This window comes from Monodelphis domestica, chromosome 2, assembly GCF_027887165.1.
Source record: "Monodelphis domestica isolate mMonDom1 chromosome 2, mMonDom1.pri, whole genome shotgun sequence".
NCBI lineage: Eukaryota > Metazoa > Chordata > Mammalia > Didelphimorphia > Didelphidae > Monodelphis > Monodelphis domestica.
In genome coordinates, this window is record NC_077228.1 from 288,772,265 (window position 1) to 288,837,820 (window position 65,556).

General features: G+C 39.7%; 1 long non-coding RNA gene across 1 annotated transcript; it reads left to right on the forward strand.

Moving 5' to 3' along the window:
• Positions 1 to 23,579: 23,579 nt before the first annotated feature.
• On the forward strand, positions 23,580 to 60,169 carry LOC103093942 (uncharacterized). The gene is made up of 3 exons (XR_008916555.1): positions 23,580 to 23,755; positions 49,711 to 49,847; positions 58,225 to 60,169. It is a non-coding gene; the product is annotated as an uncharacterized LOC103093942 (long non-coding RNA).
• The last annotated feature ends 5,387 nt before the right edge of the window (positions 60,170 to 65,556 follow it).

Consider the following 65,556-nt stretch of genomic DNA (forward strand, 5'->3'; position numbering starts at 1 on the left):
CCTCTTTCCTGTTTCTGAAAGAATCAAAGGCTCATCAGAAAAGTCTATCTGGCAGGCTTTTATGTGGCAATGGATAAAATGCACACCCGAGTCCACTTCTGCCGGTGATTTCCTCTGGGGAGGGAGAAACAATGCCTTTGTATGTAGATTTCTCATGTTTAATTTCCTTTCCTGTTATTAGATGTCAGGAGGAAAACTGTTCCGCACCGACAGGCCTCCAGGACAGTCTTCTGGGTATTACATCATAAAGTCTCTTGCAAGTGAAATGGTGAAGGCTGTGTCAGGTGGTCAGTGCCCAGGAGAAGATGCTGAGATTCTGAGGTCAGATTCCTAGTTCATGGGGGTGATGGTGACTGCTCTTCCTTTGGCTTTGTTCTTTCCTGCCTACTTCAAGTCTTATATTCTCCATTCTCCACCCTCTCGAATCCTGAACGATTTACTATGTGTTTTATTTTTGCTGTTTAGGCTTTTCCGGTCAGATCTAACTCTTTGTGACCTCATTTAGGGTTTTCTTGTCCAAAATACTGGTTTGCCATTTCCTTCTCCAGTTCATTTTACAGATGAGGAATCAGAGGCAAACAAGATTAAGGGACTGGTCCAGGCACACACCACTACTAAGTGTCCAAGGCAGGATTTGAACTTAGGAAAATGAGTCTTCCTGATTCCAGCCCTGGCACTCTATCTACAATGCCATCTTTATTTCCAATTTACCAAATGTACCATTCAACCAATACTTACTGTAGACTGCCTTCTATTGGTCCTGGTTAATCAATTAAGCACCTGCAATGTGCAAGGCATTGTGCTAAGTGCTGTGGATGCAAATGCAAGAAGAAAGGACAATCCATCCCTTCAAGAAGCTTACATTCTAACAAGGAAATATAACACTTGAAAACAACAAAAATGATGGACCAACAGGTGATCCTGGGTTCTTGAGTCTAAGTTTTATCAAGTCCTACTACAACATAGTCTTTTGAAGAACGAATGAATGAATGAATGAAGAAATGAGTGACAGGGCATTTTTTAAGGGCAAAGCACCATAGAAAAGGTTAGAAAAGCAAGCAGGAAGTCTTCCTCCTGAAAATGAGTAGGAGAGGGAAGGATCAGTTAACCATTCCAGAACCATAGTAAAGAAAGTTGAGAAAGTCAGGAATGCTGCCTTGAAAGAAATGATCACATGGCTACCCTGAGTCACCTCCTCCTTCAAATGGATTTACTACATCTCTGACTCCCCAGTGATACCATAAATCTTGCCAAGAGAAGAAGTTACAAATTATTCATCTTTGTATCCCCAAAATCTTGTCTTGAAAGCAGTAGGTGCTTAACAAATGCTTACTTTAACGACTTTACTTAGGATCTTAATGTTAGTGCTGCCGGGGACCTTAGAAGCCATTTGGTCAAAGCCAGATAAGCCAAATCATGTGATTTCCATGCTGTGGGTGTTGCCTATGTTGGCACCAATCACAGTTGATCCACATCTTAGTTTACAGGAGGCATTGTGGTCAGTTTCCTCCCTGGACTCCCACAACAACAACAAAATCTGTCACCTGCTTAGCTAAGCTTCTAGTACTGGGGCTCTCCATGATTAATATTTATTAAGCACCTACTATGTTCTAGACAGTGTGCAAAGTCCTAGGGGTTCACCTGTCCCTATTAGTGGATCCCCTGAAGTGGCCCTATGGATTAGAATTCTCACTCTTTGAAGTTATAATTATTTAAACTTCCCAGTTTAATTGGTTCCAGATCAATGGAAATCAGCAGTGGTAATTTGAAGAATGCTATGATTTCAGAGAGATTCATTATTCATACTAATGTGTACCCAGCTATTCAAAGAAACCTACAGTCCCTTTCCTCAAGGAGTTCATTGTCTAATGAGGAAGATACCATGCAAAAAACTATGTTCAAACAAGATAGATAGGATAAATTGGGGGGTAATTTCAGAGGGAAGATATTAAGATTAAGGGGGATTGGGAAAGGCTTCTGGAAGAAGGTAGGAATTTAGGTAAGATTTGAAGGAGGCCAGAATAGCCAAGAGTCAGAGATAGGGAGGTAGAGCATCCCAGACATGTTGGATGTGTAAAATTGAGATTTGAACTCTGGACTTCAATCCCCACAAGTCCTTGCTCCACTTCCCCAAAATGCTTTGTAATCTCACGGAATTCTGAGGTGGGCAAGATCGAGAAGGTACTTAAGCGGATTGCAAAGGCTTTTGAGGGCTCTTTTTGGACTTCCGTTTTGGGGCAGACATGGCTCTTTCCATAATGTAGGTGAGGTCTTGTCTAGGCCTCCCTGGCCTAGGCACATTTTCCTTATCCTGTATTTTCTTTTAATCCTTAACTTTTAATAAACCTCTAAAAATATAATACTCCTTGTAGAGAGAAACTAATTTCTACCTGCCTCAGTCTCCCCTAAATTTTAACTGTTACAGATGGCCATGGAAATGATTGGAATATTTAGCTTAGTTGGTGTCTGCATGACAAGAAAATAACCCAGAACCCAAGAGTCCCCACCAGAAGCCTTGCTTCCAGTCTAAGCTGGCAGCCATCACCTAAGGAAGAAATCATGGTGGAGAAGGGGCCCACATTCCTCACCAACAGCCACACAAACTGCTAACCTATTGCCACTGACTGGTAAGTATGCCCAAAAGCTCTGAGAGTGGCCCTACTTTCAGTCCAGCCTCTGTAGCCATCATCCTGGGAAGTACCCGTTGTGGAAGTACAGTGTGGCTACTGAAGGCTGAAGAAAAGAAACTCCTCACCACCAAAGTCCTTGGCATTATCAAATAATCAACACTGGAGTCTTGATAAAATGTTTTCAAAGGAAATGACATTAAAGAAGGGGCATTGACATCTGCTTGGCTGCTCCACCTGAAAGAAAATAAAACATTTTTACTGACTTCCAGATTTACAGCTGAAAATTGCCCTTCGTGCTGTCTCCCCCAGCTTAGAGGTGTCTTGGCCAGCTTAGTTCCCATCCCATCAAATACTCAATATATGAAAGACAATTACAAATAGTGAGCAAACATAATCAAAGCAAGTAGTAAAACTAATTGGGAAAGCCATACAGATAGAGGCCTCCTGGCCAGTTTAGCACCAGGATGGAAATGTGTTGTCTCACATTCAAATGTGAGCTCTTTGAGAGCAGGGACTCTCACTTTTTTATTTGTTTCTCTAAACCTATGTGCATTGCTTTGCAGTTTTTCTGTCATTCATTCATTCATTCATCAACTAGCCTATATCCAAAGACTGCGCCTTGGTAGGACTTGGTAGAACTTAGCCTCAAGAACCCAGGATCACCTGTTGTTCAGTTGTTTTCAGTTGTGATACCATTTGGGGTTTTCTTGGAAAATATACTAGAATGGTTTGCCATTTCCTTCTCAAGCTCATTTTACAGGGGAGGAAACTGAAGCAAATGAGGTGAAGTGACTTGCCAGGCCACTCATACAGGAAGTATCTGAGGGCAGATTTAAATTCAGGAAGATGTTTTCCTGATTATAGACCCAGTCCTCTCTCTATCAAACCACCTGGCTGAATCCCGCTCCACTCCAGGGGCCACCTCCATACCATAATAAGATACTTGAATAGCAATGGATTAGGGCTTTAATAGACAAGGAAGAGGAAGAGGAGGAGGAGGAGGAGGAGGATAGTTTTCAAGTCAGAATTTGCAGCTCTCTTTATATACAGCATTTACCTACACAGTGTAAATATTATTATTCTCATTTTGCACATAAGAAAATTAGGCTTCTGAAGGCAAAAAGCATCTAAGAACATAATTCTGAGATGGAGGTGCACAGGCTTCATTAGTCTGCTAAAGGGGTATATCTTACAACAACATTTAAGAAACCTTGGCCTAGACTAATTCTGTATGGGCTTAGAAGGCAGAATAGGAAATAATGAATGAGTACACTTAATTTAAGAAAGTTTTCCTACCATCGGAAGTAACCAAAAGTCAAATGAGCTGCTATGTGGGGCTTGGGGTTCCTTCTCACTAGAAACTAGGGCTCTGTGACCATTTCTCAGAAATTCTTGATGAGATATGAAATGTGCTATGTTGTCTCTGAGATTCCTTCCAACTCCTAGGGGAAGTTATGTGGCTCAGTGGATTGAGAGCCAGGGTTAAAATCTGTATGACCCTGGCCAAGTCACTTAATCCTAATTGCCTAGCCCTTACTGCTCTTCTGCCTTGGAATTGATATTTAATGTTGATTCTAAGACAAAGGTAAGCGTTAAAGAGGAGGAAAAAGATTCTATGAAGTTCAGAAAGGTTTAGTGATGTCCTTATGATCATCTGGTTAGTGACATGGTTATAAAAAAAATCAGCCCTGGTTCTCAAATTGGAGTCTGTTGCTCTTTTTAGGATATAATATATTGTCTTTCATGAAGCCTTTTGCATACATTATCTCATTTGACCCTTAATGTAAATCTGGGAGGCATTAGGTAGTGGCAGTATTATTTTTCCTTTGCATTTCCTCTCTATCCCTGGGGAGAGCTTGTTGATTCCCCAAAGGATAGCCCTGTAATATTACATACCTGAAGGGAGATGTGATCCCTGAATAATGGCTAGAAAAACTATAAAGGAGAAGGGAAAATGGGGAAAGAAGAGGCTCTGAACAGGGAACAGGAGACGCCCACCATTCCCCCACTATTCCCCCCTAACCCCCTCCTTGCCAGTAAGAAAAACCCAGGCACTCCATTATATCCACTGATACCCAGAACCTGCAACCCCTGAGGCTGCTAAGAGTAAAATGAATCCTTCTCTGGTTGAGTAGAGATTTCATCTCTCCCCCAGACAGCAGAAGTCCTCCAACCCTATTGCCTAAACTAATATGTATGACTTTCCCAATTTGTTTCACTATTTGCTTTGATAAATATTTGCTCACTATCTATAATTGTCTTTTATGTAATAAGTATTTGGTGGGAGGGGAGCTAAACAGGCCAAGACTAAGTCATTAGACTTCAGGTCTGAGGTATCCCCAAGCAACCCCAGGGAAACCATTTTTATCGTAAGCTTAAAAGAAGAATTGTGGCCCTAGTCTGCAAACATCTAGGATAGGAAGTTTCCAAGCTGAGTATTTCATTTGACAATGGTGGAGGGAGAGGTATGGCAGTCATAGCCCAGCCCTAGTCACGCTCCTTATCCTCACAAAGGTGGCACTCCACTCTCCCCAAGACAGAGTGGGGCATTATACCTTTCTGTTATATGTGGCCATTTGCTTCTTTGTTAGGTACAATATCCATATTCCAGTTATTTAACAAGAAAGGAAATTAAGGCTTAGAGAAATCAATTCACTTGTACAAGGAAACACCACTAATAAAAGAATTAGAACACAAATCCAGTTCTATTTATACTTTAAGAATTTTCTATCAGTTATTGTTGTCAAGGAAAATCAAGATGCATTTATTAAGTAAGCCTGACTTGCTATGTTTTGTCAGGCTCCCTTCTAAGTCTTCTCCCCCTCCCTCTGGTTATACATGTATTAAAACATTTCCATATTATTTATTTTTATAATATCCATTCTAAATCTAGAGGATATAAATAGAAGCAAAAAAAAAAAATTAACCCCCCACAAATAACAACCTTTCCTTCCATTTCCCTCTAGTTTTACAGAAGGATGTGATTTTAAAATATTTATGTCATATACCATTTGGAATTTATTGCATCATATGATATAGCAAACCTCTTTTTGCCAAACTCATTTTAGCTTTATCAACCGTTCTAGGGGAATTGGTCCTTCCATAACTTGTTTCTGTCCTTGAGTTTATTAAAAATTGTGTGACTGAGACCAATTGTTTCTGATTCTGGTTCATCTATTCTATTCTACTCATCAAAATTTCTATTTTTATCCATTAACATTGGTTTTAATGATTACTACTTTATACTATAGTTTGAAGTCTATAAATATTGTTCTCCTTTCACTCATTTAAATTGTTGACCTTTTTTCTTTCAAATGAATTTTGTTATTGTTTTATTTAGTGCTAAAAATTATCTCCTTAGTAATTTGATTGTTATTGTACTAAATCTGTAAATTTAATATATTGGTACAACCCAACCATGAGCAATGACCACCCTCCAATTATTTATTTCTCTAATGTCTTTATTTCTGTAAAGAAAATTTTATAATTGTATTTATCTTCATTATGCTTTAATTTCCCAAATATTTTGTGCATTTTGTTGAGCTAATGCTCCTTTTATAATTCTCTCTCTCTCTCTCTCTCTGCTATATAGAAATGATAATATGGATTTATTTTGATCTAGGCTACTTTATCAAGGCTATTATCTCCATTGATTTCTCTGCTGATTCCCCAGGATTTTCTAAATAGGCCATGATATGATCTGTAGATAGAAATAATTTTAGCTCCCTTTAGCTAACATTTATGGTGTAACTTCTTGTCGTCTCGACCATTGCCATCATATCTTGAACTATATCAAATAATACAGGGAAGGAGGCAATGCTGCTTTTAATAATTTTTCCAGTGTACTAAATTCCCTTTCTAACAATGATGACGATGAGCAAATAAGCCTCAGTTTGCTTCTTTTTGCTGTATTGGTGGTCAAAAATGACTCATTCATTTTGCTACCATAAGAATTAGCCATGTGTGAGGTCAGCCCAGATAGTATCATTTACATGTAATCGATCATTGAGAATTTATTTTTAAGTCCCCACTTTTGTTTGAAAATGTTGAATTTTGACATGGAGAAGACATATTCAGAAATTCCAAGGCTTGAAAAGCTTCTGAAGTCACTTAAGACCAGATGAAGCCATTGACAGCTTTTTCTGATTTTCAGTTTTCCAACAGTAGTTCAACAATTTTTAAATGTAAACAGACTTTCTCCAGCTGATTCCCACAGCGATTTCCTTCATGACTTCAAAACTTCAAAATTCAAAGATGTGAAGAAAGAAACTGGAATGTCATAAGGATTTGCACCATTCCACCAGAGCTCAGCACCCAAGGTTACAGCCAAGACATTACTCTCTTACCACTAGGACTCATCACCAAGGGAACCATTAACATTGTGTACTGTGTTGACAAGACAGCCTGTATAAATGAATGTGGAGGAGGGAGCTAGTTGAACGTGGTTTCTGTTATAGCATCATAAGCCTTCATAAGAGTATAGAAAGCATCAAATTCCAATGAGATATGATTAGAGGAATTGGGAAAGGTATAGCTGAATAATGATTCTTAGAGGAAAAGCACAGGTGTTTCATGAGTCAGATTGTACACATTTCCTCCATTTTTATTAGGGCAGTCCCCCTGTATAAACCTCCAGCTAAAACTTCTTGCTCTTTCAGATCAAACAATAAGTTTTTAAAAAGCTTAATTTAGATGAGTGGGGAACATTTGGCCCAATTGATATCTCTGTCGTTTTCAAAATTTTCAAAATATCTCTATTGCTTTTTATCCCTTTGGTGGCATTCTTCCAAACTTGGCATTCACACTCATGGGTTAGGAGGAATAACTCAAAGCGAAACTGCTTCTGTAAGTTCTTGGGTTGCTCTGTGGGACTATACTCCTACTACTATATTTTATGAGTCTCTATCACTGTGATTCCCATTAACAGTCAGCCACTGGATGTAATTTTCTCTTAGCAAAGATATGCACTAAGATAATATTGTAAATACACTAGCTGTAAGACATTCCCTCCCCTCAAACCTGGGAAGGATTTTCCAACAAGTACATATAATATCCTTGGAAAGAATAGGCAAAAATGTAGAGTGCAATGGTACTGAGATATGCAAGTAGGGGGTGTTTCTAATTGTTAGGAAGTTTCTCCTTACATTGAGCCTATATTTGCCTCTTTGCACCTTTTACATATTGTAAAAATCTATATTTCTATTGGTAGAGGTAGAAGAAAAACAGCAACCCATGTCACGAGACACAGGAAATACTGAAAGAGGAACATAAATGAAGCTCAAGGCTTCCATTGTCTCTATATGAAGGCTATAGGTTACAAAGATTCAACTGCCACTTGCTGTGATGTATTGTATCTCATGACTAAAATTCAGCAGCTGAAGAGTATACTATATTTAAAAGTATAACCCAGAGGAAAAAAAAGGGAGGGCTGACTAGGATGTGTCCAAAAGATCAGTAGTGAGAGGAAAATCATAAACCAAAGAAGAAAGGTATAAGGAAGTGCATTTAAGTGAAGATAAGAAAGAAGGGAAAACAGAAGTGAAATCATAATAAGAGTATTCTACAAACCACCTAGACAAATGTAAGAAATAGATGAAGAGTTCCTGACAAAGATCACAAACTTGCATGGAGAAAGATATAGTTGTAACAATAGACCAACTAACTGGACACCTTTTGGAGGTCTCTCATTTCTGTTTCTGCCAGATAGGAGACACAATAAATTCTTGACTTTTCTCCCTGATGTCACCTCTAAGAAGGCAGGAATCATCATTCAATAAATAAGTAGTCAAAGAATGCAAACAAGCCGCTCTCAAAAGAAAAAAAGGCGGACTTCCAGGTAATCATGGCTGCAATCTAGATGCCACACGCTTCCTCTCCCTGGCACCGAATGAAATAGACTACATCAAAGGAGCATAAAAATCACCTTTGGAGGAACAGAAGGACACCCCAGTACTCCCCAGTACCCCACAGAGGCAAAGGTACATGGGGTTTGAACTTTTCCACACTATAAGAAGGAGGAAAAGCTTGCACAGAAACGTGAACTGAGCCGCCCTTCCCCCCCCCACCTCCCCACCAAACCAGAGTGAGCTACCTGAGCACTCACTGGGACAGTGAGTGAGTGGGGAACATCTCTGTCTGGGGAGGGGGCACTCCAGGGTCCTCGGGATTTGGGGACTGCCAGGAAAAAAGTCTAAGGGTGGTTTCACAGGAGAACCCGGCGCAGAGCATGGGGGTCAGCTGAGCTGTACTTGGGGCAGTTGCACTGAACATCTGGGCGGAGCTAAACACCAGGGGCAGACCACGCGCTGATTATCTGGGCTGAGCTGAACACCTGGGCAGTTTGGCTGTGATCAGGGCCCCAGCGCTCTAAGAAACCTTGGAGGCTGGGAAGAACTAGTCTGAGGCAACCTAAATTCACAGAAAACCCGCCCATATCACCCAGACCCCAGACCAAAAAGGAAAGGGGAATAAAACCACCAAAGGGATGGCTCACATGGCCCAAAATCAAGCCTCCAGGAAGAAAGGGAAAAAGGTGACTATTGAAAACTTTTATGGTGGAAGTACCCAAGGAAAAGAAGAGAATGAGGAGGAAATCCAAAAAAATCAGAACATTCCTCCCAAAATGGAAACTATCAACAAGCTCTGGAAGATCTCAAACTGGAACTTATCCAAAAGATGGAAACCTGGAAAAAAAATGGGAGAAAGAGATCAGCAGTCTGACAGATAAGACTACTCAATTGGAAAAAAGAGCTCGAAGCATCCAATAGAAGGGCAGACAAAGCTGAAAAGCAAAACCAGTCCCTAAAGGCCAGAATTAAGCAACTCGAAGAAAGTGAGATCATAAAACAGCAAGAATCAATAAAGCAAAGCCAAAAAATTAATGAATTAGAAGAAAACATAAAATATCTCACTGAGAAGGTCACAGATCTGGAAAACAGATGGAGAAGAGACAACCTCTGAATTATTGGTCTCCCAGAAAAAACAGAGATAAACAATAAACTCTATATTATTCTACAGGAGATTATAAAAGAAAATTGCCCCCATGTTCTGGAGCAAGGGGGCAAAATAGAAATAGAAAGGGTTCATAGAACACCCTCTATACTAAATCCCCAAAAGACAACCCCTAGGAATGTAATTGCCAAATTCAAGAGCTTCCAAGAAAAGGAGAAAATCCTACAAGAAGCCAAGAAGAGGAGCTTCAGATATAAGGGGGCTCCCATAAGGATCACACACGACTTAGCGGCTAACACACTAAGAGATCGCAAAGCATGGAACACGATATTTAGAAAGGCAAGAGAGCTGGGTCTCCAACCAAGAATCAACTACCCAGCAAAACTGACTATATACTTCCAGGGGAAAGTATGGGCATTCAACAAAATAGAAGATTTCCAAGCATTTGCTAAGAAAAGACCAGAACTTAGTGGAAAATTTGATATCCAAGCACAGAAAGCAAGAGAAACATGAAAAGATAAATATGAAAGAAAGGGAAAAGGAGATAAATCTTATCTTTTTCTTTAAGTCAAACTCTCTTCTATAAGGACTACATTTACATCAAATTATATATATTAATATGTGGGGAAAATGTTTTGTGTAACTCTCAAAAATTGTAGCATCATAAGAGTAGTTAGAAGAAATATGCATAGGGAAAGATTGGGACATTAAGAAGATTTGGGGAAAGTGGGGGCAAAGAAAGGAAAAGGGAGGGGGGAACCATCAATAATACTAAGATTTACTTCAAGAAATGGGGGGGGGACTTAATAGAATAATCTTTCCCATATAAAGATACACATGGGAAGGGGAGGAGAAGAACTCTCATATGAGAAGGAGAGGAAGAGAGCGTGAAGTGGAATTACTTAAACCTTACACTCAGTGAAATCAAATCTGAGAGGGAAGAACATCTAGATCCAGTGGGATCCTGAATTCTATCTTATCCATTAGGGCAAGAAAGAAAGGAAAATTAAGGAGGGGGAGGGGGAAGGGAGTATGAAAACGGAGGGAAGGAGAGGGGGGAGGGGAAGGGAGCATAAAAAGGGAGGGGCTAGAAAGGGAAGCATCTCAAGGGAGGGGACTAGGGGACTGACCTAAAGTAAATCACTGGTTCAAAAGGAGATAGCTAAAGAAGAAAGGTCAGAACTAGGGGAAGATATCAAAATGCCAGCGAATCCACAAATGACAATCATAACTTTGAATGTGAATGGGATGAACTCACCCATAAAGCGTAGACAAATAGCAGATTGGATTAGAACCCAAAACCCTACCATTTCTTGTCTTCAAGAAACACATATGAGGAGGGTTGACACTCACAAGGTTAGAATTAAAGGTTGGAGTAAGACCTTTTGGGTCTCAACTGATAGAAAGAAGGCAGGAGTTGCAATCATGATATCTGACAAAGCCAAAGAAAAAATAGATCTGATCAAAAGGGATAGGGAAGGTAAATATATTCTTTTAAAAGGGAGTATAGACAATGAGGAAATATCACTAATAAACATGTATGCACCAAATGGTATAGCATCCAAAATTTTAATAGAGAAATTAGGAGAATTGAAGGAGGAAATAGACAGTAAAATCATATTAGTGGGAGACTTGAACCAACCACTATCAAATTTAGATAAATCAAACCAAAAAATAAACAAGAAAGAGGTAAAAGAGGTGAATGAAATCTTAGAAAAATTAGAGTTAATAGACATATGGAGAAAAATAAATAGGGACAAAAAGGAATACACCTTCTTCTCAGCACCACATGGCACATTCACAAAAATAGATCATACACTAGGTCACAGAAACATGGCACTCAAATGCAGAAAAGCAGAAATAATAAATGCAGCCTTTTCAGATCACAAGGCAATAAAAATATTGATTGGTAAGGGTACATGGAGAGCCAAATCAAAAATTAATTGGAAATTAAATAATATGATACTCCAAAATAGGATAGTTAGAGAAGAAATCATAGAAACAATTAATAATTTCGTTGAAGAAAATGACAAAGGCGAGACATCCTTTCAAACCTTATGGGATGCAGCCAAGGCAGTACTTAGAGGAAAATTCATATCCCTGAGTGCATATATTAACAAATTAGGGAGGACTGAGATTAAGGAATTGGAAATGCAAATCAAAAAACTTGAGAACAAACAAATTAAAAACCCCCAGAAGAAAACCAAACTAGAGATCCTAAAAATTAAGGGAGAAATTAATAAAATCAAAAGTGACAGAACTATTAAGCTAATAAACAAGACTAGAAGCGGGTACTTTGAAAAAACAGACAAAATAGACAAAGTACTGGTCAATCTAATTAAAAAAAGGAAAGAAGAAAGGCAAATTAACAGCATCAAGGATGAAAAGGGGATCTCACCTCCAATGAAGAGGAAATTAAGGCAATCATTAAAAACTACTTTGCCCAACTATATGGCAATAAATATACCAACCTAGGTGATATGGATGAATATTTACAAAAATATAAATTGCCTAAACTAACAGAAGAAGAAATAGATTTCTAAAATAATCCCATATCGGAAAAAGAAATCCAACAGGCCATCAAAGAACTTCCTAAGAAAAAATCCCCAGGGCCTGATGGATTCACCAGTGAATTCTATCAAACATTCAAAGAACAGCTAACTCCAATACTATACAAACTATTTGACATAATAAGCAAAGAGGGAGTTCTACCAAACTCCTTTTATGACACAAACATGGTACTAATTCCAAAGCCAGGCAGGACAAAAACAGAGAAAGAAAATTATAGACCAATCTCCCTAATGAATATAGATGCAAAAATCTTAAATAGGATACTAGCAAAAAGACTCCAGCAAGTGATCAGAAGGATCTTCCACCATGATCAAGTAGGATTGATACCAGGGATGCAGGGCTGGTTCAATATTAGGAACACTATCCACATAATTGACCACATCAACAAGCAAACCAACAAGAACCACATGATTATCTCAATAGATGCAGAAAAAGCCTTTGATAAAATACAACACCCATTCCTACTAAAAACACTAGAAAGTATAGGAATAGAAGGGTCGTTCCTAAAAATAATAAACAGTATATATCTAAAACTAATATCATCTGCAATGGGGATAAACTAAATCCATTCCCATTAAGATCAGGAGTGAAACAAGGATGCCCATTATCACCTCTATTATTTGACATTGTATTAGAAACACTAGCAGTAGCAATTAGAGAAAAAAAAGAAATTGAAGGCATTAAAATAGGCAAGGAGGAGACCAAATTATCGATCTTTGCAGATCACATGATGGTCTACTTAAAGAATCCTAGAGATTCAACCAAAAAGCTAATTGAAATAATCAACAACTTTAGCAAAGTTGCAGGATACAAAATAAACCCACATAAGTTATCAGCATTTCTATATAATTCCAACATAGCTCAGCAGCAAGAACTAGAAAGAGAAATCTCATTCAAAATTACCTTAGACAAAATAAAATACTTAGGAATCTATCTCCCGAGATAAACACAGGATCTATATGAACACAACTCTAAAACACTTTCCACACAACTAAAACTAGGCTTGAACAATTGGAAGAACATTAACTGCTCATGGGTAGGACAAGCCACTATAATAAAAATGACCATCCTACCCAAACTCATCTATCTATTTAGCACCATACCCATGGAACTTCCAAAAAGTTTTTACTGATTTAGAAAAAAACCAAAACAAAGTTCATTTGGAAGAACAAAAGATCAAGGATATCCAGGGAAATAATGAAAAAAAAAACACAAAGGAAGGGGGCGAGCTTGCAGTCCCAGATCTCAGACTATATTACAAAGCAGAGGTCATCAAAACAATTTGGTACTGGCTAAGAGACAGAAAGGAGGATCAGCGGAATAGACTGGGGGCAAGCAACCTCAGCAAGACAGTATATGACAAACCCAAAGATCCCAGCTTTTGGGACAAAAATCCACTATTTCATAAAAACTGCTTGGAAAATTGGAGGACAGTGTGGGAAAGATTAGGTTTAGATCAATACCTCACACCCGACTCCAATATAAACTCAGAATGGGTGAATGACTTGAACATAAAGAAGGAAACTATAAGAAAATTAGGCGAACACAGAATAGTATACATGTCAGACCTTTGGGAAGGGAAATACTTCAAAACCAAGCAAGACTTAGAAAGAGTTACAAAATGCAAAATAAATAATCTGGAATACATCAAATTAAAAAGGTTTTGTACAAACAAAACCAATGTATCCAAAATCAGAAGGGTAGCAACAAATTGGGAAACAATCTTCATAAAAACCTCTGACAAAGGTTTAATTACTCAAATTTACAAAGAACTAAATCAATTGTACAAAAAATCATTCTATTCTCCAATTGACAAATGGGTAAGGGACATGAACAGGCAGTTCTCAGCCAAAGAAATCAAAACTATTAATAAGCACATGAAAAAGTGCTCTACATCTCTTATAATCAGAGAGATGCAAATCAAAAGAACTCTGAGGTATCACCTCACACCTAGCAGATTGGCTAACATGACAGCTATGGAAAGTAATGAATGCTGGAGGGGATGTGGCAAAGTGGGGACACTAATTCATTGCTGGTGGAGTTGTGAATTGATCCAGCCATTCTGGAGGGCAATTTGGAAGTATGCCCAAAGGGTGATAAAAGACTGTCTGCCCTTTGATCCACCTATAGCACTGCTGGGTTTGTACCCCAAAGAGATAATAAGGAAAAAGACTTGTACAAGAATATTCATAGCTGCGCTCTTTGTGGTGGCCAAAAATTGGAAAACGAGGGGATGCCCATCAATTGGGGAATGGCTGAACAAATTGTGGTATATGTTGGTGATGGAATACTATTGTGCTCAAAGGAATAATAAAGTAGAGGAATTCCATGGAGACTGGAACAACCTCCAGGAAGTGATGCAGAGCAAAAGGAGCAGAACCAGGAAAACATTGTACACAGAGACTGATACATTGTGGTACAATTGAAGATGATGGACTTCTCCATTAGTGTCAATGCAATGTCCCTGAACAATCTGCAGGGTTATAAAAAACACTATCCATAAGCAGAGGATAAACTGTGGGAGTAAAAACACCAATGAAAAGCAACTGCTTGACTACAGGGGTTGAGGGGATATGACTGAGGAGAGACTCTAAATGAACACTCTAATGCAAATACCAACAACAGGGAAATGGGTTCGAGTCAAGAACACATGTGATAACCAGTGGCATCGTGCGTCAGCTATGGGAGAGGGAAAGGTGGTGGGAGGGGTGGAGGGGAGGAAAAAAAATGATCTTTGTTTCCAGTGAATAATGTTTGGAAATGACCAAATAGAATAATGTTTGAAATTAAAAAAAATATATATATATATTTATTGGGGCAGTTAGGTGACTCAGTGGGTACAGAGTCAGGCCTGGAGGTGGGAGGTCCTGGATTCAAATCAGACATGAGATACTTCCTAGCTGTATGACCCTGGTGAAATCACATAACTTCTATTGCTTAGCCCTTAGCACTCTTCTACCTTGGAACCAATGCTCAATGTTGATTCCAAGACAAAAGTTAGGGGTTTTAAATGAATAAAATAAGATAAATTTTTTTAAAAAGGCATACTATCAACAACCATCTGAAAAAAAGGTGCTCTAAATCACTAATAATAAAAAATAAGCAAATTAAATCAACTCTGAAGTTCTATCTCACACCCATGAGATTATCAAAGATGATAAAAATGGTAAATGACAATTGCTAAGGGGATCCTATGAGTATAAGCACATTAATACACTAGTTGTGGATCTTTGAAATGGTTCAACCATTCTGAAAATTAATTTGGTACAGTCCCTTCAAAAATCACTAGACATACTCTTTGATCCAATGATAATATGCTTGTATATGAGAAAACCAATGTTTCCAGCTAGCCCCCTCAGTCATCATCCTGGGAAGTGGCCCTGATTGAGATGCAGCTTGGCAACTGTTCTTTCTGGTACTAAAGGCATGATTACTAAAGTCCCAGGAAAGAAAGGTTTTGCCATCAAAGTCTTTGGCATTTATTTACCAATGGGGGAAAAAAACATTAAAGAAGAGGCATTGCTGTTTATTTTTGCCACTGTTCTCAAGAATTATGGGACCTTTCTATCTGACTTACAGCTGTAATCTTTAATGTTGTGTTCTCTATCAGAAAGTGCATTCCTTAAGAGTTGGAACAATCATAATTTTCTCTTGGTATCACCAGAACATGGAACTGTGCTCTACACATGGTAAGTTCTTAATATTCCATTTATTGTTTCCCTTTTTCTTTCAGAACTCTATATAAGATATGCAGAATGATGCAAATAATAATGACAATAAGATATTTATATTCATTTACATTTATTTAGAACTTTAAAGTTTATAAAAAGCACTTTGTTTGTGACAGTTCTCTGAGGTAATTAGTACAAGCGCTATTGTCCCCAATTATTTTTGAATAGAGAATAGAGAAAATGAAATTTAGAGTTGAAATGATATAATCACATAGTCCCAAAGTGGTAGAGCTGGAAATCAGGCTCAGGTCTTATCTGGCAGTCAAACATTCTTCCCATCCTACCATGCTGCCTTAGGGGTTTTGTCACTTTTAGGAAGGTATTTGATGATCTCTTTCAATATGACTAAGGGCAAGACCAAGGAAATGTGGATTAGATTATGAGACAATTAAGTGAGTTCAGAGCTAGTTATAACACTATATCCAAAGTGTTCATTAGATTGTGAGCTCCTTGAGGGTAGAGACTTTTACTCTTCTTTGTATCCCAAGCACTTAACACAGTGCCTGGCATAGTCAGTGCCTAATAAATGTTTCTTGTCCAACTTAATGACTTTAATGGATGGATGTCCATACAGAAGAAAACTCTAGTGGAGGGAAAATTGGTTCTGCTCTTGTTCCTGTTCTGATCAACATTTTTATCTTGTGAAGAAGCTGTAGGGCTTTTAGTGGCTTGCAAATGCAACAAATAGTGATATGTTAACAACAAAAACATCAACAAAACCTAAGTCAATCTTGGATTGTATTAACAAAATTGTCTAAAATGCGGGAGCCCTTATTCATTCTCTGCTTGGTTCTGATCAGACCACATCTGAGGACTGTATCCATTTCTAAATGTCACAGTTTATGCAGGACATTTTTACATGTTGGAATATGGTGGAAGGTGGAGGAAAGTGATCAAGGTGGCGAGGAGATTGGGGAAGCATCCTATTTGAGAATTAGTTGAAAGCAAATTTAGTTTTTTCTTTTTTTCACACAAAGAAGAAAAATAACTTAGAGTGGGTAATGATAGCTATTAAGAGTTGTTGAGGGCAGGCCAAATGGATTTTTGTCCAAAGCTAGCTCTCAGTCATCATCTTGGGAAACTGGTCCTATGAGGATGCAGCATGCTACAGTGCTATTAGTCACTGTGGAATGTATATGATGTCAGAAAGGACTAGCACCTCTAGTGTAAGGGCTTACCAAGCCCTTTCCAGGGCTGCTCATATTTCTTTAGTGTTCACTTGTTATTCAGTTCTTACCTGTGGCTCCAAGAAGCTGTAGTAGACACAGAAGCCACACCCTGGTAAAACCATCTCAGCAGTTTTTACCCCGACCTATTGGGGAGGGACATCTACCCCAAGCAGGGACAGGCTTTCTCTGGTAGAATGGGAGGATGAGAACAATTTGTTCCAATGATAAGGAAGGTGGTTGAAGCAGGCACTGTGGAACCCTTAGAACTTGGTAAGACATTGAAGACACCAACATCATTCACTACATTCCTGACGACCAGTAGTTGTCTTGATTTTTGTCTTGCCATTGGACTTTGATGACTCTGGAAAAGAGAATGAGGTTGATGACCTTGTGCAACTCACCTCACTTAAATGCAATTACACAGGCAAGTCAAGGCATCACCTATCATCTACTTTTTTACCCCAGTATCATGATGTCATTGGTACTCTTGGGAAATGAAAGACATATAACAAACTAGACACCCAGGAAAGAAATTCAGGGGGAAATTGAGAACATATGCAGTCATTCAGCATATTTCACACCACACTGTATACCAGGACATCAGACTGTCCCTCAATGTCTATAACCCAGCTGGTCTTATACTACCCTTCAGGGTACAGGAGAATAAAAATCTCATGCTATCCTGGGGCTACTGTCTCTCCATTCTATGCCTCTGGTAGTAAATTCCCAGCATGCTAATAATAGTGAAAGGTGACAGTAGAGAGAAAAAAAGGAAGAACAATAGAAGTCCCAGAAGTCTGGATCCATTTAGGATAGCTGCAAAATACTATGTATACCTTTGAACATTCTCCAAAGCAAGTGTGCATTACAGCCCAGTTAAGTAATTAATATTCATCATAATGATGCTGAGTCATCTCAAAAAGGTTAAATTATACTTGGCAAACTCTATTTAGGAAGGTGTGGATGCATGTAATAAACTTTAGAAAGTTTTCCATCCAAAACGATTTAAGATGAAAAAAACAAACAAACCAGTTGGTTCTTCTTTGGTTACCTGGGAAACTCGGGTAGAGTACTCACTACTCATTTTATGATGACACCAGACAAATGAGTCATTGCTATATCCAGAGATGTCTGGTATATTTAGCATCAGGGCCGAAAAGCTGTTTGGGAAGGGAAAGATGATGGGAGCTTTGTTTGTTGGGAGCATGTACAGCATGCTGTCATAGTTCCTAAGCCTGCCAGGGGAAGTACAGAGGCATCACAACCACTAGCAGAAATGTTCTCATTTTAAAGAATGGTCTCCATGGGAAGGGGAAAAATATTACACACACACACACACACACACTATCTTTTAAAAAGTGATGACCAAGGGAAAATGTCGATTTCTACCATCTGGCTTGTTCTTTAAATAACTCATTTTGCAAAAGAAAGAGTGTCTCCCTTTATTTATGACTTTATCTTTTCTCTCCAAGACTTTTCTTGGAGAGGAAACAGGGCAGTGGGGGTGGGTGGGAAGAAGAGAAGGAGATGGGGCAGGGGCAGGCCCAATATGTTCATCTATTTGACAACAGTTTTGCTATGCTGCTGCCTACACAATAATATTTAGCACAATTATGGGGATAATAAGGAGTCAGACAAATTATCTGCAAATAGATATGTCTATACGTAAATCCAAGTGTTTGGAATATGGGTCTGGAGCCAAAGAAAAGTTATGCCTTTTGCCAGACACAAATGGTGCTCACTAGTTTCTTTTCCAAGTCAAGATGGATGTTTCCAAGCCTGAGATTTTAGACCTTGATCGATGGGAAATCCCAGGTAATGGACGGTCTGTCTCAACTTGGGGTCTTTCAGGTCCAGTTATGAATGGTTTAAAAAGAATGCTTTAGAAGTTGCTACTGAAGTAGGTGGGAGCAAGGAATGAGGTCTGTTTTTTTAAAATTCATTCCAGTATGAAATGTCCAATATGTTTAGTACAATGGTGCAGGTAGGTGGTGAAGTGGATAGAGCACCTGTCCTGTTGCTAACTGTGTGATTCTGGGCAAGTCACTTAACCCTGTTTACCTCTGTTTCCTCATCTGAAAAATGAGCTGGAGGTGGAAATGGAAAACCACTCCAGTATTTCTGCTAAGGAAACCCCAAATGAGATCATAAAGAGTCGGACATGACTAAAAATGACTACAACAAAATGGAGCCTTTGAGAACCTCTGGCTTAGGGCTACTGGCCATCTCTAGAGGATCCATTGCTACCACTTCACAAGACAACACTGGACAAACCCTCTGGAATTTAACTATTATTAATTATTATTAATATTAACAATTAATATGGTTTTTAATGTTTGACCTTCTTATACAAAAAATACACTGTTGACTGAGAATGAATAGGATATTTTCATTTGGAGATATTCCTCTAATAGTAGGGAAGGTTTTTCACTGATCCATCTACGTTTTTTCACTTAATCTTCCTTATAATTAAGGAAGGGCACACATTCGAAAGATGACTAGCAGGGGCTGGAGATGTTGTCTTCAACCATGGAATAGAACATAATTATCTGGTCACTGGGTTGAACTCATGACTTTAGCCTCATCAGTACCAAGTTCTAACAGACTAAGCCAAGGAGATCTAAAGATGTTATGCAATTCTGGGTCTTCCAAAGCCATTAAAAAAAGCATCAATTTTTTGTGCCTTGATTTTTCCATCTATAAAATGTATATAGTGACATCTGACTTCTTCATGTAGCAAAGAGATAATAACATTTGAAAGCAATGTCTTACAACCTTACTGTTTCTTGGGGACTGTTTTGTCTCTGTATCCCTAGTGTCTGGCACGGAGTAGATGCTTAATAAATATTAGTAGCATTAACTTGATTAATGCAATTTTACATTTGTGATTTAAAAAAAAATTACCAATATCTTTAAATAGGATAGAGACCAGTCCTATGATTTCATTGGTGTGGGGGAGTTCCCAGTGAGGAAATTCCCTATTAATGCAAGTCCATGCCTTCTCTGCTTTTCTAGTTGTTTGAGAGCAATGCCTAGAGCACTGAGAAATTGTTACCTTTGATATAGACTGTGCTTAACTCTAAGATTTGGCAACTGGTTAGATAGGGGAGGAAGGGAGTAGATGACTGGGGTTTCAACCCAACATGACAAGAGAAGAATGGAGGTCCCCCACACATAAATGTTGAAGTCTAGCAGTGTGATGGATTTAAGGGGAGATACAAATAGTTTTGTTTTGGACACACCGACCTTGAGATGCCAAGGGAACATCCAGGTAGAGCAATTGCTGATAGGTACCTGGAGTTCAAGAAAATAATTCAGGCTTTTATTTAGTACTTACTATGTGCCAGGTTCTAAGATCAAGGGAATCAAAGAAAGGCAAAAACATAGTTCCTGATTTCAAGGAGCTTACATTTGAATGGGGGAGACATCATGTAAACATCTATGTGCCAATGAGATTTAGTCATCATAAATAAGAGGTATCATCTGTGGATTTGAGCATCATCTGTATGGAGAAGATAAGTAAATCTATCTAGGGAAGATAATTGAATCATATGATCTATATGAGCTCAATAATAGTACAAGTATCCCTTCCACATGATGGGGGTTAGGGGAGTGCTGCTCCTTTGATCTAGAAAATCCATATAAATTTTTTTGGCCCTCCCTTCATATCAGAGCAGAAATCTGATTTTTTTTTCTTTTTCTCTTATGAGACACTTACAGTACCTTATTGTAAAATTTGGGTTAAGTATTTGGTTATAGGCTAGATATAGATCAATTGTAACATTTCTAGCCTTAGTGTGTCATCCGCTGGCTTTCCCATTCTTTTGCACACTTTAGCTTTTTTCTTATTTTACCTTTAAAAAATAATTGTGTATATTTATGACATTGAAAGATCAAATATGTTGTATTATACAGTACAATCAATGTATTTTATGCACTTCTGAGTTTCTTAACTTTTTCCATGTTATCTACTGGACTTCATATACTGTCTTTGACTTCCTCAAGACTCCCCCCAAATTCTCATTTAATTTCTTATACCGATCCACCATATATCAGAACTGCAATGGGAGAAGTTGAGACATGGATGGAATACCTATATAGAAAGAAGAGAGAAGTGTCTAGGAGAGACCATGGGGAACCCCACAATTAGTGGGCAGGAGATGGATGATGAATAACAGATGAGGGGGCATCAAACAGGTACTTTTTAGCCACAAGAGATGAGAAATAAAAAATGTGACTGGTGAGAGAATAAAGAGTTGGGTTTGGCAAGTGGGTATGCATGATTATGTGTGTATAGCTGTGTGATTACGACTGAGTTTAGAGATATGAATGTGACTAGGAGCATGTGTCCATTTCTCCATTCAGCAAGATGAGTACTTTTTTTGGCATATTTTTCTACTTGATAATGAGTTTTAACAGGTTTGGTTATCCAGTTCCCATCAATAAAGTGGGTTCCACATTCAAAAACTTGTTTTTAGACAAATTGTTTGTTACTTTATACAGAACAAGTGAAAACCAAGCTATGGGGATGGACTCTGTTCCTGGGACAGAAGGAAACATCAGTTACTTCAGTAAGATCAGCCTTCCTTGAGGCAAAGATCATTCACCAACATGCTTTAAAAATATTCGAACAAATGCGTTTCAGTATATTTGGTTTCCTTTGTAATCCTATGTGTTTGAGTTTATGCATTTAAAAATATTTTGAAAAGGGGTTCATAGACTCCCCCAGACTGCCAAAGGAGTTTATTATCCCTCAAAGTTAAGAACTCCTGCTTTAAGAACAGCCTTCGGAGATTTCTTTTGTAATTATCAGGAATTTCTCAATTGAGGCTGACCATCTGGCTGGCCTTGAGGAGGCTACAGGAGTTTTTCAGCACAGGGAGGAGGCCCTGATTGGCTGACGACCCAGTGTGGAGAAGGGAGCAGGAGGAAGGTGGGGCTCAAGGCACAGATGGGCTGCTGACAGCAGAAATCCCTTTCTCAAGGTTTGATGTCCACTGAGTCACTGCCTGCCCCTGTGTACCTGGTCCACCTGCTTTTAAAGCAACCAGGGCTTTATTTCAGTTCCATTTTCAAGGAGCTAGAGTGGAGGGGAGGGCAGGTTGTTATTTTGTTTTAAAAAAGGGGGTCTGGTTTTTGTCCAGTCAGAGGGATGTCCAGGTGTTTTCACAGCAGCCCCCAATGCAGGCCTGGAGGGCTGGAGTGGATTTCAGGACTTGTTTGCCAAACTACACTTTCAAGAGGTGTCAGATATCGAAAACCAATTTGGAATGCCAAGGCAAGCACTGGGGGAAGGAGGAAGGAGGCCGGGTGGGCCCACAGGAGGGGTGAGGGGTGAGGGAAGGAAGGCGAGGGGGTGAAGAAAGAAAAAGAGAAGGAAGAAAAGTTCTTTCTCAAAGAAAAACATTCTGTTCCAAGTTGGCTGCTCTTTTTAAAAATAATTAGTTAAGCAATGCATAAAAACAGGTAAGTCTGTTCTACATTGCAAAGAATCTTGGCAAAGATTGGGGATTTTTGTGAACCAGGGCTTTGTAGGACAGGGGAAGGGAATTGTATCCTGGTGACCTAAGGCAACCCAGCTTGTAAGGGGAACCAGGCTATTTTAGACTGACATGACCTCTGTTAACTCTTCCGCACCGAGATTTCAAAGAAAAACTGGAGAGGGTGAAGCATTACCGAAACCATGGGAAGAGAAGGAAGGAAGGAAGGAAGGAAGGAAGGAAGGAAGGAAGGAAGGAAGGAAGGAAGGAAGGAAGGAAGGAAGGAAGGAAGGAAGGAAGGAAGGAAGGAAGGAAGAGAGGGAGGAAGGGAGGGAGGAAGGGAGGGAGGAAGGGAGGGGGAGAGGGAGGGGGAGAGGGAGGGAGGGAGGGGGGAATTAATTAGAAAGGAATGAGAGGAGAAGAAGGAAAAGAGGAAGGGAAGGAAGAAGAAAAGGATTAGGAAGGAGAGAAGGGAAGGATGGAGGAGGGGAAAGAAAGAAAAAAAAGAAGGGAGGAAAGAAAGAAAGTGAAAATATGATTTCTTTTTTTCCCTCACCTTTAAGGTTGGCCTAGGTGATGGATATGGTCCTTTCTAACTCTAAAATTCCTTTTTGCTATTTTAAGGTGCTTCCTCCATTCCTTCAGTCCTTGGGTATCCATAAATGTGTTTACTGCCGCCCCTTCCTATAGGGTTCAGAATTCTGCTTTCTAATGAGTCATGAAATCATAAAATTAAGACATTCTGGGAAGCCAGAGGAATTCTGCTTAAAATGTGTGTTTGGGGATTGGTAGACATTAAAAGAATGTTAATGTCTGGATTCCTTCCCCCACCCCCACCTCACCCCCTATCCCCCTTGTTTTCTTCTTCAAACTAAGGAATGAGTCATGGTCATTATTGAGGTTGTAAAAATGCTTCTGAAGGAAAAGAAAGAATGGATTCCGAGGGGGTGCAGACAATTTCATTTCTTAAGCATTTTTTGTTTCAAGGTGTTTTTTTTTTTAATTAAAAATAGCTTTTTCTTTTTCTTTTGCTTGCTCTCCAGACATAGAAGAGGTTTGGACATCACCTTCCATAGACAAAGCAGCTTGATTCTGTGGCCCTCCTCTCTGGCCATGACCCTTTGCTGTTTACGTGTTCTCCATACATGAGGAAACTATTCTAGGAAGTGACTTTCTACCCTTGGTATAGAGAAAATCATCTTTTATCTATTTGTGTGCATTTTGTAAGTGTGTGTCATTGTCCCTGTAAACTCCCTAAAGAAAGGGCTGTTTTCTGGTTTTTTTTGTTTTTGTTTTTATGGCTTGGTGTTACCAGAGCCTAACCCAGTGCTTAACATCTACTAACTAGTGAGTAAATGATTGTGGATTGCTTGCTTGACTGACAATCAACCCTGTACAGATACAGCCCAGAACTCAATAAGGTACTAGGAGAGCCACCCAAGGGAGCCATAATGAGAAAATCTGGTCCTCTGGCCAACCACAGCCTGGGGGCAAACAGTCCCAGCTGAGGCAAACCATTGAAATGAGCCCTCAAATCAATTTTGTAAGTCATGATGTAAAGATAACATAAGGATAAAGATAAGTTCAGTAGAGAGGATAGGGAAATTTGTTACTCTAGTGACCGACGGGATGAATTCTCAGAGTTGCTAAGGACCTCTAAAAGCCATCTAGTCCAACTGAAGGATTTGGCACCTTGTGCTCTTACTACTATATTAGAAAGGTTAGTTGGGGTCTCTCCTGCACCCTCTCCTGAGGGTAGGAATGGTAGTGTTGTTTAGTTGTCCATGTCCAACTCTTTGTGACCACATTTGGGGTTTTCCTGGCTAAGATAAGTTTGCCATTTCCTTTTCCACCTCATTTTGCAGATAAGAAAACTAAAGCAAACAGGGTGAAGTGACTTGCCCAGGGTCACACAACTAGGAAGTGTCTGAGGTCAGATTTGAACTTAGGCAGATGAATCTTCCTAACTCCAGGCTCCTCACTCAATCCATTGTGCCATCTAGCTGCCCTGGTGTTTTTGTTCAGGGAGAAAATAACATTGGAATTATTATTCAGAGGGGAGGAAGAGAGCTTTACTTCTTGCCAACTGAGGGCAGTTAAGAAACTGTTCTTATCAGTAAGGAGAGAGGGAAAGGGAAATCCTGGGAAGAGGGATGAGGAGAGGCAAATGGGGATTTCTCTGTGGAATAGAGGGAGATATGGAGGGAAAGAATAGGCTGAAGTCTACTGGCTCCACAGTTGCCTGGAGTTAGCCCAACCTTAGGCAAATTATTTCACCTAATTTAGTGACACTGATCGTTTTGTTCTTTCTGGCACAAGATATCACATCTCCCACCATTTTGCATTTTCACTGGCTGTATCCCATCCTGGGAATATTTTCCCTCTTTGTCTTTCCCTCTTGGCTTCCTTCAAATTTCTACTAAAATGCTACCTTACAAGAAGCCTTCTCAGATCCTTCTTTTTTTTTTTCAGATCCTTCTTAATGAGAGATAGTGCCTTCCTTTTGAGGGCTGGTGCCCTTAGACTCCCAAAGCTGCCTTTCTTCAGTAAGTCTAGTTGTCTTCAGAAGCCAACATTGCTCGTGGGACACAGTGCTCCCAGTTCTGATGAGGAGTCTAAAATTTCTGACCTTTTGATGGTCATGAGGTTTTTCTCTGATCAAGGGCAGAGAGAGGAGATGGAGACTGAGTCACTCTCTAGGGCTTGATTGGAGCTTCTCCATCAGCAGTCTGCCCTGCAATAAGGAATGCTGGATTCACAGTTGGGGCTGACTTGTTATTTTGTCCATTGCCTCACAGGGTATGCCTGAGTATTTCTATTCAACCACAAGGCAGTTTCTATACTTTTTTTTTCAATTGATACCTAGAGAAGACCTTTGAGAGATTTAATAGATGTGAAAGGAATGGTTTACATCTATTTCATACCTTTAATGACAACTCAATCAAAGAAAGTCTCACTTGATAAAGGAACCAGGGTTTGAAGCATCTTCTTGGTTACACTAATTGGAATTACTTATCCCTGTATCCTGGGCAACTGGGGGGAATTCAGAACCTGGAGTCAGGGAGACTCACCTTCCTGAGTTCAAATCTGGTCTCAGATATTTACTAGTGGTGTCCCTGAACTCAGCTTGCTTTAGTTTCCTTATCTGTCAAATAAGAAGGAAATGGCAAATCACTGCAGTATCTTTGCTAAGAAAACCCCAGATGGGATCATGAAGTCAGACACGACTGAACAATAACACCCTTGTATCATGCTATTTTGTGTTCATGTTTTACGTTTTCTCCATTAGACTGAAAACCCTTTGAGGGTAGAGACTAGGTTGTTTTTTCATCTAACAGGACCTGGTGTTTAATGGTACTGTGTCATTGTTTAATGAATTTAACAGCTATTTCTCAGTGTTGACTGCAATTTTAAAGCTGATGTGGCAACGAATAGATTCTCTGTCTCTCCTTCAGCTTAAGAGGCAAGAACTCTCTTTGATTGCATCAGAGTCCAACGGCAAAGAAAGAAGGTCCTAGCTGAGGGCTTTGTTCTCCCTTCATCCTTTCTGCTTGAGATGAGTCAATGTTGTAAAATTCCCTGGGATTATCCAGGCTTGGCCTACCTTTCTTCTGAGTCCTCAAGCTTATTGGGAGATGAGTGGCCCACTGATAGGCAGAAATGGGGATCTCCCTGCCTGACTTTCTTCTATGAAGAAAAAAAAATGAAACGATCTTGAATTTGAAGCTTGGTATCAGATTCCAGACCTGGCAGAATATGTTCTTTGTAATTCTCTGCTTTCTGTGGCCATAGAAATGTTGTATTTAAAGGATCCCTTCCAGAAGCCAAATATACCAAAGTCTCATTTCATCTGGAAGGTTTAATTTGAAATTTGGGAAGGGAGAAGGGGGAGGAACTGAGTTTGAATCTTCGCTCTACCACCTGGGAGGCCATGGGCAAGTAAATTCATTTTCTGGTCCTTGGTTTTTCAACTTGTAAAATAAGTGATTTGGACTAGATTCGATTCAATAAACACTTATTATGTGCCTATGGTGTGCTAAGTTACGGGGATACAAAAGGAGTCAAAAAATAACCTGACCTCAAGGAGCTTACAGTCGAATAGGAGAGCCAACATGCAAGCAAATTTAGACAAAGCAAGGATAAATAGAAAATAATGAACAGAGGAAAGGCATTAGAATTGAGAGACCCATTAATTAAGAATTAGAAGGCTTTCTGTACAAGAAAGGGGTTTTGGTTGGAATTTAACAGAAGCCAAGGAGGTCAGTAGGCAGAGATGAAAGGGGAGAGTGTTCCAGGCATGGGAGACGGCCAGAGAAAATTCTGCAACTCTGGATCTATGATTTTATGGTCATTTGGGACAAGGTCTGTTATCCTGATTTATTTTTATTCATTTCAGAACTCTTTTTTTTGACCAGGGGTTCTGTGTGTGTGATAGACCACCATGGCAGTTTGGTAAAGGCTATTGACTCCTCAGAATAATGCTTAAAAGTGCCCAGAATGAAATAGGATCACAGGGAAATCAATTATATTAAAATAAAATTATCAAAAGATTTTAAAAGCAAATTTATAAATTTTAAATAAGATAGTCCAATTAAATAGTGGAGCTGATTGGTACAGTGGCAACCACAGTACACAGAACCTTGGCATCAGAAGAACTGAGTTCAAATTCAGCTTCAGATACTTAATAGCCCTGTGACTTTGGCAAGTCACTTAATCTCTGCTTGCCTCAGTTTTCTCATTTGAAAAATGGAGATAACGACAACAATAATTTTTAAAAGAATGATAGTATCCATTCCCCAGGGCTATTTTGATAAAATGAAATAATACTAGCAAAACACTTTGCAAACTTTAAAGCAATATAAATGCCAATTATTACAGTGGGAAAAGCATAGAACCTAGGGAAAGTCATTTGATTTTCTGGGATTCCAATTTCTTCATCTGAAAAACAGATAAGATGATTTCTAAGGTCCTTTCCAAATGGTGATACTGAGCTCCTGATAATATAAATAAGAATGATAGACCATCTGTAGGATTCTTTAGATTATAAATTATTTTTGAGCATTTTAGAAACTCCATTTATGGGAATAGTCAATAAGCTAATTACAAAGATCTCTCATTCATTAAACTCCATCTACTTTAGACCTCTACAATCTCAATTTTTAGGGGCATTAATAATCACATCAGTTTTGTTAACTTTAAATCCCTCTTCATTGCCAAAGTGACAGAATCATATTTACCTATTGATGAAAACTCTCATTTGTGTAGCCCTTTGTGGTTTCTATGATGGTTCGCTTACAACAATTTTACAAAGTAGGTAGTGCAAGTATTATTATGCTCATTTAGAATCTCACTCAGGGTCATCTGGGCATTAAGTGTCAGAATTGAATTCCACTCAGACTCCATGTGCAAATTGCTTTCTGCTATGCTCATGTTGTCTTTATTATGACAAAAATATCTCCTCTTTGAGTTAATGTGGTAGGTATCTGCTGCTGAAATAAAACTACCACAAAGCAGAAATTACAGAGTTAAGAAAAACCTAGGTTTTATTATTACGCTTAATCATAGGTTCAGATCTCAGACAAAACAATAAATCTGAACAAAGATTAGGATTCTAGAAAGGCTACTTATAGACAAAATTACATCAGAGTGACAGAGAAATGATTCTTTTATGTATTGTAATCTTGCACATTCCTCTTAGGTCATAAAGTTAAAGAAAAAGCAGATTCATAAACCCATGCATCCTTCAGTGGTCATAAAAATAAAAAAAAAATTTAGGCAGGATTATAATCTTATCATAAACAAACCTAGTTAAATGAACTTTATAAGTAAACTAAATCAGGTTACAGATTAAATTACATTTGGTGGCTGTTTGAAGGAGAAGTTTAGGGAAATTCTTTCTTCCACAGTTAGCTAGGGGAATGAATAAATAACCAAATAATTTTGACTCTCCCTTGGTTTCTACGTAATATAAAATCATCTTCCCTTATTTCGCTAGTTGGATTTTGGTCAGATAAGATTAATATTAACAGAAGACTGGTTTTCAGTTAGCCAAAAGTTGCAGGATTGGCCCTGAGCTCAAGTAATAAAAATTAAGGAAAGGAAATAAAAATTTCCTATTATTCCTCTTTGAAATTATATATCACAAATATTATGCATATCCCCAAACTTATTATAAATTATTATTCTTTTACATTCTATGGGGAGGAAGAACTTTTGGAAAGATTATTTATTTTGTTTTTATGTCACTGATATTTTCCAATATGTCCCCTCTTTCCCCACCATCTCTTATAATAAATAATAAAAGAGGGAAAAAAGTCAATTCAACAAAACTAGCCAACATGTCAGTGACATTAAATGTGGAATATGTGGTGTTCTATACCTGCAATGCCTCACTTCTACAAAGAATCAGGAGAAACTAATTTTCAAATTTCCCACAAAAAATATTTCTTTGGAACAAATTTTAGTCATTATAATCTCACAGGATTTAATTTTAGTTTTTTGGTTCTTTTTATTCTTTCAAGGAGGAGGTACTAATAACTTCCCATAACTTTGAGATCACTGGTGATATAAGGATGATATTTAGCTGACAGTGGAATTCCTAAATGGAATCAAGAAGACTGAACTGCTACCAGGAATCCAACCCAATTCTAATCTAGTTTAGGAAATAACATTAATCAGATATTAACATATGAAATCTACTTATATTTTCTACTCATTACCCCTACGCTTTATGAGAATTTAACCCTCTTTCATATCTTTTCCTTTGGCATCTATAGATTCAAACTGATTCTGAGCAATACGGGTCCTAGGGCAGAGTTTGTTCTTTGCTACTCAGTCTAGAATCTCCAGTTGAGCTTGCTGCTCATGCTCATGCTATTAATAGATAATCTTGCCTCAGGAAGCCTTAATCACAAAATGAAAGAAGAAAAGAAACAAAAAAAAAAACCTCATCCTTTGATACTGCCCAACTCCACAGTTAGGATTCTTGCAACCTGCCAGTTTGGGCTCCAGAAAGTCGTGTGTGTATTTGTTGAGTTTGGGGGGAAAGTGTTAAATAATTTTTGTGGCAAAATTTCTGGATTTGTTCACCCAGCTTCCCTTTCTAAACAATTTCTTCAGGCACAGAGGATGTACATAGAGGTAAGAGGTCCAGATTGAGGCAGCTTCTCCCTACCTACAAAGAATAAGGAGATAATAAAAAATCTCCCACTATGGGGTCATAGAGAGCCCCAGAGTGAGAGTTGAGAGATCTTGCTCTAGCTCAGGGTGTGCTACCAACCAGTATCTTGACCTTGGGCGAATCATACTTCCTCTCTCTAGCTTTATTCTTCTCTCATTCATTAATGCAATTAAGAAACATTTACTTATGGCATACTATGAATGGGATTGGTTCAGAGTGGGGATTCTTAAACTATTACTATAGAGGGAAATAAATGCATCTTTATTTTCACTAATCTGACGCTTGACCACCATGCCCTCTTTTTCTTTTTTCTTTCTTTAATCCTATTTTTCAATGATTTTTTCTTCAACTTCTCCTAATGTTTCTTTGTCGATTATTCTACAACAGTCTTAGAGTATGGCTACGATGTCTAACTTGAATAGAAACTGTACATAAAGATCCCTTCAGCAGCATGATTTAGGAAACCACAAATTAACATGATCTATGTTTGATTGTATTTTTATTTATTTTGTTAAATATTTCCTGATTACATTTTAATCATTCAAGAGTGCTGCAGCAATATAACTGTAAGGAATTGTGTTTGACACCTCTGGCCTTGGGAACTAGGAAGTAAAGTGTCTTCTACTAAAAAGTAAAATGGATTCATATTCCAGAGTATCAGAACATGTATCAGAAATGGGGTTTTAATCCAAGTGTTACAGACTCTGAAGTCCTTTCCCTATATACTATGGCACTTTGGCTCTCCATTATTATCTTCTGTTTTTATATGACCTATATTTCCAAATATATCTCCCCCTCACCATCCCATTGGAATCATCTTTTGTAATAGAGGGTTTTTCAATTTTTATTGTCATGCAAAGCACACTTCCATATTGGTCATTGTTGTAGGAGCACACTCATACAGAACCAAAATCCCAACATAAAACCACAAATACACTGATGTGAAAGACGACATTATTTCTTTGGAGGTGGAGATCATTCCCTATCATGAGTTTTTTAGGATTGTCCCAGATCATTGCATTGTCGAGAGTAGCCAAGTTTTCACAGATAGACATCATAAAATATTGCTATTATTATGTACTGTTTATTTTGCTCTGCATTAATTCATATGGATCTTTCCAGACTTTTCTGAAGTCATCTTGTTTATCATTTCTTATAGCACTATAGTGTTCCGTCACCAACATGCACCACAAATTCTTCAACCATTTATCAATTGAGGGATATCCCCTCAATTTCCAACTCTTTGCCATCAATCAGTGGCAATTCTGACAGTTTATGCAATATTTCACACCCATTGTTCTCCCTACTTCTGCAAAGAAGGGAAAATCTTGTATTTTCCCATCTCTTTTCTAGAGTCAAGCTTTTGTCCCCTTTTAAAATATGTAGTCTTTGGGATAACCAGGTGACTCGGTGGATAGAGAGCCAAACCTGGAGATGGTAGATCTTGGTTTCAAATCTGATCTCAGATACTTTCTAGGATGTAACTTTGGGCAAGACACTTAATCTCAACTGCCCAGCCCTTACCACTCTTCTGTCTTAAAACTGATAGAAGGTGAGGGTTTTTTAAAAAGAAATAAATAAATACATTTCCGGTATGCTATCACTTAATCACTTCCCATGCATTAGTCACTGAAGGAAATATGTTACAGACTATTTAAGCCCCTTGAACTTGTCTGCCTTGTCCTTCGAGTTACTCACAATATTGATGACTTGATGAGCATTCTATGATTTTCAGCCATGCAACATATACTTAGAAAATATAGGCATTTTTAGTGGCTTATGTTTTAAATAGAAGCTCGAGGTCATTGAAAGCCATGACTAATTTCCTTAATGCAACCTGTGTTAACTCAACTCTTATTCAACCCCATGTACACATGTGTGAGAGCTCTAGGTCAAATAGTAGTTGACATGGCCCTGGCTTCCTCCCAGTACAAAGTAACATCCAGCCAAGATTCAGCCTTTTGCCATAATATACTCATACATGCCAATAAGTTAATTAGTATTTAAATTCCTACTATGCTTCTGTTGGGCAGCTTGGTGGAGACATAGTACAAAGGGTACTGGGACTGGAGTCAGAAAGATCCATCTTCTTGCATTCAAATCTAGCCTCTGACACTTTCTAGCTGTGTGACCCTGGGAAAGCCACTTCACCCTGTTTGCCTCCATTTCCTTATCTATAAAAAGAGCTGGAGAAGGAAATGGCAAACCACTCCAGTATCTTTGCCAAGAAAACCTCAAATGCAGTTATGTAGAGTTGGACATGGCTGAAAGAAATGACTGAACAATCAATTGACCATTTGCTTTCTTCTTTTAGCATTGATTAGTTTTAACTAGATATTTACTTTATAAAGATATAACTAGAATAGAAGTATCAAAAACATCCTGTCTAAGTAGAGGAAGGTGTGTGTCATTTCCCTTCTACCATCTCAGTCCCCAGCGAGAGTGCACTCAGATTTAATACCAAGCATCCCCAAGCTCATTTCCAAATGGAGACAGGAGTTGAGCTAAGTTGCTCCTTTGCTGCAGAGCACCGTCTCAGTGAGCAGGTTAATCCTCTACCGGTTCGGATCAATCAACTAACTCATTCCCCAAAGCTGTGTGGGCACATCACACCAGCAGGCTCAACTTCTGACAACTCTTCTGGCTCTTCTAGCCTTTTGAAGATTATGAGGTCATTTCATCCTCAATCCTCCTTCATTCAGAACTTGGAAAGGATAAACCCACCAGTGAGACAAGCGACAGCAAGGTCATGAATTTATGGGTCACATTTCTGATCATGTATATGGAAAAGACCTGAGGTCTCTCTACCCAGAGATGTATAGTTTTTCTTCCAACCCCATCACTAGTGGAAGGAGAGAATGAGTTGGCCAGTCAGCTCCTTTCATATGCAGCTAAGCAAAAGATTTTTCTTTACCACTCAGTAATCAAGTCAGAAGTAGTCACAGAAAACCTGGGCATGCTCTGAAGAGGAGAACCAGGCCCCCTCTATTACCTGTCATCACAAATTTCCAGAAGCTGTTTCCCCAAGATTCCACGTGTGCTAATAGCAGGCAGAGCATGCTTTGAGAACTGGATCCTTATTAGCCATATGCTGTTACATATCTATACTGAATATATAGAAAATGAAAATATCATAATTTTGGGAGGGAGGGTAGTAGCAGTTGAGGGTGAACAGGGATGAATCAAGAAAGAGTTTATATAGAATATGCCACTTAAGCTATTCCTTAAAGAAAACAGGGATTGTAGCAGGAACAAAAGGAATGCTGGGGAATGGATGAACAAATCATTGCATGTAGATTATCAATTATAAAGTGCCTACAATGTACTTTACAATAAATATTATCTCATATGAGACTCACAACAACCATGGAAGGTAGGTGCTATTATGATCCCCATTTTACAGTTGAAGAAATAGAGGCAGGTTAAATGACTTGCTGAGGGTCACATAACTAATAAGTGTCTGGGGCCATATTTGAATGACTCCAAGACCAATACTCTAACACTGAATCAATCATCTTGCTGCCTCCGATTATAGTGGAATATTATTGTGCAATAAGAAATAACAAATAAGAAGAATTCAGAGAGCCATAGGAAGTCTTATATGAAGTTATACATAATGAAAAGACACAAAGAGAATAATAATAATGCCTACATGATGTAAATGGCAATACTAAAAAATGACTGACCTAGGATGAACAGCAATAAATGAATTTGGTTCCACTGGGAGAACTGAAAAGGCCCTATGCCTTCTTCCTCTCAGCAAAGAGGCTGCTTTGGGGTGTAGAATGCAATGTGTGCGGTTGAAAAGGTTGTACTCTGTTTTGTTTAAATGTTTTTGTGTATTATTAGGAATGGGGAGCAGTTAAGAGGAAATGACTATGGTCATTTGAAATGTCAGCAATAAAACCATTTATTAAAAAAAAGACACTGAGGTCTAGACCCTTCAGGTCAATCCCTTTCTCCATTAAACAAACAAAAAACAATAAACCAACACCTTGACTTATTATTAAACTCAATCCTTTTCTTTCTTAGCTCCTGGTATTGATCTCTTTTATTGATTAAATGTGCTTACTGTGTGGGTAATCTTTAGGCATCTGCCAAGTTTCAAAGAGGAACACAATCTTCCCAGTAAACCTTAGACTGAACTGGCCCACTGGAAGACACTTTTATAGAAAAGCTGTCTGAAACACAGGAAACACTAGGTCAACCACAGGCACCAGAAGTCTGCTGGGATTTGAACCCAGGGCTCAGGTATATAATATGTTGCAAAGCCATTGATTAGGCCACTAAGCCATTTATATCCAGGGCTCAAAGGCACACCCTACTTGTATGGGAAGCTGGCTTCCATGAAAGCCATTAGTAATAGAGCTGTCTTTCTTCTTTATTAATCCATTTAGTTCCAACTGAGAAATTATATAGAGTGATGCTAACCTCTCAGAGGGCCAAAGTTCACCAGGCATCATCAATTTAATATCTGGATGGTCTCCAGATCCCCAGAATGGAGTGGCTCTAGGTAAGTGTGGTCAGTTGTCCTACTTTTTTGGGTCAGACTTCAGGAAGACAAACAATTGTCCTTAATAAATGGTTTTTCTCTCCCAAACTCAACTGTAATAATAATAATGAAAACCTGAGAACTAGCTACATTCAGCTCTCTTGGATGAGAATAAGAAACCCTATTCATATAATTGTAATTGTCCAAACATATTAGGTACAAGTCCCATGAATGGATAGCAAGTTTCCAGTGTACCTGGCTACACTCTAACAGGTAGGAACTGGATCTAGAAAGTGTTTGTTCCCTAAAACAGATCCTTTTATGTGGCAAGCATTAGTAATACCAGTGTTCTCTGGCTCATCATTGAAAAAAAAATTGAGGCAGCTAAGTGACTCAGTGGATAGAAAGCCAGGCCTGGAGTATGGAGAACCTGGGTTCAAATGTGGCATCAGACACTTCCCAGCTGTGTGACCCTGGGTAGATCTCTTAATCCCAAATGCCTAGCCCTTACCACTCTTCTGCCATGGAACCAATACACAGTATTCATTCTAAGATGGAAAGCAAGGGTTAAAAAAGTCACATATCCCAATTGATAAATGATCAAAGAATATAAGCAGGCAAATCTCAAAAAAATGAAATGCAATCAATCAACATTCATATTAAAATATTCTAAACACTAATAGAAATGAAAATGCAAATGACTCTGAGGGTCTGCAGCATATCCACAAAGTTCGCAAAGATGCCAAAGAAAGGAAAATGACAATTGTTAGAATAACTATGGGAAGAAGGGAACACTAATATAGTTATTGTTGGCAAACCTGTGAAGTGGTCCAGCCATTCTGGAAAGCAACTTGGAAGTATATCTCCTCAAAACACTAAATAGTAATACCTTTTGACCCAGTAATACTACCACTAGACTTATACCCCAAAGAAAAAACTCAGAGGAAAAATAATCATTGTCTTTAAGAGTCTGAAGGGCTGAAGGTCAAGAAGAATTTGCCTTATTCTGTTTGGCTGCAAAGTGCAGAATTAGGGAAAATGGGTAGAAAAGAAACCAATTTAGATTTGATTAAAAGAGAAACTTCCTAATAATGAAAGCTCTCCCAAAGTGCAATGGGCTTCCTACTGAGGCAGAGTATTCCCTCTCTCCAGAGGGAATAAAATAGAGGCTGGAGGACTATTTGTTAGGTATGATGCTGAAGGAATTGTTGGTCAATTAAACGTTGGATGAGGGGGACTATGAGGTCAGCCTCAAGCTCTAAGATTCTGTGATTCTGAGACAGAGACACATGCTTCTGCTTTCTGTTATTAAATCATTCTCTGTTCTCTAGTTCAGATGTGCCCTCACTAGCATTCCCAGAGAACCACAGAATGAAGAAACTTTAGAAGCCATCTATTTCAACTGGTACACAAATGAATGACTGAATGAGCAAAGGAATGAATAAATTAATGAAAGGCATGCAAATGCCTGTTAGGTACTGTGTTAAACCCTGGAGATACAAATACAAAAAGTGAGACAGTGCCTGTCCTCATGGGATTGATATTTTTTTAAATAAACCCTTACTTTTCTTCTTAGAATCAATACTGTACTTTGATTCCAAGGTGAAGAGCAGTAAGGTCTAGATAATGGGGGTTAAGTGATTTTCCCAGGATCACATTGCTAGGAAGTGTCTGATGCCAGATTTGAACCCAAGATCTCTTGTCTCTAGGCTTGGTTTTCTATCCATTAAGCCACCTAGCTGTCCCTGGATCCAACATCTTAATAATAATTATTATCTATATATACATATATGTATATAAAGCATTCACTCAGTGCTTACTATGTAGTAAGTCTGTGTTAAGACCTGGGGGATACAAAGACAAAAGTGACATTACTGCCATCAAAGAGCTTACTTTGTAACGGAGGAGACAATATGTGTACATATAAGTGTATCCAAAATGAATATGAGATGGTTATGGGAGGGAGGGCATTAAGAGTGGGGGTAGGGTATTGAAGAAAGGCTCCATGAAGAAGATGAAATTTGAGGTGACTCTTAAAGGGAAGCAGAGAATCTAAGATTTAGAGATGAAGAAGGAATGCATTCCAGGAATGTGGGTAACCAGTGCCAAGGCAAAGAGATGAAAGATGAGTGCTATGTATATGAAATAGTGGGAAGGCCATTATGGCTGGATCTCCTAGGGCATGGGTCGGGGAGGGGAGTAATATAATATGTAAGTAGCCTAGAAATGTTGGAAGGGAGCAAGTTTTGTAAAGCTCTATCACTGCCAAAGAGGGGAGTTTTTATTTGATTCTTGAGGCAATATGGGGCCACTGGATTTTGTTGAAAAGGAGGGGCAGAGGTGGAGAGAATTAGAGGGCCAAGTGGAGGAAAGGGAGTTGAATGGGATGACACAATTAGATATTGTTTTAGAAAAAACACTTTGGTGTCTGTGTGGAGGATAGATTGGAATGGAGAAAGGTTTAAGTCATGGAGACTGTACAAGAGAGTATTTCATTGGTTCAGGCAATAAGTCATAAGGACCTAAATTCTGGTGATGGCTATGTGGGTGGTGAGGAGGGGACACTTGTAAGAGATATAGAAATAGAAAGAACAGGACTTGGCGATTCACTGGTATGTGGGGTGATTGAGTAAGAGAATGATTCTAAGGCTACAAGCCTGTGTCACTGGGAAGATGGTTCTGTCACTAAAAGGGAGCTTTTTGGGGAAAAGATGAGTACTGCTGTGGAATGTGGATTTAGAGATGTCTCAGGGACATCTAATAGGCAGGTGATGATGAATGGCACTCAGGAGAGAGACTATATCTGAATATACACATTTGGAAGTCTTTTGCACAGAGGTGGTAATTAACCCAGAGGAACGGATGAAATCACTGGCTAAAAACTCAGAGAGAGAGAACAGAGAAGAGAATATTACCAGATATACCTAGAGTTAAGGGGTGTGACATGGCTAATGAATCAACAAAAGTGACAGAGAAGGAGCAGTCAGAGAGGTTGGAAGAGAACCATGAGGAAGCAATGCCATGAAAACCCTTAGAAGAGAGAGTACCCAGGAGAGTCAATAGTGTTGCAATCCACAGTGACGTAAAAGAGAATTAGGATGGTTAGAATTAAGATAATCCAATGCCACTAGATTTGGCAACTAGATGTTTGCTAGGAGAGCTCAGTTTCAGTTGACTAATAAGGTTAGAAGCTTGATTTGGGGGGAGTAGTTAAAATATAGTGTTAGGAGAAGTGAAGGCAGTGAGCATAGAGAGCTTTATTAAGGGAATTTGACTGTGAACGGGAGAAGTGACAGGATGTGAGGGATCAATGATGGTGGGTCAGTCAGGATTTTTTTTAAGGATGAAGGGCATGTGGATATATTTGAAGGCAACAGGGAAGGACCCAAGAGATGATGAGTCATTGAAAGACAGAGACAGAGACACACACACACACACACACACACACACACACACACACACACACACACACACAGTCATAGAGAGAGACAGAGAGAGAGAGAATGATAGCAAGGCAATCTTCTGGATATCTTGGGAGGGAATGGGATCAAGTGTGCAAATAGAGTTTGGTCGAGGTAAAGAAGAAAGCCACCTCTTTATGAAAGATTAGAGAAACAAAATAATTGGGAAAGGAACAGGGAAAGAAACAAGCATTTTAGGTAGCATAGTGTGTGGACTCACTGTGGTACATGCTTTATAAATATTATCTCAATTACAAATATCTCATTTGATCTTCACAACAAACTTGTGAGGTAGGTGCTGTTATCCCCATTTTACAGTTGAAGAAACTGAGGCAAACAGGTTAAGTGACTTGTCTAAGGTCACACAACTAGTATGTATTTGCGCAGGGGTTCCCAGACTTTTTACACAGGGGGCCAGTTCACTGTCCCTCAGCCTGTTGGAGGGCCAGACTATAAAAAACCCTAAACCTAACCCTAACCCTAACTGGACAGTAGTATACACAGTACGGAATTCCCTCCCCCAGATCGCCACTCACCATGCTGACCTCTTCCATTGGGCAGTCACATAATCCTTTGAGAGGCACCTCATTCTAAGTCACCATGCAAGGAATTATGTCACCGGAAGTAGTAACATATGTGAGCAGCGGCTCACTTTGTGGTGCCACCACATACAGTGCTCCTCTCACTGACCACCCACCAAATGAAAGAGGTGCCCCTTCTGGAAGTGTGGTGGGACCCAGATACATAGCCTCAGGGGGCTGCATGTGGCCCACAGGCTATAGTTTGGGGACCCCTGTGTTTGAGGCCAGATTTGAACTCAGGTTTTTATGACTCCAGACCTAGAGTTCTCTCCACTGCATCTCCAGACCACCTGTTTATTTTCATATACCCAGAGTCTAATATAGTACTTGACATATAGTAGGTATTTAATAAATGCTTGCTGAGCCTTTTATCTTATTTTTTCATATATGTGTCTTTACTTTTCAACTAGTATAGTCTTATTGAGAGCAGGGATCCTTTTGGAGCTTATCTAATTTGCATGGTAGTCCTAAACTAAGTGATCATTTCATCTTTTTTCCATTGACTGGTTGACTATACTCTCTTGCAGATCACCTCCTAGAGTGGTAGAAGTTGGTTTGCCCAAATATGTTGCCATCTGAATGAGTATATGATCTCATCTGGAGACAACTTTTCTTCACAGAGCTGGTCAGAGTTCTGGGCTGCTTAACAGCAAGGAGACTTCCTTCCTGGTTAGGGAATGTTTCAGGGTATTAACTGGCAGGGGAATTGACAGGCAGAAAAGGCTTGCCTTGATGTGCCAGGTGGGGGTGGGGGAGACTGGCTTTGTGGTCTCACCCTCAAATCCCTAGACATTCAGGTGCCTCTGGTGCAAATCCCATAAGACCTTTTGGTGTCTGTGATGGAGTCAGCCCTGAGGCAGGCAAATCTCACAGCAGATCATTTCCTGTGAATGTGTCTCTCAGAAAAGGTGTCAGGACTTTGGTTAGTCTAGTGAAAAGCTACCTCGGGGAGAGCAAAAATCAGGTCTGAATATTCCCTCTTGTATAGTTGTAGGATAGAAGGTTCTTCTGCCTTTACTACAGAATCCTTAGGGTAGGCCTGACCCTAAATCCTTGCAGAATGAATTTGAGGGGAGCTAAAAAATCCTCTTCCCCAAGAATATCTTTCCCTTTCCTAAACAAGTCTGTTGTGATGTCTAGAATGCCCACCACTAATCCTCATCTTACAGGTTAAAGTATTATTTCCAGGAATCTCAGGGAACGTGCAGATATGTTACAACCAACCATATTAATACCAATTAGTTTATTGAGTCCCAAGAAGAGAAGGGATGTGTAGGTCATAGGCCAGGTAAGTTTGGATTTGGGGGGAAGATTTGGAAAGGCCAGGAACATGGATCCCTCTGCAGGGAGTACATGCTAGGAGTCATAGACATTCTTTTTCTTTTTTAGAAAACATTCTTTTTCTTTTTTAGATTTAACAGTAACCTTTGAGATCTTTGTATCCAACTCCTCTACACATGAGGAACATGAACATGCTACAGAGGAAACAACACATTGGAGTTAGACATTTTCTTGTTATTATTCAGTTGACTCTTTATGACCCTGTATGGGGTTTTCTCAGCAAAGATTCTGGAGTGGCTTGCCATTTTCTTCTCCTGCTCATTTTCTTGATGAGGAAATTGAGATGAATTAGGGTTAAGTGACTTGCCCAGAGTAGTAAGTGTCTGAGGAAAGATTTGAACTCAGGAAGTTAAGTCTTCCTGACTCTAGGCCAGGCACTCTATCTATTGTACCAACTAGCTGCCCTTTGGAGTTAGATGACCTGAGTTCAATTCCCCTCTCTGTTGTTGCTTAACATGTCAGTTGCTTCCCTTCTCCAGCTCTCAGATTTCTTATCAATGAAATGGTAGGGGTGTGTGTGTGTGTGTGTGTGGTGACTAGAAGACTTCAGAGGTTCCTTCGAATGCTAAATCTGTAGTTCTATGTGGTCTATAGAGGTGAGATGATTCACTGGAGGTCCCCCAACTGGTGGGTGGAACACCCAATGCTAGATTCCAGGGTTCCTGCTTCTTTGTCTGGTGTTCTTTCCACTATGTCATTAAATCCATTACTAGGGAAGAGTTGGATTTTTTAAAGGTTCTCTCTTTCACTTAGTCTCTAAACTGATTTGGGATCCATCTCTCCTAGAAAATCACTCTTTTAATCTGATCTCTTTATTTTCATTAGGTATCCTCTTAATTCATTCTACAGACCAGGAGATGGCATCAGCAACAACATCTGTGAAAACAAAAATTTTGCATTTATTATTTATTTTGCCACAGGGCTTAAGCCAAGAATAAAAACTCTCAACCTCGTAATAGACCTGTAAGAGTTTTCCTCTTTTCAGGTGAAATGTTTTCCTAGGTTGTCCCCTTTCTTCTCTTTACTTCCTCTTCTGATTTCTCTTCCTTCTTCTCTTATACTCTTCCCTCCTTTGCTTCCTTCTCTGCTTCTTCCTGCCTCTTTAACCATCTCACTGTTCAACTCTGTCTCCCTGAGATTAGAATAAATGAGATAGTACGAAAACAAAGGGGGGTTATTTGGGGCATGGGGGAAGGAAGTTAGAAAAACCGCCAAAGAAAAGGTTCAGGGTAGGATTGGAGAGGAGGTTTCAATCACCACTTAATTAAACAATATGTTTTTCTACTCCTGAAGCTTCATCCTGCCTAGGAGGAAGAGCAGGTGGAATGGGTCAGAAAGATCCTTTTTGAGGTTCCACCTCTGACACAAGGACTTAAAGGTCCTACCACAATGGAAATGTATAAAGACTTGGTTTCAGTGATGAACCTAATCTGAAGATCAACCATTGATTGATTGACTACAGGTTGAATAATATTTTGGCTATAGGAATTCTCAAAGTCATTAATCAATCAACAAGCATATATTAAGTCTCTATTATGTTCCAGATACCATGCTAGGTTGTAGGGATACAGAGACTAAGACCATGTAAGAAGTTATAGAAACATGCTGGAGGGAGTATCAACAAAGATGAAGTTAAAGACCCATGACAGAGAAGATTCTCAGTTGTTACAGCCTACAAGCAATCATGTCTAATTCTGAAATTCATGAGAGAGGCTTCTTAGTGGAGGACACCTTCAGAAATGTAATTTTATTTTACAGAAATGATTTTTTTAAATAGACATCAAACAAGAAGCCTGGGGAGAATCAAACATTCTTATCACCTGTGTGACTACAAAGAAGCAACTGCCATTGAATGACTTCCTAAAGCTTCCCTATTGACTCCTCATGCTTTCATAGAAGATAGCCTTAGAATCTGTGTGTAGATTATTCTATTCTATAATAAATACTGCAATATAATAAATGGAATAAATGTTGATCTCCATTAGCAGAGAAAGTTTCTTCTCTGGGAGTCTTTTTTTATCAATGAAATAACAGATCTCTCATAAAAGATTTTGGAGAGCACAAACAGTACCAGAAGGGGGGTTATAAATATATCTATGTATATCAATATATTTACATATATAAATATATGTGTGTGAATATGTGTGTAATATATGCTTGTGTGTCTGTGTGTGTAAAACGTGTGTAAAACTGTGTGTGTATACATACTGTCTGAATCATCCTTTAATTGCTTCTAATTGTGTATCCAATTCTCCAAGCAAGCTAGTAAATCCAGAGACAAAGAATGTCTTAAATGCTTTCTATTTCCTACAGTGAGGACATAGGGCATAGGATTGGGGATAGAGTATGTGCTCATATTGGTATAGTAATAGGCTATGAGTATTTTTTTAAGTTTTCTATATATGATCATTATAAAGAATAAAAAAGAAAAAGAAATAGGCATTTTAGCAACTAACACATTCAAAAGTATTGCACATCTTTAGTCCCCCACTTTTTGAGTATTTTTAAAAATAGAATAGTTTATGTGCTGTCTCCCCCAATGAGACTGTAAACTCCTTGAGGGCAGGCACTATCTTTTTCCTTTTTGATTCCCCATCACTTAGCATAGTGCCTACCACTTAATGTGTACTTAATAAATTGATTGATTTGGGTAGGGGTGGGGTGCATTCAATGACTTTCAGGTGCCTCCTTTTGTCCTAGCATAGAACCTGAATTATGAGAGGTGCTGGCATTTGAGTGACTCCAATGTCTAGGCACCTTAGGAAAGTCACTTTGGCAACTGAATGGAGAATGGATTGGAGTAGAGAAAGTCTTTTTTCCCCCCACTTTTACCTTCCATCTTGGAATTGGTACTAAGTATTAATTCCAAGGCAGAAGAGCAGTAAGGGCTAGGTAATGGGGGTTAAGTGACTTGCCCAGTATCACACAGGTAGGAAATATCTGATGTCAGATTTGGAGAGAACAATTAGTCTATTGCATTAGTCTGGGTAAGGGCTTATATATATACTAGGGTTGTGATAGTGTGAGTAGAAATAAAGGAATATGTATTGAAGATAGAAATGAATAGATTTGATGATAGATAGGACAGTTGGAGTAAATATGAGTGAAGAGTTGAAGGTCTGGGTGACTGGGAGGAGAGTGATGTATTGACAGTAACAAAGTTGGGAAGAGGAAAATTTGGGGACAAAGATAATGAGTTCTGTTTTGTGCAGGCATTTGAGAGAGTTGTGGGACCTTCAATCCAAAAAATCTAAAAGGACATGTGAGACTGAGCACAGGAGAGAGACTGCAATAGAATAACCTGCATAGATGATAGTTGAATCCAAGGGAGCTGATAAGAGTAATACCACATGAGATAGTCTGGAGCATCATTGGTGAATGTTTTCAAGTGTGAGTGCCCAAACTGCAACTTCAAACTACCTATGATGACTATCCCACCACCACCCCAAATTACCCCAAAGAGGGAGGGAAGTGCTCACTTTGTGTGGCTGGAAAGGGGGTGGGTCATGCAAAAAATGTCCTTGGGGGCTGGGAAGAGGGGGAACAGAGAAGCTCCCCCCGTGCCAACTGGGCATGTGTGCCAATACTTCACCAACACTGATCTAGAGAGAGAAGAGCATCAGATGGCCCAGGATGGAACCTTGGAGGTCACCCATTGTTAGAGAGTATATCCTAGATGAAGGTCCAGGAAGGCAGTTTAAGAAGCAATTGGATAGGCAGACGGAGAATCATGAGAGAGCAGTATGACAAAAACCTAGTGAAAGGAAAACATTCCAGAAGGGAGGCTGATTGACTGGGTAAAAGGCTACAGAGAAGTTAAGAGGAATTGAAGAATGAGGAAAGACCATTAGAATTACTGGTAACTTTGAAGAGCACGATTTCAGCTGACTGATGAGGTACGAAGCTGGAGTGCAGTGACTTGCTTAGGTCACACAGACTTAGATAAGATTCTAAATGTAATGGAAGTTGGACTCTATTTCAACCCTCATGTTAATAGCAAGCACAAGACCTCATAGATAAGTCAGATTCGGGGGAAAGGGGAGAAGAAGAAAAAATGGAATCTTGGATCAATCCATTTGGAAGGGTAATTAAGACGACCTATGCCCAGATAATTATGACACAAATAAGTAAATAACAGAAGAAGAATTCAAACTATAATCCTGCCTCTTTTTGTATGTCATCTCCCCCTTTTGATTGTAAGCTTGTAGAGGACAGGGATTGTCTTTTTATTAATCATATACTGAGCTCTTAGCCCAATGCTTGGCATATCATAAGCACTTAATAAGTGTTTATTGGATTGGATACACTGAGATCAGATCCCTTTCAGCTGAGGAGCTTGGTCAGAAGAGATGGAAATGATGGTGGGCGGTCCCTGACATACATAGATGGAATAGATAGATGCCCACTATAGATAAGTAGGTACATGCTTTGGATCATTTTTCTGGTTGGAGCAGGGAGGTGTAGAAGGATCAGTTTACTCTGATCCATTCACTCATTCTTTGTTGTGTCCAGAGACAGAGGCTGACATGACAGCTGGCTAGATTTAAGGTTTAGTCTGGTCGTCAAACCATCCCCTTCCCCATCACCCCCCACCCCCAGGAGATTAGCACCAACTTAAACAACTGAGCAAACCTGCAAAGACTGAGAAAGGACAAGAGGAAACCAACACTGCCCTTCCACCCCCACCCCTAGGAACAGCCCAGCTGGAGGGCAGCCAACGGTACTATCTCTAGCCATTTCCCCAGTCTTTCTTTCCTGCTAATGACACCAAAAAGCAACATTTTCTTTTCATATAAATTACTAGAAGTTTCTAACAGTTTTTTTAGGGGGGAGGTATTTTTGTGTATGTGTGTTTTGTTCTGTTTAAAACATCTTTTCGTTTCCAGGCAGTAGCAAACTCAGCTGGGTCCTATTATTTAGTCTCTTACCGAGGTTTTTCTTTGCCTTTCTATTATCCAAACAACTCTGCAGTGGTCCCCATTTACGCCCAGCCACCTGACCCATAGGCTTCTCCTTCCCATACTGTTCCCACTGGGACATGCTGCTGTTTCAAGTCTATGCAAACATGCTGATCTGGCCCGTCCAGCTCTCCCATTCCAGCCCTGTGGTTGCTGGGTCATCCTTGTGGTTTGGTAAAGGTCAGGCCCTGGATGACTTTGAATTTTCTTAAGTGGAATTCAAGCACCGCAGATGAGGGATGCTTTGTGAAGCAGTGCTTGGGTGGTATCCCTTCAGAGCCAGGCATTTAGGAAATTCTCCTGCTTCTCCCATTCAAACACCCTGAACCACCAATTAGAGAGAATCTGAAGTGGGAACAGCTCTTGCTCCTTTCTTAAGTGAGACAGCTAGATGGCATAGATCATGGCATAGTTCAAATCTGGCCTCAGACGCTTGCTAGAAGCCACTTTGTTTTTGCCTGCCTCAGTTTCATTATTTGTAAAATAGAAGGAAATATATCACTTGCCTCATAGGGCCATTGTGAACATCAAATGGGATAAACAGGTAAAGGGCTATTTAAATGTATTAGTGAGAATTTGTTTTATGTTTGAGGGTTCCTAATCTGTCCCCCAGTGTCATGCCTTAGGATGGGGGTCCTCAAGCATAAATTGAGTTCTACTGGTTCTCTTCTCTGTACCCCATCCTAGACTCACCACCAGAGTGCTAATCCCTGCCTCCCAACCCTCCACATCTTCCTCTCAGGAGTTTTTATAGATTCCAGGATTTCCAGGCAGGAGAATATGGCTAACAACAGTACCTTTGTCTGCCAACACCACAGGAGACCTCAACATCACCAGTCCCTGCCTCAAAGAATAATAATAACAGATTGGGGACTCCCTTTACCTTCTTTTCTTTTCTATCCTCTTCTGGGTTTTTTTTTTTTATTTAGATGAACATTCATTAATGGCTAAATTCAAGGCATTATTAAAAGCACTGGAAAAAGCACAAAGATTAAATAAATAACAGAGACCTCATGGAGTTTTACCATCTTTGTCTTCTACATCCTTTCTCTCTCGGGCTCCTGTCCCTCCTACATCTTTCTCCTCCTTCCTCTCTTCTTTTCATCTATCCTTTCTACCTCTATTCTTTCTGTCCCCATTTCAACCCCTTTCCTCTCAGTCCAACTCTTCAGTCCTCTCCTCTCCACCCCTCTTTGTCCTATTTAATCTCAGTTTCTCACTTTTCATCTTTTTTAGTCATCTCCCTTCATCATCAGTCTCATTCTTATAACTCCTATCTCCTTTATCCTCTCCTCTCCTCCTTTCCCTTCTCCTCCCCTTCCTTCCTCTCTCCTCTCCTCCCCTCCTCTCCTCTTCTTTCCTCTTTTCCTCTTCTCTCCTCTTCTTTTCTCTCTTCTATTCTTCTCTTCTCCCCTCCCTTCCCCTCTCTTCCCCTCTCTTCTCCTCTCCTCCCCTCTTCTCTCTTCTTTCCTCTCTTCTCTCCTCTTCTTTCCTCTCTTCTATTCTCCTCTCCTCCCTTCCCTTCCCCTCACTTCTCTTCTCCCCTCCTTTCCCCTTTTTCTCTAGTCTCATCCTCCCTCTCTGGCAGTAAACTGCAGCTTGTACTTTAGCCATAACTCAAAATTGTGACCAGATGACCAGATTACTGAGTTGAATTCAAGTCAGTCATGACATCAGCCTTGTAATGAAATCTCCACTTTGGCTCCCCTGAAAATTTCACATCCACTTTTGGGTTTGGCTTCAAAGCTCCTGGCCTTTCTTGTTTCATCTTACCTAAGATTCGCTACTTGTGCTTCACAAACATCCTCAGACTCTGAGGTCACAGCCAGTGTCGATTTATTGATCATTCCAATGCTCTGACTAAAGGGACTGGGGCTATGGAAGCTCCCTGGACCTTATTTTGCAGAAATCCTTGCAGCCATCATCCAAGTTCATCATCCCTATCCCCCTCTAAATATGTTCATATTTCTAAACCACAGACTAGAATATGTTCTTTAAAGCATAACTGGGTATGTTGCACAGCATCGGTAGGATGGCTCCTTCTTATCTGTCCATCCTACTGCTCCCCCATTCCCCACTAGGTACTCCTCCAAGGGGAGCTGGTTTCTTGCCAACATCTGGGCTTTGATGTTCATGTAACAATTTTCATATGGTAAATGTCCTACAGGACCTAGATTTGATGTGATGTGTGTCACAGGACGATCCATGTTATGTAAGGATGGATGAAGGAAGACTGAGGGGGCCCTGCCTCTGTTGAACTCCAGAAGTGGGGTAATTAGCCTGGGGCTATTCTAATTTCTTGCCCCCTGCGCAAATTTTCCACTGTTGGGCAAAGGCCCTGTTAACCCAGAAAGTCAGAGATATATTACTGTTGCAAATATTCTTACTCATTTGGCTTGAGAAAGGCAAGTAGAGGCCCCAAGAGAGGTGGGAAGAAAAGACTCATGGAGGAATATGATCAGTGTCTTCCCAGATTTGAAGGGCTATCATGCAGAAGATAGGCTTGCTCTGTTTGGCCCCAGATAAAGGAAATATAGCAGCAGTGGGTCACACTTGTAGAGAGACAGCCCTCCCCAAGTTTTTTCTTAGTTGTAATATGGTTCTTTTGCTTTGGTTATTGGAATTTGTGGGAAAAAAGACTTTATGCTTCCTATTATTCTAGTATAAGAGAGTAGCTTAATAACCTTTGACCAAGCAAATCATCCTGAGACTTAATCATTCATCCTCAATGGGGTGAGAATTGGTTGAAAGTACTTAAGCCCAAGGGAGTTAACTTTCTCGATGATGAAGTGATGGGCTTGGAGTCATGAAGATCTGAGTTAAAATTTAGCCTCAAACAGTAGTCATCTGACCCTGGGCAAATCACCTAAACGTTGTCTGCCTCAGTTTCCTGATCTGTAAAATGGTGGTAATAATACAGCACCTACCTCCCAAGTTTGTCATAAGATTTGAATGAAATGATATTTGTAGATTGATTTGCAAATCTTAAAGCTCTAGAAGTGCTAATTGAACTTATTTGCTATTATTATTATTATTATTATTATTATTATTATGTCTATACTTTCCATAGGTAGAAGCAGCCAGGGTCCCAAGTAATAATCTTATTTCTTTAACTTTCATTTGATCAGGTTTTCTTGGTTAGTGTTCTATATAAGCAAGGCTAGTTCTTAGAAAACAAACACAAGCTACTGCTGGAGTCTTATTTAAATGTCTTTCCAGCATGATAGAGACTCTATTGGGGCTTAAATTCCATTGGAAAGTCATCAATGAACCCATGGTCAGCCCCAATCATCATGACTTAATGGAATCTCTAGTTGTTGTTATAGCTTGTCCTTTGTTTTTCAAGAGCAATAAAGATACCAGGGGGTGATGTCTTTACTTGCACATGAATTGGATTTAAGTGAGGAAGACTTACACAAAGTCTCTCTTCCAGAGTCATTGAAATTCTGTGATAAGACAAAAGTCCAGATAACTAGTGATGGCCTGGGGTGAAAGCTCCAAAAGTCCACTGAACCTGCTTGAGCTGCCTGTATGGCCTTTGGGACAAATTGTTCTCATCTATCCATTCCCTGGAGGAAGTCTTCACATAATTGGAAAAGAGGCCTCACTAATTCACTAATGAGTCTGAGCCCTGTTTCCCCCCTTACAGCTTCTTGGAGTCACAGGTGAGAGTTGAGTGAAAGGTGGACACTAAAGCAGCCCTGAAAAAGGTTCAAACTAGTGGTCCTAGTCCTTGATGAACACCTCTGGCACATAGTAAGCAATTAATAAATGCTCTTCCATGACATTCCATTGCCTCAGGGATCTTCCACCCTAATGGGAAACAATGCTTATGATGGAGTGGTGACCAAGGAGGGATGTTTTGCTTTGGAAAGTTGTAGAAATGGTGATTAACCCATAGAGAAGTAGACTTGATAGACCCTTTCCAGTAGCAATGGTAGTATTGATTAGATTATGGTTCTAGACCAGGCAAAGAACTCTGGAATAAATGTGTATGGCTGTAAGGCAGATGGAGAGAAGATGGTCAAGTAAAGGGAAGTACAGCTGGAGCCAACCTAGATGTAGTGGACCCCATTGGAGTACATGGGGTGTTCAGGGAGGACCAACACCTGCGGTGTCAGGGCTTGCCAAGCCCTTTTCAGGGCTGATCATCCTCCTTTGGGGTCTACCTTTTGCCCAAATCTCATCTGTGGCTCCAAGAAGCTATAGCAGCAGCCACAGCCCAGTAAAACCATCTTGGCAAACAGGCTAAACCAGGTTGGGGGTAACTGATGGCTACCTCAAACCCCTTGGGGAGTTAGGGGAATGCCTACCGCAAGCATGTGAAGACTTCCTTTGGTGGAATTGTCAGATGAGAACAATTTATTCCAATGGCCATGAAGGTGGCTAAAGCAGGCACTGGGGAGCACTTAGAGCTTGGACAGGTCATCCACTTCAGTCCAGGTCATTATCTGACTTTTGGCCTACCATTGGACTTTGATGACTCTGAAAGAGTGAATGAGACTGACATACTTTGTGCAACTCTGCCCCTCAAATTTAACTCATGAACAACACCCCATGATGCCACTGGTCCTCTTCAAAACAAAGCATAAACAACAGTGGACCACATTGGGCACTTGCTAATCAGGACAACAGGGTCCAAAGAAAGAAGCTCCAGAACTAAAAGGAATTAAGTCATCCAGAGCTTAGATTCTGATCTGGGCCTTAGGATGGTTGGCAAGAATGTGACCTGGGAGTAAAGAAAAGTATGAGTATAGACAGTCTAGATACTCTCTCCATTTATCTTCTCCTAAATGGCAAACCCCTTTTTCAGTATCTTTGCCAAGAAAACCCCAAATAGAATCACAAAGACTCTGACACAACTGAAATGACTGAACAACAAAGACATATGAGAAAAAGATGTGGATTTCTAGTATACAGCTTAAAATACAGGAATGCTCTTCTCTTTGCAAAGATACTAGAGTGGCTTGCCATTTCCTTCTGTGGCTAATTTTATAGATGAGGAAACTGAGGCAAACAAGGCTAAGGGACTTGCTAAAGATCACACAGCTAGTTAGTATCTAAAGTCACATTTGAACTCAGATCTTTCTGGCTCCAAAAGCAACTAACTGCCTAACCATTGAATTCGTGCCCTTTTTGGGTAATCGATTCCAATATCTCTCCAGGCGTTTGAGGTCTGCCCTGACTTCTTGATGCAACATCCACATCGCACTCATCAGGGATGGAGGAGACATTGGATTGATGGAGAAGCAAACAAACTGGGCAGAGACACCTACCAAGAACGTGAGTCTCAGACATCAGGGTGGGTAATTCTTACTTGTCTTCAGCTACAAGCCTCCCTTAATATTCACAAAGCTCTTGATTTGCAGCCAGAACAGTCACTTGGGGGAAATTCCCATTATCCCCGAGTGAGACCAAAGTGCAAATTAATTCCGCCATGCTCATTTGGAGGCTGCCCGGGCACCCACGGATGGTTCTGTAGAGATTCCACACATGGCTCCACTAAGCTCCACTTGTCATTTGTAATGAAAGGCTGGGGGAAGGGAACATTTCTGACACATGAAAACACTATTGTGTGTGTGTTGGGGGGGGGATCTAAATGGGAGGGGGGCGGTAGGAGCTCAAAAGAGAGAAATTAGTCAAAGGAAAGGAGCAGTTTCAAGAGAAGCCCTTGCTTCCCCCATCTCTGTCAGCGCAGCCACAGATGTGCTACGCTACATCAGCCTGGAAGGCATCTGTCTGGAAACTCCGAATTCTGCCTGGGTTTTGGCATCCAGATGTTCCCTTGGACGCGTGAGCTTCTGCCCTGGGTTTGGGGAGAGGGATGAGGCGGAACAGGGACTTGGAGCGGAGGGGACCCTGAGGTTCCCTACTGTCTGGGTCCGGAGCCAAGAGAAGACACTAGAGGACCTTTTCATTCTTACCTTTTGCCTTTCGCCCACTGCCCGGAAACGCGTTCCTGGGCAGTTTTTTAAAGCCTTACGCGACACCCACCCACCCACTCCCGTTTTAAAATCGAATAAAAAAAATAACAATTTGATGCAGCTCGAGGAGCGAAGATACTCACCCATTTCAAAGAAACTCATTAAGGGCAGACAGGATGGTGGGGGAGGGAAGGAGCAGGGCAGACATAATCCTCCTCATGATTTTTCCCAAGTACGAGGAATTATCAACGGGCCAGTTAGGAACCACAATGTCAGAATGTGGTTGCCCCAGGAGGAGGCCAAGAGACAGCTCAGCCCTGTGAGGCTGCCTTGGGTGACTGCCCTGGCAAAGCAGAACGTCCATGCCTGGAGAAGGCTGTGCCAATGCTCGGGGCTGCCTGGCCTTCTCTGCCCTTGGCATTCGTTCTTGGGTCATAGGTGGGGAAAAAAAATCAATCAATTAAATCTCAAGGAGTAAAGGCTGGTGAGTCAGAAGCCATGGATTCCTAGGAGGGCCTCTGCCAGGAAGGAGGCAAGCTGAGACTCCTGAGGAGTTAGGTGAGATCCGGGGGAGAAAGAGTGTGCCAATCTACCTCCGCCTACCAGCACCATTATTGGGAGTACTAATTCAGTTAGAGCTCCCTGGGGGCAATTCCAAGGACAGACACAGAACTGAGAAGCCTCTCCTGATTCCTTCTCCCTCCCCATTTTCCCTGTTAGGCCTTGCCCACTAATTAATTTAAAAAAACTTACCTTTTGTCTTAGTATTAATTCTAAGACAGAGGAGCAGCAAAGTTTAGGCAATGGAGGTTAAGTGACTTGCCCAGGGTCACATAACCAGGAAGTGTCAGAGGCCAGATTTGAATCCAGATCCTCCCAACAGCTACCTAGTTGCCCCATTCATTACTTTTTATAGAGGGAGTATTTTTACTTATCTGGTTACATGTTCTTTTCTCTCAGTAGGATGTCAGAGACAGGACATCACTTTAAGAAATCACCTCGAATAATTTAAAAAAAAGTTGCCCATGGAGTTCAAATATCTGGGTTCAAATCTGACCTCTTATACATACTGACTATGTAACCCTGGGCAAACTGTTGTCTAGAACATCTCCCTTTTCTAGATAATTCTCTAAGACTCTTAAGTTACAAATTGTATTGGCAGAGGGAATTCCCTTACCTTGGGCTTCCCTTTACCAGAGACATCAAACACATGGCTTATAGCTGGCCAGCAAGACTAGTGAGCAAGGCAGGAATCAATTATAATGTAATATGGAAATATTTAACAAAATAAATAAAAATAAGATAGAACACAGATAATATTAATATGTGGTTTTCTAAGCCAATATGAAGCAGCAGGGATCCTTCTGTAAAGTTTAGTGGCCCTGTTTCTGTTTGAATTAATTCATCCTATTGTTCTACACCAATTAAAATAATAGACTTAGTCACTATATTTATATATTTGTTGGTTTTTTTCTTTCCATTAAAATAAGAGTTCCTTGGAGCAACTGGGTAGCACAATAGCTAGAATATCAGGTCTGGAGACAGGAGGTCCTGGGTCCAAATCTGGCCATAGACACTTCCTAGCTATGTGATGCTGGGCAAGTCTCTTAACCCTAACTGCCTAACCCTTGGAGCTCTTCTGCTTTAGTATCAATTCTAAGAAGGTAAGAGATACATTTGTGTGTGTGTGTGTGTGTGTGTGTGTGTGTGTGTGTGTGTGTGTGTGTGTATGTGAGCTCCTTGGGAATAGGGATTATTTTACTCTTTGTCCTTGTATCCTCCACACCTAACCCAGTGCCTCATATAGGGTCCTGTGTTCATTGATTCAAATTAAAAGCAATAATGGTATTCTCTGCTCTTGGTCTCCAGGGCCAGGAAAAGATGGGTCTTTTTTATTCATCCTGAAATTGTTCCCTGGAAACCAACCCATAAAACTTTGATCTTCCTGGATATCAAGATACCCTTGAGTTATCTAAAATTACCAAGATCACAGAGATGGAACAGGACTTTAGAGAATATCCATATCCTTCCCCTCTGTTATTGTTGTTGAACAGCTATGTGATGCAATGGGAAAAGCACTGGGTCTGGTGTCAGGATGGACTTGAGTTCAAATCTGGCCTCAGATACTTAAGAGTTGTGTAACCTTGGGCAAGTCACTTAACCCTGTTTGCCTCGATTTCCTTGTCTGGAGAATGAGCTGGAGAAGGAAATGGCATGTCGAAGGACTCCAGTATCTTTGCCTAGAAATCCCCAGATAAGGTCACAAAAGAGTCAGACACATCTCACAACAACAAAATGTCCTTGCCCACTGCTTCCATTTTCTTCTTTGTCTCTGTCTCTTTCATTCACACACCTCAGGTCTCAAGAGTTGAATGATCATCTCTGTGCAAATGACTCTCACATCAATATATTTCTTGCCATCACCTTTTATTTCAGCTCTGGTCTTGTATCACCAACTGCCCACCTCCACCTGGATGTCCTATAAGCATCACAAACTCAAACAAAACTCATTATCTTTCCTTTAAAAAATTAAAACTCTTACCTTCTGTTTTAGAATCAATACTTCCAAGGCACAAGAGTGGTAAGGGTTAGGCAATGGGGGCTTAACTGACTTGCCCAGGGTCATACAGCTAGGAAGTGTCTGAGGCCAGATTTGAACCCAGGAACTTCCATCTCTTGGCCTGGCTGTCAATATACTGAACCACCTAGCTACCATCCATTATCTTTCCTAAATCCACTTCTTGTAATCTCCTTTGCAAATACATATATAAGAATGAAATTCTTCTTATTTTTATCATTTCCTTGTTAATGGTACCACTATTATTTCAGTTAGCTTGGTTCCCAACATCAGTCATTCTCTACTCTTTCCTCTTATTCTCTCCACTCCTATATCCACTTGTTTGCTAAGTGTTGTAGTGTGAACTTTAAATTACTCCACCCTACTTAGACCTTACTTTATGGGAAGATAAAGTTGTAATCTCCTGATTGAACAATGAAGGTACTTAGCTCTTGCCTTATAGTGAAGCTAGAACTTTAAGCTAAGTCTATTTTTATATCTTAATACAAAAAAGGTGTTAAGTAACTATAAAAGTTAAATTAATCAATACAAAAAGGTGTTAAGTAACTATAAAGGTTAAATTAATCACAAAAAGGTCAAGTAACTAACAAAAGGTGAACTTAAAGAAGTGTTAAGTAACTCTAAAGATATAATCTAATCAAAGAAGATGAGAACTAAAGAATGGGCATTTAGAGGAGGGGACACAAGGGTGAAAGGTCTATATATTTGGCTCACTTCCTCTCTCCAGGACCTCTGGCAGCGGAGAGATGGATGACAGCAGTGTACTGGGCCTTTTGGCATCTTGACATGGCTACAGCTATTTTCTGGTTCGGTGGTGAGTTTTTGGCTGAAGTTTCCCTCCTTTACTTTCCAACTTTATCCTCTTAGAAGCCTCTCATCTTCTTCAGAGACCTAGAGGTGGAGATTTTAAACTCCCCCTGGCCTAGGCCAGGTGGGAGAAATCCTATATCCTCTTCCCTCCTTCTTCTTAAATTCCTTCCCTCTATATTGATTAAAATTACCATAAATTTCCAGACTGACTTGGGTATTTTATTTGGGATTTTCCCCTGGTGACCAATTAATTTGGATTTAAGTCACAATCCTAAAATTATCTTTACAGTAGCTACTAACTAAACTACCAAACTACCATTGAAATAGTTACTATCTTAATTCAGGTACTCATCACCTTTTGTCTGGGCTATTTCAATGGCCTCCTAATTGACCTTTTTGCCTCCATTCTCTCCCCTTAGCAATTCATCCTCCACATTACTGCTAAAGTGACATTCTTAAAGAATAAGGCTGACTGTTTCCCTTTCCTGCTCAAGAAGCTTCAGTGGCTACCCATTATCCATAGGATAGAAGCAAGCTTCTCTATTCAACATTTAAAGACCTTTAGAGCACAACTTCTTTAGAAGAGAATTATGTGCTTGTCCTTTTTACTGACTTTATTCCAGACAAATTGACCTATCTTGTCTTTCCCATATACAACATTTCATCTCCTGCCTCCAGATCTTTCCCTAAATTGTTTCCTATTCTTGGAATGCTCTTTTTCTTCCTCCCTGCATCTTAGAACTCTCTAGCAACCTACAAGGTTCAGATTAGGTACTACTTCATACTAGAAATCTTCCTTAGTTTCCCAAGTTGGTAATGTTCTTCTGCCTCTTCTAATTATTTTAATTTCTTTTGTATTTATGCTCTCTTTACTTACCTATATACAGGCTGGTTCTGCCTATAGAATGTGAGCTGCCTGAGGTCAAGAACTGTTTTGTTTTCTATCTTTGCATCCCAGGCACTTAGTACAGTGTTAGCCCAATTTTTCAGTTCTTCCATAAATGCTGGTTGGATTGAATTAAACTGTTAAGGAAAGAGAGGATTCTGAATCCAAAATTCAGAGATCTTTCCAATACAGTTACTCTTCAGTCATTTTCAGTTGTATAAGACTCTTTGTGACCCCATTTGGAATTTTGTTGGCAAAGATACTGGAGTGGTTTGCCATTTCCTTCTCCAGCTAAAGGTGAAGAAACTGAGGCAAACAGAATAAAGTGACTTGCCCAGGTTCATACAGCTTATAAGTGTCCGAGTCCAGTTTTGGACTCATGAAGATGAATCTTCCTGATTCCAAGCCCATTGTTCTATCCACTGTGCCACTTAGCTGCCCACTTTCCACTACAACACAGCCTTTAAGGTTCCCTCCAGTTGGGACCTTCTAGTATTCTAACATAGTAGAAGAAAGCTTCTAGCCAACCAAATTTGGGAGACATCCTGCATCCCTTGGCTCCCTCTTCTGAAACCACATACTGATGTTTGCACAATCCCAACACCATGTATTTCTGATCCATTAGCAATTATTGGAGAGTCAGCCTATTCTTTTATAAGCAGGACTCTAGACTCTAGACCGCAGGCAGGGAAACCTTACAGACAGACATGGAGGCAAACTGATGCATAGGCTGCCCTAGTCAATTCATGTCACCATCTCAATCAATGTGCAATATAGCCTGTTAGGTCTAAGCATACATCTGTAAACAAAATAGTTTTTTCTCTTCCTAGATTTGATAGTCCCTAAACACTGGGAGGGATCTGCAAGGCCCTGGAATTCTCTAAATTTTGCCAAATAGAGTCATCCTTTCCCCCATTGGCTTTTGTACCAAAGAAGGCAATGAATCCCTTCCCCCCCCCCACACACACACACTTCTTTCAATCTTGGTTCTCTACAACTCAACAATATTTTGAGAACTCTCAGGAATGATCCTCAGCCCAACTCTGAAGCAGACAAGTGTTGGTACCCTTGACAACCTTCTTTCAATGACTCTATTGCCTTGCTTTTTGGATTCCATTACTAAGTCTTCCACTAATTAGATTATCACAGCATTAAATATTAGAGTTGGAAAGGATCTCAGAGCCTGCCTAATAAAATCCTCTCATTTTAAGATGAAGGAACCAAGGCATGGGTTGTTTAAGCAAGTTATCCAAGGTCATACAACTGGCAAGCATCAGAGGTAGATTTTGAATCTAGCATTTCTGAATCTAAAGTTAAGTGACAGGCAAGTGGTTCAGTGTATATAATGTTAGAATTAGGAGACCTGAGTTGGAATTTTGCCTCAGTCACTACCTAGCTGTGTGATCCAGGACAAGTCATTTCATCTCTCTCGATCTCAATTTCCCCATCTGTAAAAGGGAGGTTAATAGTAGTACCTACATTCCAGGATTGTTGTAAGAGTCAAATAAGATAGTGAATGCAAAGCTCTTTGAAAACCTATATAGATGCTACTTGAAGAATGATGAATGCAGAGAATCATGAAAAGACACATATGAACTGATGTAGAAGAGTCAACAAAATTACATATACAATGACCACCATAATATAAGTGGTAAAAACAACCACCACAAAATAACTGGAAGCAAAACCATCAGAATTATTTACAATAAGCATCGTCCCAAAGAAGCAATATGAGAAGACATATCTAATCTCTCTGCAGAGGTGGGAGGTCCATAGCTGTGAAACACTCCATATAGTCTCAGACTTTTTTCAATGTATTGATTAGTTTTACTATTTTTTCTTCTTTCTCTTTTTCTTTAATTGGGATGTCTCTCTTGGAGAAAGTTGGGGAAATATAGGAGAAATTGAGGAAATGTAAAAAGAAAAAAGTCATAAATGTACTAAAAATGCTAGTAGTAATTGTTATAGTTCTTATTACCATTACCCTTTCCCCCACTCTGCTATGAGCAAGACAGTTCCCATCCCTGGATCTTACTGTTAAATGAGAGGGTTGCTCTTAACAGTCTCTAAGGGACTCTTTTGTTAACTCTTCCATTCCATAGTTCTGAAATCCTATGGAATTTTGGAGGTCAAACTGTATTTAGTTGAAGTATATAAAAATATAGCTTCAAATTACCTAATGCTATTGGCAAAGGTTTAGAAATCATGAAAAAAATTCCTTCCAGATGTTCCTTATTGTCATAGATCAGTCTTCTAGAATATTAGAGATGGATAAAACCCTTAGAAATTGCTTAATTCAGTGAGGTCAAACTCAGATAGAAAATGAATCCTTGTAGGTCACATATTGACTTAGAAAGCCACAAACTAACATCATCTATGTTATAGTTTATCTTTATTTCTTTTGTCAAACATTTCCCAATTATATTTTAATCTAGTTAGATTCAGAGGTGCTTGAGTTTGTCATCTCTGGATCCAATTCTCTCTTTTTACAAATTTTCTCATTTACAGATGAGAAAACAATCTCACAGAAGGGAAGTGATCTGAGCAAGACCACACAGCTAGTGCCAGAAGAACTGAGGCTAGAACTCAGATCTCCTGATTATCAGTGTTTAGTGTATATAACTTCCCATTGCAGGGCAGCTAGGAAGCACAGTGGATAAAATTCTGGGTCATCTTCCTCAGTTCAAATCTGGCCTCAGACATTTACTAGCTGTATGACTCTGGGTAAGTCACTTAACCTTATTTGTCTCCATTTTATTCTTCTGTAAAATGATCTGTAGAAGGAAAAGTCAAACCACTCCAATATGTTTGCCAAGAAAACCCCAAATAGGGTTACAAAGAAATGGACATGACTGAACAACAAACTTTCCTTCTGGTCTACAAATTCTGCCTAGAGGACTCTGATCTGGATTTCAGTTCTTCTAAGTAGCTGAACCCACTTTCTCTCCTCCAAATTCAAGGTGAGATCTTCCCTTTGCTGGTTTCTACTAGTCACTGAAGAAATTAAGTCCTTTTGATGCAGTATGGTTCAATGAAAAAAGAAGGACCTGATCTAAAACATACTTTGACTATTTTGGGGACCTTTTGGGTCTCAGTTTTGTGGTATTTCAGTTGTCTCATTCCTGTCTGACTCTTTGAAATTTCATTTGGAGTTTTCTTGGCAGAGATATCGAAGCAGTTTGCCATTTCCTTCTCCAGCTCATTTGACAAATGAGGAACTAAGGCAAGCTGGGTTAAGTGACTTGCCCAAGGTCATACAACTAATGTCTGAAGTCAGATTTGAATTCAGAAAGATAATTCCAAGACCAGGACTCTATCCACCGAGATACCTAGCAGCCCCCTTGCATGGAGATACTGAGATCTTATATAACTTACCTTGAGTCCACCAGTCAGTATTTATTAGGGGTGAGACTTGAACTCAACTCGTCCTTATTTGGAAGTCATCTCTTTATTTACTATACCATGCTGTCTCTCTTTTAAGGAAATAATACTGAAAATTTCTACAACCGTGTGCAGACATCCCCACCGTGGGTTGGACAGATGAGAACAATTTGTTCTAATAGCCATGAAGGCAACTGAAGCAGATGTTGTGGTGCTCTTCAAGCATGGTCAAACAAGGAAGACTGCTTGCATCTTGGGACTCTCCGGTCATCCTGACTTTTGTCATCCTCTGGGACTTTGTTGACTCTTCAAGAGAGAATGAAGCTGACAACTTGGTGCAACTCTGTTTCACTGAAATCCACTTCAATCACAAATCAAGTTATCACCTCATGATGTCATTGGTCCTCTTCTAAAATGAAGGATGAACAACTGAAAATTTCAGTCAAACTCTACCTTAGACTCTTGTAGCCTTGCAACTCTATTTAACCAATAACTTCCATTATCTTCCTACTGAAAAGAAAAAAGAAAAATCCTACCTGGAGTATGTATAAGTGTGTTTTGGGATGAAGGGACTAAAAGAGGTTGAATAGAGGATCGGATTCCATAGGACGGATCTCCAAGAACTTTAAACAAAAGATTATCTTGAAGGCAGCTTTTCCTTTCCAGCCCTAATTATTGCTCCAAGCATCTCAACTGGGACCAATTGGGACACTGACACCAGAAGGGGCTTCCAGATTTTCCCCAGGTCACACAGTCAGTGGACTGCTGGCTGTGACATATTTGTGCTAACCACAACCTACTCAGGGATCAAACCCCTTTTGGCCCTAGGATTGTCACCTTTCTTGCAACAAAGGGTTTGGCCCAGTCTTCCCACCCACCAGGGGCATTTTGCTTCGCCAAGCTGAACGTCTCTTGCTTATTTCCTTTGATGCTTTGGAAGCTGACTCAGAAACCCCACCATGAGTTGTGACTTTGATCCATGTAATAGAATCAGGCAGAAGGAGACGCTCACATGTGCCGAAAATCCGGGTTGGAAGCCCACGTGGGGAAGGCGTGCGCTTTCAGTGTTTAATGAGGGCAAGTTCTGGACAAACTGGGAAATGGAGACTGAAAGATGTAAACAGGAGAAGATTATCGCTAGATTTTTATAATTGTCTGACAAAGCCCTCAGGGAATGTGGATAGTGACCAGAGGAGGGCCTCTCTCTCCCATCAGATGATTATTTGGGCTTGGCAGACAGAGTAGCGGTTTCTTGTCTTTCTCCAATAAAGTTTAATGTTCAAAGAAGATTTTTTTAAACTCTGGTTTTGTCCTGTTCTTTCCACCCCATTCTATCACTGATCAGTGTGAGTCAAAGAATGCAGAGAACTAAGGAAAATTCATTGGATTCTCCTTCTATGACTAGAGAATACAGGAGAACCAGGTCCTGATCTTGAGCTATGTATGACACAATGGAGTCATAAAATCTCAGCTGTAGAACTGTGAAAGACCTTAAACATCATGTAGGTCAATTCTATTATGATGAAGATGACCCAGACTTACCCAAGATCACACAGTGGTAGAGAGGAGATTTGAACCCAGGACCTTTGACTTTAAATCTAGTGTTCTTTCCACTAGGTCATACTCTATGTGAGATTGTTATAGGATAAGCATTTGACAGTCAGAATGTATAAGTGATAGGTTTGGCTATTCTACATACTTGAGTGTGTCCCGGAGCAAGTCATTTCTCCCCAGGTTTCATTTTCCTAACCTAAAAAATAGGGAAGCTAGACTAGATGGTCTAAAATCTGAGTTCTTAACCTGGAATCTATGGCTAGATTCCAGGAGGACTATGAACATAGAAGGGGGAAAATTGTACTTTCATTTCAATATATCTGTTTTTCTCTGTCATTTTATGCATTTGATGACATCATAATGAAAAGGAACCCATTGGCTTCACCAGACTGCCAAAGGGATCCATAACACAAAAATAGTTAACAATCCCTAATCTAGAAGGGACCTTCTAGTGCTGACAGTCCATGACTTACAGATTCTCTGAATTTCTTCTCCTCTCTGGGCCTCAGTCTCTAATTCAATTTTTCAGTAAATTTTTTCCAATATTGTCTGAGTATTGTTATTGTTGTTGTTGTTGTTTGATCATTTGAGTCATGTCCAACTCTTTGTGACCCTATTTAGAGTTTTCTTGGCAAAGACACTGGAGAGGGTTTCCATTTCCTTCTCTAGTTAATTTTACAGATGAGGAAACTGAGGCAGTGTTCCCATTCGTCAAATGTGTGGAATGAAAAATGGAATCCCAGTACCACAAGATGAAGATGGAGTTATGATGCTGAATATTAATACAAGTATCTCTTCCACATCATGACTTTCCCCACTGCAGTTTCAGTATTTCATGGGGTGGCATAAGAAATCAAGTGGGAATTTTTTGGAAGTTTTGCAGAAGCTACAGACATGTGAAGAACAGCAGACAACACAGAAAAACTTTAGAACTTTATGCATTTCAGGAATGCATAAAATGTAGTTGCATAATATCAATATATTTTTATCTTTTAATACCATAAATATATACAATTTCTTTTTTTAAGTTAAAATAAATAAAAAGTTAAAGTTTGTAAAAAGAACTCAAAAGCCAAGCAGATGACACAAAGGCAGGAAATAGAGATATCTTTTAAAGTTTTGTAACTCATAAATGCATAAAATATGTGTATTGTTATGTTATCTTTTTAAATGCCTTTTATAATATTAGTAGTATGTTCAGTCATTCTCCTCAAATGTGTTTCATTTAAAATTTTTTGTTTTCATTTTTATTTTAAAATTTCTTTTTCATACAGCATTTTTACTTAACATTGACCTACATATAGCCTATGACCAAATACTTAACCTAGATTTTACAGTAAAGTACTGTCAGCACCCCATAAAAGAAAAAAAAATTCAGACTTCTTTGGCATTAAGGGAAGGTCAAAAACTGTTACATAGATTTTCCAGATCCCACAGGTGATAAGCCCTAAGCCCTGCAATGTGGAAGGGATACCTGTATTTCTTTCTTGAAAAGTCTATTCATTCCACTCTCAGCAAAGTTTTCAGGGTTTAGACCTACAATTGATGGGTTGGTGCTTGAGGCCATACATCATGCAGGAAATATCCTCAGTGATTTCTTTCATGAAAGAATGGAGATCCAAAGGAAGAGTGGAGAGATGGGTGGGTGGAAATTGAGTGAGAAGAGAAGAATGCATAAACTCCCTATTCCTGTCCTCCTTGTCCCCTTTGTCCCCCTTGTCCTCCATGTCCCCCCCTCTGTCTCTCTGTCTCTGTCTCTCTGTCTCTGTGTCTCTCTCTGTCTGTCTCGCTCTGTCTCTCTCTCTCTTCTTCCTCCCTCCCTCCCTGCCCCATGTCTACTTTGGGTTCAATTATCATCTCTATACAAGGAATGGCCAGATCATTGAAATCATTACTGAGAGAACTAACAGATGTGATTTCTGAACCACTGACAAGTGATCTCTGAAAGGCGTTTGAGAACTGGACAAATACCGCAGAAGGACATGGGAGAAGGACAATTGTCTTAATTAAAAAGGAAAGATGGATTCAGCAACCTACAGACCAATAAGCTTGGCTTTGATTCCTGGATATTATAGTTTAGAATGTAATATCAAAGAGATGGTTCATGAACACAGAGAACAGGAAGAGTCGATCCCAAAGTGTTGATATGGCATCTGCAGGAACAGAGTCATGACCAGACTAATCCAATTTCCTTTATTGACGGGTTTGCTAAATGCGTACATCAAAGGAATGCTGCCCGTATACTGTACCTCAATTTTAGCAAAGCATTTGAGAAAGTTTCCTGTGATATAGTTTTTGGGGAAAAGATAGAAAGATGTGAGTTAGATGACAGTCCAATCAGATGGATTCAGATTGACTGAACTATTGGACCGAAAGAGTAATTATTGCTAGGTCAGTGCCAGTCTCCAGCAAAATGCTACAGGGTTCTGGGTTTGGTCCTGTGCTGTTTAACATTCTTATGAATGGATTAAATTAAAGGCATAGATGGCATGCTGAACAGATTTACAGATGACACAAAGCTGGGAGGCATGGCCAAGGTCCATCTGTTTATTGGCTTTATGAAGGGATAATTTGAGTGTAGAAGAGGAAAGCAAGAGAGCAATTATAGAAATAATCTTGTTACCCAGTTTATTTCTGTAACTAGAAAACCACTCTGAAAACTCAACTCAGGCCAGGCATTCAATATTTATTAAATTGCCTTTAAGGATTAACAATGTGAATTACTAACAATTCTCAGTCTACGCTTTGACACATTCAACTAATCCTGAATACCAACAGAGTATGCTTTTAAAATATATCATGTTTTATTTATTAAATAACCCTTACTTCTGTCTTAGAATCTATGCAAGTGTTGGTTCCAAGGCAGAAGAGTGATAAGGGCTAGACAATGATGGTTAAGTGACTTGCCCATGTTCACACAGCTAGGCATAGTCTGAGGCCAAATTTGAACCCAGGACCTCCCATCTCTAGGTCTGGCTCTCAATCCACTGAGCCACCCAGCTACTCCCTTCCCAACCAACTAGTCGCAACTCCACCGTCTCATTGTTTTCAAAGTAAATAATTTACCAAGTTTTCTTGCTGACACGAAAAAAGAATGAAAAAAAAGTTATTTCATAACCATATGAGCACAAGTTTCCTCACTGGCAAAATAAACAGGGATGTGCTAGAGTTGACTCATCAATCTTTAAAATGTCAGCATGAACATTTATACCTCAGAAATTGGCAAATGCTACAAATAACAGCTTGATATACTGTTTTGTTGACTTTCTGGACTTAAGAAAGTAATGGAGAAAATATTAACAAGGCAGATTAAGCTTTTTAAAAATGTTATTGGTTTTTGCTTCTCATCTTCTAAACTGTCCTTTACTTCTGTGAATTTGCAGTCCCAATCTATTGTTCTCTCCATTGCCATCACACATTCAATTTTTTCTGTTCTACAAATTGGTTTTAATGTCCAGACCATGATAATTCTGCTCTCACAATTCTCATTTCCCTTTTATACCACTCAGGAATGGAGGTTCTCTCCTTCCAAGTTCTCCTCAGATTCCACAGGGTCCTCTGTCTCATCAAGTATTAGATGTTATTATTTTGTTTTGCTACAGTATTCATTCATTGATGCCTGAACACATTTACTAGATCTGGCAGTCTTTGCTATTTCCTTCTGCTGCTAATGACTTCCCTGTTGATTTATCTGCTTATGCTCAAGGTCTCTGACTTTTCTTTTTCCTGAAATATTTGGTACCATCCCAAAATTTTAATTTTGGACTGAAGTCCAAAAAGTTTAAATAATTTGTCCAGAATCACACAGGTAGTAAATCGCAGAGGCAAGATTTAAACCTAGAATGTAAGTATACAAAAGAGAAGCAATAGGAAATAAAAAACTGGAAATGTAGATTGGAACTAGAATGCTCCCAGGGCCTTGAATGCAAAGATGAAGGAATGTTTATCTCACTATTTAGGCAAGGGAGAGTCTCCAGCAGTAGTATGACATGTTCTTGACATTGCTTTGGGAGTAAATACAAAGAAATAAGATTCAAGGTCTGAACATGAAGCTTTGAGAATATCTAAATTAAGGGTGTAGGAGGAAGAAACTAAGTCAACTAAAAGTTTGTAATTTGTAGAATTGTTTGCCTATTAACCACATATCAATTATAGGTCTCCTCAGCTACTCTGTCAAGGCATCATGATCTGATGACTCCCAGTAGGGACACATAATTTCTTTTTCTATTACAGGATAACAATAAAATAAAGGATTTTTTGAAAATAAAAGTAATCAATAAAACTTTTTAGAAGCTCAGAACTGTGGGACAAGGTACTGACCCCTCTGACTTCCATTAGGTTCATTCTTTTTTTTTTCTTTTACCCTTTACCTTTTGTCTTAGTAACAACACTAAGACGGGGCGAGGGCTAGGCAATCGGGCTTAAGTGACTTGCCCAGGTAGGGTTAGGGTTTGGGTAAGAAGTATCTGAGATCAAATTTGAACACAAGACCCCTCTGGCTCCAGTACCAGTGCTCTGTCCACTGTGGCACCTAGCTGCCTCTCATTAAGGTCTTTGTTTTATTTTAAATCCTTACTTTCTGTCTTAGAATCAATTCTAGGTACTGGTTCCAAGGCAGAAGAGTGGTAAAGGCTATAGGCAATGATGCTTAAATGCCTTGCCAAGGGTCACACCATTCAACCCTCATTAAGTTTGAACTAATATCTTTCTACAAGAAGCCTTCCTCAACCTCTCTTAATTCTATACGTTATTTATCCTTTATATAACTCACTTGATGTTTGCATGTTGTCTCTCCCATTACATCAAACTTCTTGAGGGCAGAGATTGTCTTTTACCTCTTTTTGCAACCCAGGAGCTTGCCACAGCACCTGGCACATAGTCAGTGCTAAATAAATGTTTATTGATTGATTGACAGGAGCTAAGTACTCTAGGACTATTATAGGGCTAATTAGAAGAGGAACTATGAGGAAGTATGCTCAAAAGTCCAGAAAGCAGACAAATAGAAAGTATCCCAGAAGTCCGGTGAGGAAAGAATTGATGGATCATGAAATAAACAGAATCTAAAGACAGTTCAGCCAGGAGGAAGATGCCAAATTTGAGATGACTTTGAGACTTCTTGCTCAGGAGGTAGCTGAAATAGCTGTGATTCCCACTGCGATAGGGATGTGAGGTCTAGTGAAGGGAAGAGGAAAAGATGTGTCATCTCCATGGTTACAGTGAATTGGCCAAGAAACAACCAGGTCCACTGAGTTTCCCCTAACTCCTTCTTGCCTTCCTCAGGAAACCAAAGAAAGAACATTCCCACCAGGGGGCCTGCCCTTGCAAGGTCATCTGTCCAATTATACTGACTCAGCAGGCTGGAGAAGTCCAGAGAAGCCTTTCTGGGGAAGGAAGAGGGAATCAGAAGTCCTAAATTTTATTATTTTGAGATCCTCCCACCCTTGGAAGGAAGCATTGAAACTCTACCCTTTACAAACAATGGGCCAAAGCTGTGGTACCCACCAGTGGGTTCATTGGTTACATGGAGTTATTTTTACTCAGAGACTTCTAGAAGGGCCATCCGGTCCTGGTTACACGATCCCACTCACAGCAATCATAACAAAAGTAAACCACAATGGAAAGACTCAATGCCTGACACACTCTTATCATTACTATGGACATATGGGACCACAGTGACTGAGATGAGTCTCAGCATAATTCGGAGCATCTTATGAGACCACCCAGAGCCTTTCAATGGATGTCCTAAAAAGAAAGGACAGGCAGAAAAGATTTTTCATCAAAAGCCATCAAATAGGTAGAAGGATCTATCCCCCTCCATAAATCTTTGAATAAAGCTGACAACCTCATGGAAATAAAAACCAAACTCCAAGGTTTGGTA